Source organism: Helianthus annuus, chromosome 11 (genome assembly GCF_002127325.2).
Source record: "Helianthus annuus cultivar XRQ/B chromosome 11, HanXRQr2.0-SUNRISE, whole genome shotgun sequence".
In the NCBI taxonomy this organism is placed as follows: Eukaryota; Viridiplantae; Streptophyta; class Magnoliopsida; order Asterales; family Asteraceae; genus Helianthus; species Helianthus annuus.
In genome coordinates, this window is record NC_035443.2 from 38,393,274 (window position 1) to 38,465,362 (window position 72,089).

The 72,089-nt window shown below is 36.7% G+C and overlaps 2 protein-coding genes, 1 long non-coding RNA gene and 1 pseudogene across 26 annotated transcripts; all 4 read right to left on the minus strand.

Annotated features, from left to right (window-relative positions):
• Positions 1 to 17,046: 17,046 nt before the first annotated feature.
• LOC110888077 lies at positions 17,047 to 20,312 on the minus strand (annotated as a pseudogene).
• Positions 20,313 to 20,324: 12 nt separating this feature from the next.
• LOC118484004 (G-type lectin S-receptor-like serine/threonine-protein kinase At4g27290) lies at positions 20,325 to 21,122 on the minus strand. The gene has a single exon (XM_035979855.1). It carries the CDS (start codon positions 21,120 to 21,122, stop codon positions 20,325 to 20,327), a length of 798 nt encoding a protein of 265 aa, XP_035835748.1.
• Positions 21,123 to 24,245: 3,123 nt separating this feature from the next.
• On the minus strand, positions 24,246 to 30,960 carry LOC110888078 (G-type lectin S-receptor-like serine/threonine-protein kinase At4g27290). Of its 2 annotated transcripts, none has more exons than XM_022135619.2 (7): positions 29,642 to 30,960; positions 29,426 to 29,563; positions 29,065 to 29,222; positions 25,839 to 26,049; positions 25,528 to 25,765; positions 25,304 to 25,454; positions 24,246 to 24,671 (listed from the first exon to the last, which is right to left on the minus strand). In XM_022135619.2, the coding sequence occupies exons 1-7, from the start codon at positions 30,951 to 30,953 to the stop codon at positions 24,366 to 24,368; spliced, it is 2,514 nt and encodes an 837-aa protein (XP_021991311.1). In that variant the 5' UTR covers positions 30,954 to 30,960; the 3' UTR covers positions 24,246 to 24,365. The 2 variants fall into 2 exon arrangements, with proteins under 2 accessions (XP_021991311.1, XP_035835257.1); XM_035979364.1 differs by having other exon boundaries at positions 29,065 to 29,264.
• A 9,663-nt stretch (positions 30,961 to 40,623) lies between these two features.
• On the minus strand, positions 40,624 to 60,986 carry LOC110889894. Of its 23 annotated transcripts, none has more exons than XR_004871473.1 (10): positions 60,853 to 60,986; positions 59,448 to 59,532; positions 58,978 to 59,082; positions 57,629 to 57,790; positions 53,563 to 53,647; positions 51,743 to 53,197; positions 47,741 to 47,825; positions 45,922 to 47,375; positions 41,857 to 41,941; positions 40,663 to 41,491 (listed from the first exon to the last, which is right to left on the minus strand). It is a non-coding gene; the product is annotated as an uncharacterized LOC110889894 (long non-coding RNA). The 23 variants fall into 23 exon arrangements; XR_004871484.1 differs by having other exon boundaries at positions 51,743 to 52,501; positions 53,127 to 53,183; positions 57,629 to 59,082; XR_004871481.1 differs by having other exon boundaries at positions 51,743 to 52,501; positions 53,127 to 53,197; positions 57,629 to 59,082.
• Between the last annotated feature and the right edge of the window lie 11,103 nt (positions 60,987 to 72,089).

Below are 72,089 nucleotides of genomic sequence, written 5' to 3' on the forward strand. Positions count from 1 at the left end.
TTATTGATTAATTGTTACCTGTAAGTGATATAAATTTGTGAAATTTACTTTTAGGTAGAGTATGTGCAGGTTAGCCAGGTTTCGATCCTGAGCAGAGTGTGAACCAGGTCACGATCCAGACTGCGATCCCAACTTATCGAAAGGGGGAGTCTGCAGATGTTAAGAGCCAGGTTATGATTCTGGAAGCCTGATATTCACGCAAGCTGCTGATACTGATGAACTTAAGGAATCAAGAGATCTGATCAAGAGAATTGTAAGAGTCAGCTACAGATTTTGGGATGTTAGAGTGAAGTTTGAAGATTGGATCAACATCCGAGAGAAGATTATTTATTCGAGGGGAGTTTGTTGATGCTGATAGAGAAGAGAAGAGAGAGATTTGAGGATGTTTTACAATGTCAGATACTTCAAAGGAGTTCGAGAGGACTGATAAAGACTGAAGATTGAAGACTCTACACTGTAGACTCGTCAACATTCGAGGGGGAGTCAGTTAGTGCATGCGTCTGTCGACTTCGTCTTGTATCGAGTCTTGTATGTAAAATAGATAGATCAGGGCACATTGTACGAGAAAATGTCAATATATAGGTTTGGAGTTAATTCCGCACGAAATTACATTTATGTAATTTCGCACGAAATCACACTGTAATTCCGCACGGAATCTGATTTCGCTTGAGATCTGATTTCGCTTGGGAATTTCGTGCGGAATTAGAAACCTATAAATACCCGTGTCTTGATTTCATTTGTAACTTTCCGGTTTCAGTGCCGAACTGCTGCCAAAGTGTCTACTCGCTGTAATTCTTTGTCAACTCAATCAAGAGACAGTTTAAAGTGTATATCTTGCTGAATTGAACTCATTACGTCTGTTTTCGCCTTTCGTTTTGAGCATAAACTCTTCTGAATGACTCGTTCGGGTCTGAAATTGTCTCACCCCCAAAATCCACCTGCGTAGTATCACCGCTTGGGAGCGTGACTGACCAGGATCAAGCCACCAATCATATTGCACATGTAATTAATATATAAAAATAAATGCCATTCAACCACCAATATGAAAGGTGTTCAAACATAAGTGTGTTATCACTGTTTAGCGGAAGCATATAAATAAAATCCAACTTAAATAAGTATGTAATGTCATAAGTGTTTAATCAAGACAATCACGATCCATGCCCACAACGACCAGCTCCTCCCTATGCAAGCTCCATGTATCTAACGACCTGCAAGGCATTTAACAGAGGATCAACAACTAGTTGAGCGAGTTCACAGAAAGTAAATGCGTAACAGTAAGTTCATTTGTAACATGTGGCTCTACTGGGCCGATAGTACGTTCTATTGGTGGGGGCTTCCCATGCTGTATATCCACTAGACTATTCGTAACCATAAGTGTTCTTCACAACCGAGAACAGTAGCACGTACGAGTTTTACGTAGGTATTACGTAAGTATCCTTCACAACCGAGGATAGTAGTAAGTATAAGTATACGTATATTGTAAGTATGTGTCCTGCACAACCGAGGACAGTGAGTAGCATAAGTATGTGTCCTGCACAACCGAGGAAAGTGAGTAGCATAAGTATGTGTCCTGCACAACCGAGGATAGTGAGTAGCATAAGTATGTGTCCTGCACAACCGAGGACAGTGAGTAGCATAAGTATGTGTCCTGCACAACCGAGGACAGTGAGTAGCATAAGTATGTGTCCTGCACAACCGAGGACAGTGAGTAGCATAAGTATGTGTCCTGCACAACCGAGGACAGTGGTATGGTAGTCTAGTATTAGTGTCAGTACGAATCTATTCAACCTTATTCCTTCAATCCCATTCCTAAGCCCTGGGAATCCCATGCCTTAGTAAGAGTGTGAACTCACCTTGGTTTGCTCGGTATGCTATGCTCTAGGGTTTATCAAATGTCTAAGTCCGTTACACACGACCTAGGATATGTTGCACATGATACGATGTAAGTGTTTGCATCAAGTTAGGGTTTGCAAATCATTGACATTCAGGCAGCTGTGTCTTGTGTGTTTATTGTGTACATGATGATATCACATAGAATGTCCACGCATGCACAATCATACAGTTGCATTCAGTATCATACGATTATATACATACAGAATCATACATCATGTAATCAGTTCATCGTATTCACCTAATTCATGCGTCACGCCTTTGCTTTCACATTACAGTCTAACATGGATGATAATCTAACTGTCACCGTTAAGATACTCAGTACATTTAGCAGCGTTATTAAGCTTCACAGGTATAACGAAGTCAGGGATTTAACAAAGTGTCATACACAGCTTAACAGATTAATCATTATCTAATATGAAATTCATTGTTTCCAATTGAACATCACACAACATTGGACAGGGCCTTGCCCTTCTAAACTCAGACAAGTGTGGGGGGGGGGGCTTCCCCTGTTTAAAAGTCAGACCATGGGTTAGGGTTTGGGGTTTCAAAAACTCGGATCAAAGGGGTAGGGGGTTAAAAGTCGGACCCCTTGTTCCCACGCCACAAATTCGGACCACTTAACCAAGTAAAACTCGGACTAGAGTGGTGGGGGTCAAAAAGTCGGACCAAGTGAAGGGGAGGTTAAAGCTCGGACATCCATCCTCTTCATGCAAAACTCGGACCTCTCCAACACTTAAACAAAGTCGGACTAGATGAGGGGGATAAAACTCGGACCCCTTAGTCTTGTGCAAAGCTCGGATCCTTTAAATAACCATTCAAAACTCGGACTACATTACAATGTATGAAACTCGGATCAAATGAGCAAGCAAAACTCGGACCATTTAATCCAGTCCAAAGGTCGGGCCATATTCACATGTTAAAGTCGGACTCTCTAATGCAATTTTAAAAGTCGGACCCAAGCTTCACAATAACATTCTGATTTCATGCAATAGCAAAAGCTCGGACATGATATATTATCTCATAAAGGTCGGACATGTATGTTTAGTTAAAACTCAGACAACTCATCACATTGAAAGTCGGACTACCTCATTACGTTACAAAACTCAGATCAATAATCAGCATCATACGAATATTCAAGTTCGCAGTTACGTCCTTACGACAACAGTTACGTTTCAATGATCATTCCAAACCCTAGTTCATGATTTTCACAGTGCAAGATCAATTCAATCAACAGATACTTAACAATCAAAAATCATCACAAGAACAATGTATCAAGCATGCAATTAATCATCATCATCATCACATTATTTCATAATCAAATCAAAATCACAGAATATTATATGAAGAACTAGGGTTTCCAAGAACACATAATCAAGAATCAAGAACAACAACAAATCATTAATAATTACCTTGGATTGATTTAATCTAGATTGCAAGATTAAGATTGATGTAGGAGACTTGTGATTGTGATGGAAGTGATGATTGCCAGAGAAGATCAAAGGATTGCAAGTACATGTTTTTGTTTTGTGTAAATGATTAGTGAGAAGAGATTAGGGTTAAGTATCCTATAAGTTTCACTAATAACTCTTTATTATTATATCTTTCACAAGCACACCATCTTACAACAATTTCATAGTTTCACCACCAAGTTCACATATTTGACAAGTCTTTCACAATCAACACATAACCATGTATAATCACACAATACGATCCATTGTATCAAAACGTATACGATTCCATAGCAACTAATTGTGCAAATAAACAACTAAACAATAAATGAACGTGCAATAAATGCGAAATAGAAATCTTGGAAATTCGAGTTGTCACATTATCCCCATCTTGAAAGAAATTTTGTCCCGAAATTTAGCATGCGGTTACTGAGGAAGCTAGGTAAGTTGTATCGTTTACTGGTTTTTCCTGGGGTGTCACATCATCCCCCCGTTGATTTGGAATTTCGTCTCGAAATTCCGCAGTAGTAGCTTCAGTCTCAGCAGTAGTTGCATTGGTTTCGAATAACTGGAGGTACTTTTCTGTCATCTGGTCTTCGCGTTCCCAGGTGTACTCTGGGCCACGTTTGGAGTTCCAACGAACTCGAACAAGAGGGATTCTCTTGTGTTTGAGGACCTTAACATCCCGGTCCGTGATTTCAACTGGTTCCTCGACGAACTGCAACCGCTCGTCGATAGTGAGTTCCTTAAAAGGAACTATGAGGGTCTCATCTGATAGGCACTTCTTCAGATTCGACACGTGGAATACATTGTGAACTGCACCGAGTTCAGCTGGTAGGTTCAGTCTGTAGGCTACCTTGCCTATTCTTTCAGTGATTTCGAATGGTTCAACATACCGTGGATTGAGCTTGCCTCGTTTACCAAATCTAACTACACCCTTCCAGGGTGAGACTTTAAGTAGAACCCGGTCCCCGACCTGAAATTCCAATGGCTTCCTACGCTTATCTGCGTAGTCTTTCTGACGGTCGCGTGCTGCCGCCATGCGTTGTCGTATTTGTGCGATCTTTTCCGTGGTGTCCACTATAAGTTCTGGACCCGTGAGTTGACTATCCCCCACCTCTGCCCAACAGAGAGGTGACCGGCATTTACGCCCGTACAATGCCTCGAATGGAGCGGCTTGTATGCTGGTGTGATAACTGTTATTGTACGAGAACTCCACCAAAGGAAGATGCTTTTCCCAACGGTTGCCGAAATCGATAACACCTGCCCGAAGCATGTCTTCAAGAGTTTGGATCGTTCGCTCAGACTGCCCATCCGTCTGAGAGTGATACGCTGTGCTCATGTCTAACCGTGAGCCGAAAGATTTATGCATCGCTTGCCATAGCTCTGATGTGAATCGTGCATCCCGATCCGAAATGATAGAGGTGGGCACCCCGTGCCTCGAGACTACTTCTTTCAAGTATATCTCTGCTAGTGTGGAAAACCTGTCTGTTTCTTTGATTGCTAGGAAATGAGCAGATTTGGTGAGTCGGTCCACGATCACCCAAATAGTATCGTTCCCACGCTGGGATCTAGGTAGGCCTGTAACGAAATCCATGGAAATTTCTTCCCATTTCCATTGCGGTATCTTGGGTTGCTGAAGTAGGCCTGAAGGTTTCTGGTATTCAACTTTGACTCTCGCACAAGTCAAACACTTGCCGACGTAGGTTGCGATAAGAGCTCTCATGTTTGGCCACCAATACGTTGTTCTGATATCGTGGTACTTTTTATCCGACCCTGGATGTACTGAGTAGCGAGACTTGTGCGCTTCATCCATCACAAGTTCACGTAGACCGCCATAGAGTGGGATCCAAATACGCCCCGTTACATAGTAAGCACCGTCTTCCTTCTGTTCTAATCGTTGCCTTGAGCCGCGCAAGGCTTCAGCTTTGATGTTTTCTGGTTTTAATGCTTCCACCTGAGCATCACGTATCTGTGCAGGAAGACTGGGCTGGATAGTGAGCTGCAAAGCTCGTACACGCCTAGGTAGAGTGTCTTTCCGACTGAGAGCGTCAGCCACAACATTGGCTTTGCCTGGATGGTACTTGATAGCACATTCATAATCGTTAAGTAGCTCGACCTATCGTCGTTGACGCATGTTCAATTCCTTCTGCTTGAAGATATGCTCGAGACTCCTGTGATCGGTGTAAATAGTGCACCTGGTACCGTACAGGTAGTGTCGCCATATCTTGAGCGCGAAAACAACAGCTCCCAGCTCTAAATCGTGCATCGTGTAGTTCCGTTCATGAACTTTGAGTTGTCGCGAAGCGTAGGCAATAACTTTATCCCGCTGCATCAATACACAACCAAGCCCCTGTATCGATGCATCACAATATACTACGAAATCGTCTGTGCCCTCTGGCAATGAGAGGATAGATGCGCTGCATAGCCTATCCTTTAAGTGCTGAAAAGCGGTTTCCTGAGTGTTGCCCCCAAGGTAGGTGACACCCTTCTGTGTCAATAGTGTAAGCGGCTGTGCGATCTTCGAAAAGTCTTTAATGAATCGTCTGTAGTAACCTGCCAAACCCAAGAATTGGCGTATTTCCGTTGATGTACGCGGTGCAGGCCAATTCCTGGTCGATTCTACCTTGGATGGATCGACATGGATCCCATCCCTGTTCACTACATGGCCTAAGAAGTGGACTTCACGAAGCCAGAAGTCGCATTTTGGAAACTTGGGTACAATTGCTCCTTTCGAAGAAGTTCCAGGATAAGACGTAAGTGCTGCTCGTGTTCCTCCTGACTCTTGGAGTAGATCGGAATGTCGTCGATGAAAACAATGAAGAACTTGTCTAGGTAGGGTTTGCACCCCCTGTTCATAAGATCCATGAAAACTGCAGGCGCGTTCGTAAGCCCAAATGGCATGACTAGCAACTCGTAGTGACCGTAGCGAGTTCTGAATGCTGTCTTGGAGACGTCCTCATCCCGGACTCTCAGCTGATGATAACCAGACCTTAGATCAATCTTGGAGTAGTAACACGACCCTTGCAACTGGTCGAATAAGTCGTCTATACGCGGAAGAGGATAACGGTCCTTCACCGTCACCTTATTGAGTTCCCGGTAGTCTATGCACATCCTGAAGGTACCGTCCTTCTTTTTCACAAATAACACTGGAGCTCCCCAAGGCGAAGAGCTTGGACGAATAAAGCCCTTTTCCAAGAGCTCTTGTAGCAGCTTTGACAGTTCTTCCAGTTCGGTTGGAGCTAAACGATACGGTGCTCGAGCTATGGGTGCTGCTCCTGGAGCGAGCTCGATTTGAAATTCGACCTGACGATGAGGCGGTAGACCAGGTAAATCTTCAGGAAACACCTGAGGAAAGTCGCGTAAAACTGGATGGTCTTCCAACTTCTTTTCTTTCGTTGATGTGTCAGTAACGAGAGCCAAAATTGCGGCGTGACCCTTCCGCATACATTTCTGAGCCTTCAAGAAAGAGGTGATGCCAACCACAGCACCACTCTTGTCGCCTTGAACTTCGAGAGGTTCTTGGCCAGAATGAGGGAGGCGAACAATCTTTCCTTTGCATAGGATTTCTGCTTGATATTGTTGCTGGCGATTCTGATTTGCAGGCCGTGGGCTCCTGAATCCTTAGTTTCATGGCCCATCTTGAGACACCTCTGGCAACGTACCTCGTTGCACTAACCACCGTGGTGTCTGTCGCATTTGTTACACATTGGGTGAATTCCCCGATATCCACCCTGCCCCTGACCACTAGAAGTTGGCTGACTCGGGCTCTGGTGATCACTATTCTTGCGCTGCTGCTGTGCTTGAGACCGAACGGTAGCGGAACCCTTGCTGGAATACCCATCCCATTTCCGCTTGTTGTCACTAGGAGTAGCGGGAGTAGCAGAAGTGGTAGCGGTAGTAATAGCGCTGATACAACTAGGCAGCCTGTTCTGTTCCACTGCCTGATCCGTGAGGCGATGAGCAAGACGCTGAATGTATTAGATATTATCGAGGTTAGCCGATGTAGCAGGGCTCTGAATCTCTGAGGCTAGACCCTTGAGGTACAATTCGATACGCTTGCTTGGAGGGTCCACCATGGTTGGACACAAGATGGCCAGTTCGTTCGACCGCTTCGTATAAGCTTCAATTTCTGACCCCCTTCATTTTCAAATGGTAAAGCTCCACTTCCAACTTGTGGATGTCATCACGCGTGCAGTATTCCATTTTAATGCGTTCTTTGAATTCGTTCCAGGGGGTGGCGTTAGCAGCCGCCAACCCTAGTATCTGTACTTGCGCGTTCCACCTGGTTAGCGCGATTCCTTCCAAAGTACCAGTGGCGTACTTGACCCTGCGAGCCTCAGGGCATTCACACATCTCGAATACTGACTCGAGCTTCCCAAACCAATGGAATAGTCCCACTGCTCCTTCTGTGCCATTGAATGTGCTTGGACGAAAGTCCATGAAGTTCTTGAATGTGCAGACAGGTTGCTGTGCATTCTGACCCGTTGCGCGAGAAAGATAGGTCAAGGTTAAGCGCGAGAGTTGGGTCACGAGAGTAGGATCTAACATCCTAGGATAGGTTTGGAATTGCAGGTTATACCTCCTGCTTGTGCGGCTGCAAGCGCCGCAGCAACTTGTTCGTGATCGAAGCCGCCAACTGGGCTTGAGTTAGGTTAACGCGTCCACTCATGATCTTGATATCAAGGAGAACATGAGTGAGAGATGTTCGTGAATAGTGCGATGACAGAAGAGTGTAAGCACACAGGTGTTCTCAAGCAATAACAAATAGTGAGCAATGTAATCTAAGCATACTACGAGCAAAGTTCTATGCAATTCTAGCATGTAGGCAATAAACATAAACCTTATTACCTAGGATGTTGGGTCTTGCACGTGGAGCGAAGCGTCGTTGTGGATCGTTGAGAGCACTGTTCTGGTTATAGTCTGGTTTTAATAAAAACGTTTTCCCATATTAAGACCAAGTTCTCTATAACCAATGGCTCTGATACCAATCTGTCACACCCCCAAAATCCACCTGCGGAGTATCACCGCTTGGGAGCGTGACTGACTAGGATCAAGCCACCAATCATATTGAACATGTAATTAATATATAAAAATAAATGCCATTCAACCACCAATATGAAAGGTGTTCAAAAATAAGTGTGTTATCACTGTTTAGCGGAAGCGTATAAATAAAATCCAACTTAAATAAGTATGTAATGTCATAAGTGTTTAATCAAGACAATCACGATCCAAGCCCACAACGACCAGCTCCTCCCTGTGCAAGCTCCATGTATCTAACGACCTGCAAGGCATGTAACAGAGGATCAACAACTAGTTGAGCGAGTTCACAGAAAGTAAATGCGTAACAGTAAGTTCATTTGTAACATGTGGCTCTACTGGGCCGATAGTACGTTCTATTGGTGGGGGCTTCCCATGTTGTATATCCACTAGACTATTCGTAACCATAAGTGTTCTTCACAACCGAGAACAGTAGCACGTACGAGTTTTACGTAGATATTACGTAAGTATCCTTCACAACCGAGGATAATAGTAAGTATAAGTATACGTATATTGTAAGTATGTGTCCTGCACAACCGAGGACAGTGAGTAGCATAAGTATGTGTCCTGCACAACCGAGGACAGTGAGTAGCATAAGTATGTGTCCTGCACAACCGAGGACAGTGAGTAGCATAAGTATGTGTCCTGCACAACCGAGGACAGTGAGTAGCATAAGTATGTGTCCTGCACAACCGAGGACAGTGAGTAGCATAAGTATGTGTCCTGCACAACCGAGGACAGTGGTATGGTAGTCTAGTATTTGTGTCAGTACGAATCTATTCAACCTTATTCCTTCAATCCCATTCCCAAGCCCTGGGAATCCCATGCCTTAGTAAGAGTGTGAACTCACCTTGGTTTGCTCGGTATGCTATGCTCTAGGGTTTATCAAATGTCTAAGTCCGTTACACACGACCTAGGATATGTTGCACATGATACGATGTAAGTGTTTGCATCAAGTTAGGGTTTGCAAATCATTGACATTCAGGCAGCTGTGTGTGTTTATTGTGTACATGATGATATCACATAGAATGTCCACGCATGCACAATCATACAGTTGCATTCAGTATCATACGATTATATACATACAGAATCATACATCATGTAATCAGTTCATCGTATTCACCTAATTCATGCGTCACGCCTTTGCTTTCACATTACAGTCTAACATGGATGATAATCTAATTGTCACCGTTAAGATACTCAGTACATTTAGCAGCGTTATTAAGCTTCACAGGTATAACGAAGTCAGGGATTTAACAAAGTGTCATACACAGCTTAACAGATTAATCATTATCTAATATGAAATTCATTGTTTCCAATTGAGCATCACACAACATTGGACAGGGCCTTGCCCTTCTAAACTCAGACAAGTGTGGGGGGGGGGGGCTTCCCCTGTTTAAAAGTCAGACCATGGGTTAGGGTTTGGGGTTTCAAAAACTCGGATCAAAGGGGTAGGGGGTTAAAAGTCGGAGCCCTTGTTCCCACGCCACAAATTCGGACCACTTAAGCAAGTAAAACTCGGACTAGAGTGGTGGGGGTCAAAAAGTCGGACCAAGTGAAGGGGAGGTTAAAGCGCGGACATCCATCCTCTTCATGCAAAACTCGGACCTCTCCAACACTTAAACAAAGTCGGACTAGATGAGGGGGATAAAACTCGGACCCCTTAGTCTTGTGCAAAGCTCGGATCCTTTAAATAACCATTCAAAACTCGGACTACATTACAATGTATGAAACTCGGATCAAATGAGCAAGCAAAACTCGGACCATTTAATCCAGTCCAAAGGTCGGGCCATATTCACATGTTAAAGTCGGACTCTCTAATGCAATTTTAAAAGTCGGACCCAAGCTTCACAATAACATTCTGATTTCATGCAATAGCAAAAGCTCGGACATGATATATTATCTCATAAAAGTCGGACATGTATGTTTAGTTAAAACTCAGACAACTCATCACATTGAAAGTCGGACTACCTCATTACGTTACAAAACTCAGATCAACAATCAGCATCATACGAATATTCAAGTTCGCAGTTACGTCCTTACGACAACAGTTACGTTTCAATGATCATTCCAAACCCTAGTTCATGATTTTCACAGTGCAAGATCAATTCAATCAACAGATACTTAACAATCAAAAATCATCACAAGAACAATGTATCAAGCATGCAATTAATCATTATCATCATCACATTATTTCATAATCAGATCAAAATCACAGAATATTATATGAAGAACTAGGGTTTCCAAGAACACATAATCAAGAATCAAGAACAACAACAAATCATTAATAATTACCTTGGATTGATTTAATCTAGATTGCAAGATTAAGATTGATGTAGGAGACTTGTGATTGTGATGGAAGTGATGATTGCCAGAGAAGATCAGAGGATTGCAAGTACGTGTTTTTGTTTTGTGTAAATGATTAGTGAGAAGAGATTAGGGTTAAGTATCCTATAAGTTTCACTAATAACTCTTTATTATTATATCTTTCACAAGCACACCATCTTACAACAATTTCATAGTTTCACCACCATGTTCACATATTTGACAAGTCTTTCACAATCAACACATAACCATGTATAATCACACAATACGATCCATTGTATCAAAACGTATACGATTCCATAGCAACTAATTGTGCAAATAAACAACTAAACAATAAATGAACGTGCAATAAATGCGAAATAGAAATCTTGGAAATTCGAGTTGTCACAGAAATCGATCCTACAGGTGCTTTGGCAATTGGTGCTGTCCCTGGTAGTAGGTGGATTCTGAATTCAACTTCCCTGTCTGGCGGTAGTCCTGGTAATTCTTCTGGAAACACATCTGAAAACTGAGACACTACTGGAATGTCTTTTAGTTCTTTTCCTTTAGTGTTAGTGATTATAGAAATCAAATACACTAATGATCCTTTTCTTATATAGCTTGCAGTTTTCATCACAGAGATGAATTTTGTAGACTTAGATGGTTTATCTCCTTTAATTGTGATCTTTTCACCCCTTGGTGAATTTACTTGAATTGACTTTTGATCACATAAAATACTGGCTTTATTGGCTGTTAACCAATCCATTCCTAATACTATATCAAATCCTGCCAGATTCATTGGGTAAAGGTTTCCAGTAAACTTTTGATTTAAAAATTCTATTCTTGCTCCCTGCAAGATTTCAGAAATCCTAACGGTTTCCCCATTGGTTGTCTCTACTAGAAATTCTTGTGGGAGTTTAGTTAATTATTGATTAAGAAGTTTGCAAAATGAAGTATTAATAAAACTTTGGTTCGCACAAGAGTCAAATAATACTTTAGCAAAAACATCATTAACTAAAAACGTACCGGCTATTACGTCTGGAATCATCTTGGCTTCATCAGCCGTCAAAACAAATGCTCTAGCATTTTTAGCATTCTTGTTGTTCGTAGCTGGAGCCAATTTTGAACAGTTTGGCTTGATATGACCTTTTTCTCCACAGTTGAAGCACAGTCCATTACTAGATTTCCTCCTGTTATCTTCTTCCTTGTGTCCTGGTAACTTACAGAAATTGCAGTGAGTGGAGCATTTTCCCGAATGCTTCTTCTTGCAAGCCTTACAGTAGGGTGCAGAGGTAGAACCTATATTTCTACGGTTGGAATTTCCATAACGAAATTCTTGGGTAAGCCTCTAGGCTAGGTTCCTCCTCTGGTCTTCTTCTCTAGTACGGATTAATTCATCTGTCAAGGTATTGTCTAGTTGCACAGCTTCTTCTATAGTTTGGGGTCTAGCTGCCTTGACTACATGCCTAATCTCTCCAATTAATCCCCAGATGTAACGGAAGATCAATACCGGTTCAGGTGATGCAAGAGTTGGTACTATTCTAGCATATTCAAAGAATGTAGTAGTATAACCCTTACTATCTAATCCAGTCATCCTAAGGTTTAGGAATTTATTGGCTATCTGTTCCTTTTCATTGGGAGGACAGAATTTCATTCCTACCATATTTTTAAATTCCTCCCATTCCATATTATAAACCCCATCACTTCCCCTAGACTGGAGGATAGTGTTCTACCATTCTAAGGCTGAATTCTTAAACAGATTGGAAGCAAACATTATCTTGTCCTCTTCTGCACACTTGCTTATTTTTAAGACAGCCTCAGTCTTTTCTATCCAGCGTAGAGCTGCAATGGGTCCTTCATTGCCCGAGAATTCTATTGGTTTGCAAGACCAGAATTCTTTGTAAGAACAACCATAAGATATGGTTCTTCTTCTTTTGGGAATGGGCACTTGAAGTACAGGTCCATTGTTTACGCCGTGTTCAGGTTCAGTTGGTCGCTTACTGCTATGCTTACTTTTAGTACCAGCTTCCTTAACAGTTTGAATAATAAATGGCATTGCATCTATGATTCCTTGTGCCACTATGTGTTGGATGGTACTATTATCCACTTGGTTTCCATTGTTATTGTTGTTAGGATTCTCATTATTCGGATTATCGTTATTCGGGTTGTTGTCATTCAGGTTTTCATTGTTCAGGTTTTCCTGGTTTACTTCGTTGTCCATCTGAAATTTTAAACATTTACCACGCATTAATATCACAAAATAATATTTAATATAGCCAATCACATGACACGCACTTTGGTCAAAAGTGTCGATCATTGAGACTTTACTCTATTTTTATATAATATGCATCTACTACAAACCGATACTGGAAATTAAAATTACAATACTGACTGAAATTTAAAGTTACACTACTAGTAGTAGGCATCCGTAGTTTTTTTTTTTCATACACATACACGCATATTTTATTATTATTATATTATTATTATTATTATTACTACTATCTCCACCATCACATTCATGGATATGGATTCATCCAGAAATCCATATTGCGCTCGTCGTACTTCCAGACGAGTCGCTCTCCCACCTGTCTCATTCACTCACTATTTTCTAAGATTTCCTCACCAAATGTCCTGAGTTCTTGTACATTTTCTGCACTCATTGGGGGTGCAGGTTCTAGGACTGGGTTTGGAATCTGTGGTGCGGGTTCCTAGTATGGAGGTGCAGGTGCCTGAAATGGGTAAGGATTCTCTAAAATATCCCTAATATATATATCGTTATCGTAATAGGGATCTACAGGGTCCAAACCTTGGTAGGCTCCTAGGTTTGGCATGGGCATGTCTTCGTGTATCGGGTAACGTTGCACATAGTCCCTATTATCGTCCCACCATGGGTCATAATCTGGATCTAAGGGATTTGGTGCGGGTACCCTAGGTATCTCCTCCGGGTTGAAATCATGCATTTCTACTTGGTTTTCAGGGTTTTCTATTTCCATGGGCTGTAATGGTTGGGGTGCTAACAGTTGTTCTAGGTTAGGGTAGGCTGTTGTGGTTGCTAAAATATGGATCTTGGCTATACCCCTATTAAGCATGTCTTGGGTATGGGCATCCGTCTCTCTTTTGGCTGCTGCTAGTGCTCTCTGGTCTTGTAACTTTTTCATACGCTTTCTACGCTCATGTGCTCCCCTACTGAACCATCCTCTCTTTTTCTGAGGGAATGGCTCTTCAGACTGAGCCTTAAACACGAATATTCCTTCTTCATTATCAGCAGAGTACCCTGAGAGGGTAGGCTGAGAAGAGCAGACAATTGACGGTACGCGTCAGATGGTCCTTGGTCGCTCATACTGTAAACTAACAAATAGTCAAATAACACATAACAATAAAATACAATTATGCATGTATTTCCGTAATTTATTTCCTAACACTTTAGATAAATTTTGGGTGTTAGCAGAACACTTCTGTGGCTGAATTAGTGGCTTAGCTCTGATACCACCTTCTGTCGCAACCCCCGTCCCCTATCTGTCCCGGGAACAGGCGGCCGTGACCAGTTTGGTGGTATCTGGTGTTTGTCAATTTTGGCAGCGGAATTTACATCAGGACCGTAGTTAGGAAATATTTTATCAGAGTAAAATACCACGCTTTTAATATATTAGACACATGGGAAAATCCCAAGTTTCAAGTACACATATTTTAATAGGGATAAACCCTATTTTATTTAATAAAAACATCTATTTATTTTAGGTAACTTTATTGCCACTTTTCCAAGCCTTCAGTGCTGTCCAGCTGGCTTCTATTTGGCTTTCACATTTTGTTACCTGAAACGCGTTTAAAAACATTTTGTCAGTGGTAAATACTGGTGAGTGAATCCCAGTTTAATCAAGTTTTAATAAAAACCATTGTATAGTATTGAGGGCGGTCTCGCAATTACATTTATTTCCAAGTCATATCAATTACCACCCACGGTACTGTCAACCCGACTTGTGGAAATGTTACCCCTCGCAAGACAGTAACAAATTTTGTATACAAAACCCCAACATACCAACGATAATTGTATCCTTACAAACACCCAATAACTGTTTAATATATAATTAATCGTGTGAGGTTTTGTAAAAACAATTTACAAAAAGGAGATTACTCACATCTTTCCTGGTGACAATCTATAAATTACACAAATGCACACGTGTTAGTATGATAACCCATTTTAACATTAATAATACCCTCCCTGAGACGGCATTCCAACGACTACGTCGGGCAGAACCATGACAACCGTTACGGAACCCTAGATCAATCAGGCAGAGTATCTAATACGTATCCAGGGGTTATGATACTTACAACGGAGCATAACTTCGTTATTTAGGGGGATATTATACCCGAGTATAGTGCCTACTATAAGAAATTCGAGATTAAGAAAGAGTTTTGAACGAGTTTCGACTAAAGGCCCGATGCCCTCTTATATGGGGCCTGATTTCAGGTCTTACGCGGCCCGCGTAAGATATAGCAAGGGGCTACGCCGCCCGCGTAGTAGGGGGTCTAGGCCGTAGGTGATCCGGGTCACGGTATAGGTTCAACACGTTGATGACACGTGTCGGCTCAGGGTTTCGCCGCGTTGATGATCTGTCGTGCCCCGCGTAAAACGTAGCCATGAGCTACGCGGCCCGCGACAAACTCCATTTTCTTGTTTTTAATTATTTTTTAATGTTAGATCGTATTTTGGGCTCGGTTTTCATATACAGGATGTATTTTAAGACATATTGGGGTATTTTTAAAATATATTAGGGTGTCAGAAAAATTCAGAAGGATTGTTATAGCTGTAGAGTAGATGAGAAAACACAGACTTTTGGGCAATTTTCTACTCTAAATTCCAAAACGAAAGAGATGGGATCATGCATGTGGGACTAATCTCCCCACTAACAAAACTACTAAAATGACATGTGCTAAATATTAATTCATTTTGACTAATTTTTGAGTCCACTGACATACGGATCCAACATTTCTGTAGTAGCTTTTGGGCCAGCCATTGGCATCGAACTGGTCTTGGGCTTGTGGTTTTGGGCCTCCGAATCTAGGCACGTATTGGTTTAGGACTTTAGGAATTTGTGAACCTGCTTGTTATTTGTTTGGACTGTGTTTCATTTCCATTAGTCCATACGTAGTGGTCGGGTGAAGGTGGCGTGAATGTAGCCGCTGGCGCTCCATAGCGCCGCGGAACCACTACACCCTCATTTTATCAAAAGTTATGTCGTACACATGGCCTTAGAATGGTGAAAGCGTATCCCAAGTGACTAGCTAGATTCTTTTGTCCTTGTTAAATGTTTTTCAGATGTATTAAAATCATTGTTCTGTATTTTAAAAATGGTCTGTTTTGACCCGTATGCATTTTGGTCAAAACCCTATTTATGTGACCTGTAACCTAATGGTCTAGTGGTATGGTGTTTGCCTCTGACAAAAGTGGTTTGGGTGTTAAAAAAAACTAGGAATTGTTGTTTGAAGAAGCAAGATGGTTTTGTAATCCATGCCTTTTGGTTAGGAAATATGCTTGGGGTGTAGAGGCTGAAATGAACATTCTTACCAACCGATAATGCGATGAAATTGATGATTTTGTCCATGAGTTTAGATATTGAATCATCATACGACTCATAATATCACCCAGTTATATCATACACTCATGCCATTGAACGACATTTAGGGTGCGTTTGGTTTGTGAAATTCAATGTAATTCAAAGGAATTGGAATATGAATTTCATATATCTAGAGCATTTCTTCCAAATGAATTAAGGCTGATATTAGGGTAATAATTAAGATCTCTCAACTTATACAACTCAGGACCCATAGTATGTTAAAGTCATTGTCTTCCCTTCATATTGTAACCATACTCTGTATTTGGACTTGTAACATTATCCAAATCATTACTGAAAACCGAAATCCTAATGCCAAAATAATAAATGGACTTCAAACTAATAACATAAAGCGTAAAGTAATTTGGGATTTTCTATATATGAATTGGGAGCATGAAGATAAGAATGATTACCAAAAATTAAGTGAAATAAGTACCTGGTCAAACCCGGAATGAACTTGAGGACACGCCAATGGAGGACAAAAGCGATCACTAGTGAAATTTGGGATTGCCGAATTGATAGAATACAAACCTTCTGCTCGTCATATCTATGTTAGTTATATGAGTATCAACTAATGTTACTGAGACGAAGATATAACTATTAACATATTAGTGAGATGTTTCTAGTCAATGAAAATTAATATTTGTCCGCATCATTCTTTTCCTTTAGTAATATAACTTCATCATAATAAGTTTTTTTCCTTGATGTATAATATGTTGATGTTTCTTTTAATACATGCAAATTTCTTATCATCTACCATCCAACATTGAAATGCTTAGTTCATTGTTAGAACTTATTCCATAGGAGTGTGCACTATCTTGCGTACATTCTCCAACGTAAAACCCAGGTTCTTTGGGTGAAGGTAGTGACATGTCACTACCTAACATCAGGATCACGGTAGTCATAGTTGGCCTATCTTTTGGGTGACGTTGAACACACAATAAACCAACATGAATTGATCGTAGAACCTGAGACACATTGATTGATTCACCTAGAGACTTAGCAACCAACTCAAGTGATCTGCCTTCATTATAGAGCCCCCATGCCTGTTAAGATAATAGAACACAAGTTATGTTTTCGTATTTCACAAGGGCGAGCTACATTAAAAGAAATAAGCAACTTTGTTCTAGTTTCTATTTAGATAACCAACTTTATTTTGGCTAAAACTTTCATAAGGTTTTCATTTAGATAACTAGTTTCTATTCCACATATTACCATATTCTGCATATGTATTTTCTTAGTATAACTCGAGTATTTGTGGTTTTAATCTTTAGTTTTGAGTGGAATGTCTAACATAATTTTAGAAGTTTGAAAAATGCTTAAATTTCTAAGATACGAACATTTTTCGAAGGTTTAAAATAGAAAATGGCCGAAAAAGCAAAATAGATTAAAAAACATTTTGCGAGTGCAAAATGGTAGCAAGTTTGTTAAAGGCAAATGGTCAAAAAACCTGCCGCAATGGCACTATCATAAAATTTCCGCAATTGCACTATCATAAAACAATCACCGGTTTGTAAAAGGTAAGTTGTTACCAAAATGTCACAACTAGACAGTGGCAAACAAAACCGGTCGCAACATTTGTGACCGCTCTTATGGTTCAAATTTCGGTCGGAAAATATACCAGCAATCATGGAACCCAGTTTTCGAGTAGCGATGGAAAGGTGAATGTTGGAACTTACATGTCCTACAAGGTTGTTGTAGTGTTCTTTGTGGATGAATCCTCTATTTTTCTCCCCGGATACGATTTCCAGCACCACCACGCCAAAGCTATATCTGATTTGATTGAAAAGACACCGTTTCCTGCGTACTCTGGCGCCATGTAGCCACAGTGACGAATCAAAGTTATTGCAAATGATTCATTGATAAGCTAGAATGAGATGAGGGTACGTGAATCTCACTATTTTCCAACCACTCTTTTTGTGTTTGTGATGTAGTGCGTGGTACGATAAATGAAGATCAAACACGTTGATTCTACGAATACCCGTGTAGTTCTTCCCCAACCCCCAAATTGCAACCCAAAGGGCACAGAATTTGAAGTGAAAATTCAGTTTTCTCAAAATTCAAGTCTCATTGTTTCATTTACTAAAGGGACATATAAATAAGAACAGAAATTCGAAACGGGCCTAAAAAAGATAATGGGCCAAACACACGGCCTAAAACAAAATGTCCAAAATAGTCCAAAAAACATAAAAATGCAAATAACTAATAGAAATAAGTGTTTTTCGGCCCGGACGATGACCCAAACCGCCGTAGGCGTTTGCAGCAAGATGGAGCTCGTTCTCACGTTCGAATCGCCTGGTCGCACGTCCAAAACGGACCCCCGTAGCCCAAGTTAGAGCCATTTAGTGAAGCCCCTTTTGTTACGCGGTCTTGGGCCTCCAAATACAAAATAGCCCGTTCCTCCACACTTGGGCCCGCATCAGTTTGCCTCTATCTGATTACTGCCAAAACTTCTAGCCATGCCGAAATCTGATATCTTCGGGTTGATATCCATGTCGAGCAAAATATTGCTGACTTTTAAATCTCTGTGTATGATTCTAAGTCGAGAATCCTGGTGAATATAAAGAAGTCCGCGAGCAATTCCATGGATAATTTGGTAATGTGTAGGCCAATCAAGGAGTTCGCTTTGAGTTCTATCAAATATAAAGGAATCGAGACCTTTGTTTGGCATGTATTCATATATTAACATCTTTTCTTCTCTCTCTATGCAGTAGCCCAAGGGCTTGACAAGATTGCGATGTTGTAGTTTAGATATTGAGATGACTTCATTCTTGAACTCTTGAAGTCCTTGAGTGGATGTATTTGCTAGACGTTTCACTGCTATTTCTTTTCCGTCTTCAAGTACACCCTTAAACATAACAATATGTTTGTGTTTTGTTTAGACGTTGAATATGAAAATGAATTAGTAAGTAAACCTCTATATCAAAATGTTGTCATAAAGGACCATAATACAGTTATAGCAAATTAAATTGTTTTTCCACCTGCTCTCACAGTAGCACATGATCACATCATATGAACAACATCGAGTTACAGAAGTACCTTGTAAACGGGGCCAAAACCGCCCTCTCCAAGTTTGTTGTTCTTTGAAAAGTCGTCTGTAGCTTTAAGTAAAGCGGACAATCCAAACAATGGTAGCTCTACATCTTCGTCACCACTTCTATTTTCAAGATCATGTTCAAACTCATTTTTGGGTGTTCCTGTGAAGTAGGCCATTTATGTGACAAAATGATTCAGTACATTTTGGGGGATATGTAACGGTTTTCGTTATGATAATAAAACATAATGTGAGCCGACGGGTAGAGAGTATTCAAACTTCATACCTTGTTGATGTCGCTTCTTCCCATAGAAACGATAATATAAGCATATTGAAACTAGGATGACCAAAACAACAACTAGTATGGGTACCATAACTCGTACTTTGATCCCTTCACTAATTGAGCTTTTCCTGTTTTCTATAGAATTTGTGCCAAAACATAATGTTTATGTGAAGATGAATTCGATAAAAATCAAAATAAAATTATTCTTTTGGTTTACCTAACTCTGAAGGTGGCATTCGTATATAAAGACTGTCCCCATTTTCAGCAAATGTTCTGATATCAATCAGTTCACCGAACCAGAGCAAGCAACCACTCCCCGTCACTGAGATGTTCGAATTTGTGTAAGCAGTACAAGAACAATTGCTTTTACACATCTTCTCACAGTCCAAAAGGGTCATGTTCTGGTTATACCATGGCCCCTGAGTGTCGGGTAACTTCAAGTTAGAATATTTGTTGAACCCTTCTTCCAGTCCACAATCCAAAGGGATTGTACGTCGACACCCTTGTGACCAATTTCCACCCCTCCACTGGTCAGGAGATCTGGGTTCAAACCCCTTCAAACATTCACAAACCTGGGAGTTGTCAATGTTGCAGCTCCCAAATGGCCCGCACAGGGCATATCGATCACAGTTATCGCTAGATAGGGCTTGATAAAGGTTCCATTCTTGTTTGCTATCAGTCCATAAGAAGCGCTCCATACGACCATCTGGCTATAACACCAACCTCATTGAAACTGAAGTATTTATAAGTTCATTCCGGTAGTAAATCTCTCTTTGATTAAGAACAAAGGTGAAGTTGTAAACCGAGTTCGGTCTCAAATTAGGGAGTCCGGTATATCTAAGTCCATTCCATGGACCTGTCCGAAACATTATGCTCGTCCCGTCCATTAGGATCGGCTGAGGATAACCTCTCTTATCAATCCCATAAGAAAAATTACCGGAAGAAGGATCATTGACCGATTTCCATGACGTCAGGCGCCATTCAACCCCGGTAACCAAATTCCAGCTATACTTCATTTCGGGAAGAAAAGTGTCTGTCAAAAAGTCGAAACTTTGCCATATGGGATTTTCTTGATCACCTTCCTGATAAATTATAAAGTTGCCTGTATCTAGAAGCTGCCCAATCGGATTCATCACCGATGCTCTTGATGAGTTCGCTGATGACCATAGGATATTGCCCGTGGTGGCATCCTGGAGAACTAAAACTCCCTGAAGGGTGAGAGTTAGCTCTCTGGAGGTATCTGTGAGTGATGCGTCCCGGTTGGCTACCCATACAACGGTTGGTTTTGGTATTTTCTTGTACCAAATTCCGACATAATGGTTCGTGGAGTTGGCGGGGCTAAAGAAACCAAGTTCGAAGGTTTCTTGTGGTGAAACGATGGTTTTATTGTATCTAATGGTTTCTTTTACGAATAGGGTGTCTGCAGCATAGGTGCAAGCTATTGATACATAACCCACAAAAAGGAAGCCAAAGATCAACTTGGTCTTGGTTACTCTTCTATCCGCCATTAATGTAACAGGAACCATACTCTTGATATTCTAATTTAAGAAGGTATTGATTCAGATTTTAATATTTAAGCAGTTGTTTTAGTCTGGCTGCATTATCTTTTAGTCATTCATAGTCAGTAGTATTTTATAAGAAAAGAAAAAGACAATGTTTTGTTTTTGTTTTTCATAATCATCATCATCGAATCAACCATTTGAAAAACGCAATCTAGGAAAATAAGGATTTACAATTAATTTTGTAAAAAAATCATGTCCTTGAAAACACTGATACATATCAGGCTTGCACCATTATCTTACAGATTTTTTTTTAACTCAAAACTTTTTTATCTTTTGCCATTTAACTTCATAAAATTTGATTTTTTACTTTTAACCAAAAACTTATTATAAAATTCAACTTTGGTCCTCTAAACTTTTCATCTTTCACAAACTTTTTGATTTACGTTTGGTTCTAAATGCTACGAGTTAACAAGGTTCAACGTGCATGTGTGGTTCAGTGTTTTTACGTTTTGTTTTACCTTTTGTGAGTTAATAAGACGCAACGTGTCACACCCCAACTGACGTCATAACACGTTGGGGCGTGATTGTGGTTGTTAACACATGACACTATTAAAGTTAATGTATTTAATCATATACCAAATTAAATATCAAATACATGAATTGAATTGTCTCAAAGGCGACATTACAAAACATAATGTTTTATTTATTACATCTAAGTCCCATGCTTGAGATTACAAAACATAATGTTTTATTTATTACATCTAAGTCCCATGCTTCCTACGTGATTCATCAATCAAGCTTGTAAAGTCTCAAACTGCATATCTTATGTCATGTATAAAATAAAAGGGTAAACCAAAATGTTGGTAAGTAAACATAGGATTATAGTACTGATGTACGTGTGCAAACACGTTGTATTTTGTATAGTTTTGTGTCGGTTTTAAGTATTTAAACGTGTTTATTCATATTGGTATAGGTGCTTATCACGCGTTGGGTTTTTCAGGTTTAACGAGGTCTAAACGAGGAAAAAGGAGCATTCAAGCTGGAAAATGGGTTTGACGGGTCAACACGGAACCTACAGCACAAGTTCTGGAAACTTGACTCCCTCGCGCCACGCGAGGGAGCATATTTGGTCTGGCGCGTGGCATGACAGAGACGCAGTCAACAAAACTCAAACTTGACTCCCTCGCGCCACATGAGGGAGCAGAATGGTTCTGGCACGTGGCGCGACAGTGTATGCATGTAGGAAATTAATCTTGAAAAAGCAAAATGGTTTCCTTTTACAACCTACAATTTTTCGGTCAAGAATGAAAAACCGAAAAATGTGGGTTTCTGTCCAAATAAAACAAATCATCAATATGACATAATTTTTCAAGATTCCTTTATGCATGTAGGAAATTAATCTTGAAAAAGCAAAAGGATAACCATATATAAAATTTCGGCCATAGGGTTTAACCAAACCCGAAACCTGAAAATTTCATATCCTATGAAGCATGCACTCATATAAGCGGCTCTAGATACCATTGATGGATTTTTCACATGTCTATCAAAGTATTTTATCCTTATAAAATAAAAAACGCAGCGGAAAATATTATTTAAAACATGTTACTTACAAGATATAAAACCCATTTTATATGTAAAACCAAGTCCCCGGATCCATGTACGAATATGCATGCTACCAAAATTAAAACACAACCATAGGGTGTTTGGAATACTACCTTCCAAGGAGTAAAGGATATGAAGAAGATGATGCTTCTTGAACGGTTGCCTTCAAGTATAGAAGACCTCAAGCTTGTATACCCCAAGCCTTCCAACAAACACCTTAAGTTTAGCTAGGATTTCTACACTTATGAACTCACTAAAATTCCTCATGAACAACCATGCTTGGCCGAAAATATGAGAGGAGGTTGTGGAGTTCTTGCACTTGATTTATCAACTTGAAACCCTCATGATCAACCATCATATGGCCGATTTTTCTAGAGAGCAAAATCTAGTTTCTTTCAAGTTCATCTTATTCACCTTCTATAATTTTTGTCATACAAAAATAATTAAAAGAGTGAGAGAAGGTTGCCACCCACACCAACCAATTAAATGCCATCTAACTTGTAAGATATGCATGTAATCTGATTGGACCATACTTGGTATTGGGAAAAGAAGGGGGGCGGCCCACCTTTTAATTTTATAAAAAAAAATTCAAATTTCTTTTATAAAATAATTTAAGTCTTGATTAGTTTTATAACTTTTATAAAATTATAACATCATATGTTATAAGACTTATACAACTTTTATTATATTATTTAACCCATTAAATAACAAAATAAAATACTCTCTCAAAATAAATTATCCATATAATTTATTAGTTTGTCAAGTGCAATTATTTAGAAAACCAATTTCTAAATATTTTAAGTGTTAATATTTATTTGTTTGATCATATCATAAATAAATATTATAAGTGTTTGTCTAGCTTGTATTTGGGTACAACTCGACTTGGATCATAACGTACTAGCCACATCAATTTAATATGTGTCTTGGAATACAGAGTCCAACAAGATGATCATCTGTTGATGATCATCAAGACTCTTTGTATCTTCAGTATTGTTGGTTTGGGTTAATAAGAGTTTTGTCACTTTGTTTTGTCGTTATATTCGTGTTCATATTTTGTTGTTTGATATTGTTCATCATCATACCATTGTTTTTAACAGAAGGTAGAAAGATTTCACGATTAAAGATTTTTCTTAACTGGGATTATTGATTGTTTTTGATTTATTGTAATGTTTTACCATTAATGAAATCATAATGTATTGAATTTGGATTACTATTTGAGTAACACATCAACCCTTGCACGTGTTGGAGTATTACATATCAACCGAAGATATACAGTTGTTCTTCATTCTAATTCTTCAAATACTTTTTATACAATCTATGGCGATGAATTATGATCGTTTACTCTACTTTTACATTAATTTAATTGTTATTTTAAATTTCTCTGCAAGTTAGTTTTTTGATTAAATCAAATCAATTGATTGTGAGCAACTCGATCCCAACATTGTTATATTTAGCCTACCACAATATAGTTTATAGAGATAATCTAGCATTGGTATCCCTTTAGTTTGTTGATCTATCATTATCCCATAGTTTCATTATCATCTATTCTTTGTAATATCTATACTTATTAAAAGACTCGTATGATCATCTAACATATATGAAAAACAATATATAATAACATAATTTTGGTTCCATTTTTCATTTCTATCATCTACCAAACAGCATTGTAATGCTTAGTTCGTTGTTCGAACTTAGTCCATACGAGCTTGAAGATTGTGTAGGATCTTGAATAGATTCACCAACGTAAAAACCGGGTTCTTTGGGTGTAGGCAATGGACCTGCACTCCCCAACATCAAGATCACGGAAGTCATACTCGGTCTATCTTCTGGGTGACGTTGAACGCACAACAAACCAACATGGATTGATCGTAGAACCTGAGACACGTTGATTGATTCACGTAGGCACTTAGCAACTAATTCTAATGATCTACCTTCATTATGGAGTCCCCACGCCTATCAATATCAAAGAAGAAAAATATTATGTTTTGATGTCAGATGGGCAAATCGAATTAAAAGAAGTAAGAAACTTTGTTCTTGTTTCTATTTAGATAGCTAACTTTTTTATCTGCTTAAAATGTCATAAAGTTTTCATTTTTAAATAATCTTTGAAGCTATCCATATGTAAAGAAAAAGTGAACATGTTCAAAGTTGGGCTTTTCCTAAAAGTATGGTAAATTTGGAAAACAAAAAAATAATCTTTGGAAATTGTTTTATCAAGGGCTTCTTCCTCACCATATATATAATATTTTTTTGTGTACCATCTCGTATAGTTTCTTTTATTTTAAAGCTAATTTATATTAGAAGTAAAATATATTTTTTTTTTTGGAAATTATCAGACAAAAAAATCTTTGTTTCGGATATAGTTTGCTTTCAATAAAAAGCGTTTTTGAAATGTAAACAAAATTGTTTGTAAGATGCATTACATTTAAACGGTTTCTTCAAATTCATCATTATTTGACACCATAATCAGGTGAGATTCAGAGATTGTGTTTTCTTTTCTTTTCTTTTTTTAGTGTTTTGAATTCAAATCAGAATTTTGTAAAACAAAGGAAAAGATAATTATATAATAAACCGCCCAAACTTACATGTCCAATAAGATTGTTGCCGTGTTTTTCATGGACGAATCCTCTGTTTTTTTCCCCACACACAATTTCCAGCACTACTACGCCAAAGCTATACACGTCTGATTTTGTCGAAAAGGTACCATCTCCTGCATACTCTGGCGCCATGTAGCCACTGTGAGGAATCAAAAGTTAAGTAAGTGATTCATTGATTAAATTGTAGTAAAGTTAGGGTAGATGAATCTTACTATGTTCCAACCACTCTATTGGTGTTTGCTTCAAGCTGCTTTCCTCCAAAAGTTCTAGCCATGCCAAAATCTGATATCTTAGGGTTCATATCTGTGTCGAGCAAAATATTGCTCACCTTCAGATCTCTATGTATGATTGTAAGCCGAGAATCTTGGTGAATATAAAGAAGTCCACGGGCAACTCCATTGATAATGTGATAACGTGTAGGCCAATCAAGGAGCTCACTTTGAGATTTATCTGTGAACAATTCAAATTTTAGTTGTTGATGTGATACTTTTCTATGTTTTATTTTTCTAATTACTTTGTTTACCAAATATAAAGGAATCGAGGCCTCTGTTTGGCATGTATTCATAAATTAGCATCTTTTCAGCTTCCTCTATGCAACACCCCAAAAGCTTGACAAGATTGCGATGTTGTAATTTAGATATTGAAATGACCTCATTCTTAAATTCCTGAAGTCCTTGAGTGGATGTCTTAGCTAGCCGTTTCACTGCTATTTCTTTTCCGTCTTCAAGTACACCCTGAAACTTAAAATTTTATTAAATGGATGGAAGAAAAAAATTCCTTTTATACACCATCAAGTTACATATCTTTTGACTTGTTTCGTTTAACCATTTTCTATTATAATTCTACAGTAAATCACAATACCCACTTTTGATCACAAGAACACAAGAATACAAGTATGTGATTCATATCAAATGTGGTTTAGCTAATAAATATTATCGATCTAGTCCACAAACAATATGTAGTGTTTGATGATGCATTATATAGATTTTCCAATCATGGGTCATCATGCAAATTGTTTTCAATGTTTATTGTTTCTAAATAAATCATTATTTAAGAAAGAAAGACACACACTAATTGAAAGATTTGATATAGTGTTTGATGATGATGCATTATATAGATTTTCCAATATCCATTGATGTCCGACTTATTGTGTAGATATTAGGTATCTGGTGTTGTTCTTCTTTCTAATACTTTGGGGTCGTTTGATTTGCAGAATAATTTTTAAAAGAATAGTGGAAATGGAATTGGAATTTGAATGGAATCCATTAAAAATGATAAGATGTTTGCTTGGTAAATTGTTAACGGAATTGAAATGTAAAAAATCCAAAAGACAAAATTACCCCTTAAATTAAAACACCACCATAAAATTGTCTTCGTCCCTAAATATATCAACAATCTTCTGAAACAAGTTCAAATTCACTTGTTGGTTGGTTTTTGAATTCAAAAAAAAAAAAAAAAAAAAGGGTTTTCGATCTCATTTGATTAAATGGAAGATAAGAACTCATTTTGATAGAAGAATTCAACGGAACAAATTAGAAATAAAGAATTCATTAGATTCAAAAATATCTTTAATTTTGATAGGAAATGTGGAGAAAAAAATATGTATGTGATGGAAATCTAGTAAAGTTGGAGTATGAAAAACAAAAAAAAATAAAAAAAAAATATAGAAATATGAGCATGGATATAGGAACAGAACTTGGAATTGTAATCTGTGTGTACAAAAATTTGGGAAGGGAAGAGGAGATTTTGGTAACGTTACAATGGAATGCTGAGAATTCATTCTATTAGACCGTGGGGTATGGGTTGGAACGGTGGTTGTTAAGCAACGCTGGCTAGACCACACTAGGCTAGCGTTAGCTATGGCATTGCCCCGCTGGCATGGTGGGCAGTGTGACATGGCCGGCTTTGATTGACTGAGTCGATGTAGCCGTTTAGTGTAGCCGTTGGGTTATTTTACATGATTGTCAACTCTAAAGAAATAACCACATGGCAACCCACGCCAGCCTGACCACGCCGCTATCACACCCCACTTTTTGAGGTGTGGACTGGTAGAGCTCACATCTGTCACGGTCTTGCAATGCCCCCAACCCCATAGTCTTAGGTGTTGGATTGTTTAATTCCATTAAATGAGGGAATAATTCTAAATCCAATAAAATTAATGCCAACCAAACGGACCTTAGACTTAGGCAGTTCGCTATGGGGGACGTCCCCAGGCTGTCTTGGGGCGGCGCCGCCCCATCCTCCTATTTCCCTTGGAGCGTCGGCGTCCTCTTCGTCTTGCCGTTGCCGTTCAAGCCGGGACTCCCCTTCTCTCACACACATATACATACAACACATATATATACATATATCTTCCATTCCCTTGGTCCATCCTTAGAGGGGCATCCTCTTTAAATGTTGACGTGACGCTGACATAGAGGAGCATTCTCTAAGGACCTGTCTCCTCCACACCAAGTAGCCTTAGATTACATAACAATAAGTTTGTGGGTTGTTTAATTATGCAATAAAAACAATTAGCGACTAAGTCTCCATACTTTTATACTCACAAGGGACACTATTGTCCATCAAAATATAGTCTTGGAAGATGATAATACAATTATTAATTAGTTAGAAATTATATCGCTAGCAGATGCTATTGATGCCATTTTTACCATTAATGAACCAAATTGATGATGATCACAATTAGGGATAGGGGCGCTCCATTAGTGATGGAATTCCATCACACACAACATCCAATCAAGTTTCGTCACGTCATCGAGCTTTATTCCATCACTAGTGATGGATTTTAATGAAAATGCTCATCATTCACCACACAAACATCTACCATTGAAAAACAACCAAACCTGTGCAACACCACAAACATCTCCACGCGTGATCACGAGCACGTGTTGCCACATCCACACGTGAGCTTTGGGAGTGACGGTGGTGTATAACGGCATTCAACACATGAAGAAATCTTCACCACGGAGCGCCCCGGGTGAGCTTATTAATAACAACCATCGATAATGACCAGTTACTACTACCACTGATGATAAATATTGATACTACTTTCCATCAACGATAAAACTTCGAAGCAACTTCCAACAATTATTTAACCATGAAAATCCTACTAGGGGCGTTGCCCTTTAGACCTCAGCTGGGCACCTCAAATCCCATCAAGGGGGCAATGCCCCCTTGGAACTCCTGGACACAATGGAGTTTTGCGCCCTTGTACTACGAGGTTCGTTCATGCTATAAATCACAATAGTCTCAAATAAATTTGTACTACACGATCTATGTAACATCCGCCCTCTCATACCATCAATATTGTCTGTGTGTCCCCCGATGGGTTGCCCATCCAAGAGCTCATGGATTTGTTTTTTGTTGCTCCGGTGGAGACTTCTCTAGAGGTCATCCATCCTAGTACTAATCTCACCTGAGGATGTTTAACTGTGGAGTTTTCATGTGCTCCACAGCCAACTAAGTCTAAAACGCGTTGGTGATTTAAGATGCGAGACATGTCTTATGAACTAAGAATCACTCCTGGCCACGGCCGATGTGAGATTTGCCTACATTGTTAAAATGGTCCATGTTAATCTATTAGTGGTCGGCATAATCACAATCCACATCTCCTAACTTGTAACAATGTTTATTATGATTCAACTTTCAGATTATCTAAATTGATCTAAACTAAAATGACTTGATAACTCTAAAAGAACCAACATGAACACCATATGTGAAACATAAAAGGTCAAGTCGTCACAAAATACCTTGTAAACGGGGCCAAAACCACCCTCTCCAAGTTTGTTGTTGTACGAAAAGTGGTTTGTCGCTTTAAGTAATGTAGACAAGCCAAACAGTGGCAGATCTAGATCTTCATCAACACTTCTATTTTCAGCATTATGTTCAAGCTCGTTTTGGGCCATCCCTGTGAAGTAGATAAGTCTTTTAAATGAACTGATAATGCTCACTACACATATGTGACCGAATGATTCAGTAGGTTTTATTCAATTTAATATACATTCTGGGAGAAGTTTAACAATATCTGTTTAATTTTGATAGTAAAACATAACTCGGGCGGGCTCAAAGGACACATTCATAAGTTGAAAAATACTTGTTCAAACTTCATACCTTGTTGATATTGCTTCTTCCTTTTAGAACGATAAAATAAGCATATTGAAACTAAGATGACGGAAACCACAATCGCTATGATCACCATTACTCCTACTCTTATTCCTTTACTTGAGTTGTTCCTGTTTTCTATCGAGTCTGTGCTAAGACATATATAATGTTTATGTGAAGATCTTTTCTATGAAGATAAAAAATGAAAATATTGTTTTGATTTACCTAACTCTGAAGCTGGCATTCGTATATAAAGAGTGTCCCCATTTTCAGAAAACGTTCGGACATCAATCAGGCCACCGAACCATAGCAAGCAACCACTCCCAGTCCCTGAGATATTCGAATTTGTGTAAGCGGTACACGAACAATTGCTTTTACACATCTTCTCACAGTCCACAAGGGTCAAGGTCTGGTTATACCATGACGCCTTAGTGTCGGGTAACTTCAAGTTAGAATATTTATTGAACCCTTCCCCTGGTCCACAATCCAAAGGGATAGTACGTCGACACCCTTGTGACCAATCTGCATTCCTCCACTGATCAGGAACTGTGGGTTCAAACCCCTTCAAGCATTCACAAACCGGGGCACCGTTAATGTTGCACCTTCCAAATGGCCCGCATAAAGCGTATTGATCACACTGATCAATTTCTACGGCCTGATAAAGGTTCCATTCTTGTTTGCTATCAGTCCATAAAAGGCGCTTTACACGACCATCTGGCTGTACAACCAGACGTGACAAAACCGAAGTATCTATAAGATGATACTGGTAGTAAATTTCTTTTTGATTAATAACAAAGATGAAGTTGTAAACCGGGTTCGCTCCAAAATTCGGGTATCCCGAATACCTGAGTCCATTCCAGGGACCTCCCCGGAACGTTATGTTCGGGCCATCAGTTATGATCACCTGAGGATAACCTCTTGTATCAATCCTATAAGAGAACTCACCGGATTCAGGATCTTCTTCGGATTTCCATGACGTGAGACGCCTTTCAAACCCGGTAACCAAATTTCGGCCAAACTTCATTCCGGAAAGTAAAGTATCCGTGGGAAAGTCGAAACTTTGCCATATGGGATTTTCTTGATCACCTTCCTCGTAAATTATAAAGTTGCCTGTTTCTAGAAGCTGACTAATCGGATTCCTCACCGATGTTCTTGATGAGTTTACGGACGACCATAGGACATTGCCTGTGGTGGCATCCCGAATATTTAATATTCCCTGAAGGGTTAGAGTTAACTCAACGGAGGTATGTGTAAGTGGTGCGTTTCGATTGGCCACCCATACAACGGTTCGGTAGGATCTTTTCTTGTACCAAATTCCGACATAATGGTTCGTGGAGTTGTCGGGGCTAAAGAAACCAAGTTCGAAGGTTTCTTGTGGCGAAACGATGGTTTCATTGTATCTAATGGTTTGGTTTGCAGATAGCGTACTATTTACAGCATGGATACAAGTTATTGATGTATAAAGTACAACAATGAAGCCCAAGATCAACTTGATCTTGGTCACTCCTCTTTCCGCCATTAACGAATCAATAACCATGCTTTTACAATTTTATTATAAGAAGTACTAAGAACATTCTGTATCAGTTTTGAAAAGTAAAAGTAAAAAATAAAAGTCCATTTTAGATGGCCCCGTGTAGAATCAATTACGCATATATTTCTTTCTGTGAAAGGGAATATAGCATTTTGTTTTCAGCCTTTCGGTCATTATCACTAGAAATTTCTAAGATAAAATAAATATGTTTTATGAAATCACTGATATGAACAATTTGACCAATTAAACCACGACCAACTAGACTTTGATCTTTTTGAAAATAAGGACCAAGACTCGATGCGTCACAAAATGTAGGCCCCACAGCCACTACTTTAATGAAAATGTATAATGTGTAACGTATAAGGTGTAAGGGTAGGCGGGGTGGTCACTAATTACCATTTTTCCATCACTCACAATATCCAATCATGTTTCGTCCTGTCAGCAACCATTTTTTTATCACTCAAAACCTTTTTTAGAGGGGTGGTCATCACTCACCACCACACCCAACAACTTCCCCCCAACCAACAATTACACTCAAAAAAAAAAAAACATTAACGCGTTGAAAAAATCACGAAAATGTGATTTCCTTAAACTATCACGCGTTATATATGGAGGTCGGGGTGGGAATTCGTTATTTCCACGCGTTATTTTTGATCTATCACTCATTATATATGACCACCCCGTGTCCTCTAAGTTTGATAATAGACACAAAACACCATCCAATTTTTGACAAACTAAACAAACTGAACACTAAAGAAAAGGAACTAAACTACCTATTGCAAAGTGAACAGTGAACGTAAATGTGCCCAAAAAAAACAGGAAAACAAGCCCATGACTTTTGAGCCACTAACAAAGACTCAATCAAACCCAAGATAACATGTGATTAAATATGTTTTCCAGCTGATCCGGGTCCAGCTCCTAACTGACTACCCGTGACCTGTCTGACCCGTTTACCCATAAACAACTCAATTAACCCAACATCTCATAATCCTCCCATATCTCTAAATTGAATGGTAGAAATTCTCAAAATGTTCATATTCGAGTTTTGCAGATCCAAATAGCATCAAAGAGCACTGTTCAAACGAAAAAAAAGTTTGTTACATCAATTGATTCACTTTTTGGATCATGAATACAAAAAAAAAGGTTTTAAAAATATTGGTATTACACTTAGTTTTAGTTTTAGTTTTAGTAGAAAGTTTTGTTGGGAAAAGAAAGCAGTTGAATTAACATCATCATATATCGAACCCCTTTAAAGAAAGTTTTAGTAGATTTTAATCATGAGTCTAATCATCATCGATTGATCGTCAGAGTCTTACTGTCAACATTTGTTCTTCCAACGTTAATGATCAAAGAGTTAGCTAAATTGTAAATTCTACACAGACTATTGTAAAAGTTATCTTAGTAAAAGTGCACTACCGCCTAAGCTAGTCATATAGAAGCTTTCGCCGTTCAAAAAAAAATATGGTTAACTTTCGCTCATACTATACAAAGGGTTTAGGGTGACTTAATAAAATATCTCAAGGATCTATAAGTTCAGTTTTTATCGTAAGTTTTTACAAAAATCAAAGTTTTCACTTCAGTTAAAACTCATCTTTAACTGGAGGTGGCTAACTGAGACTAAATCATGATTTCATTATCTTCCTTCGTAATTGCTACAAAATTAATATATAAAAGCAGATTAGATTTCCATGCAACATATACAAGGAATAATGCATTTTAAGTTGTAGATTTATTTCTTTTTATTGAAATTTGAAAAGATAGTTGAAATTTTAGTTACTATTATCATTACAAAAAAAATTAATATAACATACATCATTCCTTTAGCTTATCATTTATTAAAGGTAGGTGAATAATCAAACAATTAGTTTTCTGTCACTTATTTTGAAATTAAGCATTATACAAGAGAAAAAATTGACTAAACCAATCTTATACGTCCCACAACGGAAAATATCAATTAGGACCGGCAAGTCTTGACACGACACAAAAAAAAAACAAGTTTTTGGTTGACTAACATAATCCGTTTAAAAACTGGCCGTATTCGGGTTAACCCATTAACCAGTCCAAGTATTTGGAAAAAAAAAAAACTTTTATAATATTTTTTTTCCGTTTTCCATTTTAAATGTATGTTTTTACCATTAAACACGTTAGTGATAGCCCATTTATCAACTTAACAACTTGCATATAACTCGTCAACATGTATGATTCATAAAAAAATGTTAAACAGGTCATGTTTAGGTTGACCCGAATTTTTGTGTGCGTGAGTAGGGTTGAAGCCTGACACAAATAATATATGGGCCAGATCCGGATTACATATACAACCTGTTAACCCGAAATGATTGACACGATAGCAAACTGCTTATCTATTGAGTATTTTTATTTTTTATTTTCTTTTCTGGCTCATAAGGTTCTGGAATACAAATTTGGGATAGTGCCGGTTGTTAAGTCAAAATATATGAGTTATACTTTAAACTGGTCAAAGATTACTTTGCCTTAGGGTTACTAGAATCCTTGAATATGTATAGTAAATAACTCGAATAAAACCAAAGATTACTTACTACCTTAGTCTTACTTGAATCGTTGAATATGTATAGTAAATTACTTGAATAAAACAAATGTTCGTATAAGTTGATAGTCATAACCAAATAGTCAAGAAATATATTGTTTGCTTCTCATTTTTAATTTATACTTTCGCAAATGAATAGATAAGTGGTATTTAGTTGTAAATATGACATGCCATTAGTAAAAAAAATCTAACTTATATATTTAATTTTTTGGTGAGCATCCCAATATAAACATTAATGAAAATGGAATTATATTCAAAATAAAGTATTGTTTGCCGAATCAAACCGAATCAATACCAGACGATAGTGGTGAGCAATAATCAAAGCGTGAAATTGAACCGATGAAACCGCGTGAATCGAAATTAACCAAAACCAAATTAACAAAAATTGGTTATCCTTTTTTTGTTGTACCTCCGGTTAATTAAAATTAATAGAACCCAACAGAATCAATTCTTCTCAAAGTGAAGTGACATGTACTATTGGTATTATCTTTTTTTAAGAAGTAGAAGAAAATTTCAACAAAAAGATATCAAGTGTTCTCAAAACAAAAATCATTTTTAAGAAAATAACTCATGTCGTCGTACAATTTATCAAACTTTTGTTTGATTTATTAATTTATTTTTGTTTTATTTTTTATTTTTTATTAAAATGGACACAAAATACGATGTGCATTGGTCTAAGACCATGCGTAGTGGTAATGCTCCTACCTTTGGCGTTTTGCGCCATGTGGCAGCCCAGTCAGCAAGGGGCATTATGCGACACATGTCGTGTCGTGCATGGGCGGACCTAGGTGAAGCCCAGGGTGGGCGGACGCACCCCTTGAAAAAAAAAATTTAGTGTATTTTTTAGGCAAAAAAACCCGATCGCACCCCGGGAAAATATGCTTGAACCACTCATCTGCACCCCCAGCAAATAATTTCTGGGTCCGCCACTAGTGTCGTGCCACGTCACACAGGGGCTTTATGGGGCGTTATATCATTAGAGTCCGTAGTCATAAAGCCTCTACTCATCAATACCTAATTATTAATTTTCAATTTTATTAATTAATTATAAAAAACCTTGCTTAAATTTGATTGGTTAAAGTTTGAAAACCTCCACCCATAGTAGCGCTATATATATCACGCCCCACTAATTTTTTTGTCTCATAAAGCCCTTCGTAATGGTGTATGGGGCTTTATAGGGGCAGGGTGCATAACGCCCCACTACACATTGTCTTATTGGGCGTTTTTACAAAATGGGTGTAGTGGGGATGTGGGGCATTATGTTAAATGAGATGTAAAATAATTAAATAAAAAAAAAACCCTCAAAAAAATCTTATTGGATAACAAAAAGGGAGATAGAAGATGATTGGAGAAGGAGATTGGGGCAAGGCGTTTTTAAAAAAACGTTGAATCAATTTTTTTCAAAAAAAAACGCTAAAAAACGCCCCATGTAATGGGTTCGGGGCGTTTTTGAGCGTTATTTTTGAATTTTTTTTTAAAAAAACACCCCACTACACATGGTCTAAGAACAGTTAAAGAAGTTGAAAAAAGGACAACTATAGTAATAGTGACATTGAAAAGTCAAGAAGAGGATACAAAGGTGTCTAAAGGAAGTGAAAAAGAGAAACCGTGAATTGGAAAAAAAAAATCTGAAGAGACGATGCACATAAAGTTTCAGTATGTGTTATGATGAGGTTGCATGAAACGATCAAGGAGCTTTAAGATAAATCAAAATTGTATCGTCAGTAAACTTTGAAGAATTGTTCCTGTTTAGCAAGTGTCATGAGAGGAGAAGTTAAGAAAGAAAACAACAAATCACTGTGAAATGTGGGCTCATCTAGAGAAGGTGGTGATAAAAGTTTTGAAGAGTGTGTAGTGAAGACGAGATGGTAACTAGTTCATTGAACTAGGTTTCGAGGAAGATACGTATATGGAACTTTAGATGGAAAGAGAACAGAAGCTAAAAGGGTAAGTTGTTTCAAGAATAGAAGAGAGAAAATACACAACTTCCAAAAAACAATCAAAAACCAAAATGTCTTGAAAAGATCATAGCTCAGATGTATAATGTTGAAAGGATTGTTTGTAGTCAAAAGAAAAGAGGAAGGTATTCTATGTTTCAAAGCCGAGCAAGATTTGCAATCACTACAGCAATGGGATACTCGAGCTTCCGGAAAATCAAACCTAGTTAATTACCCCACTGACTGCATGTTTGGGTCAAATTTGGAAAATCTGTCTAAGAAAGAATGTGTCTGAAGATTTCAGGAATTCATGCTTCAAACGCTAAGAAAAAGGCTCTCCAAGGCAACCATATATCTAGTTATCGGACATGGATGGGATACTTTAACTGTCAACCTTGTCAAAGCTATTACCAAAGTCATGATTCCACCTGAACAAAGAGCCATGCAAAATGATTTCAAGAAATGGTTATATGACTGCCCAACCATTCTAAATATTCCCCACGGGCAAAAGAAGATCAATGTTAGGTCCGAGTTTACAAGATTTGTGATTTGAAATCAGTTAATATCAAAAACAATATTGAATTGTATTAGTAAAAGATAAATAATCACAAAAAAAGAAGTCATCATCAACAATTTTTTTCACTAATCATAATGATTTGAATGTTTTACAATAGATTGACTCTACAGAATCCCTCAGCCGATCACTTAACAATTTTGTTCGTACAAGAGAAAAGGTGATGTGTGTGATAGATCACTAACAGGTGTGATCTACTTATACTAAGTATGAAAGCCTTGTTCGGTGATTGGTTGACATCACCCTGATAGTGACATCTAGCATTCCTAACAGAAAAAATTTCATAGATGTTGCAAACATCTGTGCAAATCTAACATTTGTTCTTACTAGTCTAGAAACTGATACAAGATAAATACTGTTACATTGGGAAACCACTGTCTAGGTGTTTTGTGAACCAAACATCTGTTTGATCAAAAAGATGTTTAGTGTTCTTCATCAGATCTTTGGCTTCAACAGACTTCGACCTTCAACATATGTTGTTTCTTCTTGAACAGTAGTTCCAAGGGCTTGATCAGATGTTTCCTTTGTCTTCAATAGATGTTTTGATTAGGTGTTCAAGATTCACTATCTTTGGGGAGAATCTGGTTCAAACTCTTGTTTATTTCATGAGTAGATGATCATGTTTTGACTTTTGGATATCAACTATTCTGTTGTAGGTCTAATAATCTCCCCGTAGAACAGATGTTTATTGGATCAATCTTTTTTCCTCTTCAATTACTTCTGATTTGTGCTTTAAATTGCTTTTCAAATCTTTTTGAGAGTAAATCATCAGCATCCCTTTCGAGTGGAAGACCTAGTAGATCTTCAATTTTCAGGCTCATCACACTATTCATTGAAGTCTTTTTCACTTCTCCATTTGCCCTAAATATTGTCAATTCATGGCTGGCTTTGTCTGAGGACCATTTTTGAATTTTAGAAACATATGAAGTTATTGGGAGCAATTTTATTGGAAGAGGTGAGGGAATATTCATTCCCAAGACTTCCCCTAACAGCTCTGTAGGATTGGCATCAGGATGCCCATACATAATCACATTTCTGATCCCTTCCTTTCTAAAATCAACTTCATATATTTTTATATCTTTTGCTGTCATATCCTTTTGTCTTTTGAGATGGCTTCTAACGATTGAAGAGACATGTTTTGCAGATGGAAGTTCAGATGTGGTAGCCTGAGAACTGATAGGTAAGTCTTAATAGTTAGGGGTTTTAGGGACTGAGAGATCTTTAGCTCTTAATTCTTCTAATTTCTTGTAGCTCTCCCTTATTGTTGGCTCATCCCACCTAGCCATCTCCTCCTTCATTCTTCTAAGTTCAGCTGCTTTTTGACCAACATGTTTTCTACCTGCAGTCCAGTTAGGAGGAATAGGCTTAGTATCTAGATTGAGTTTTAACATCTCAATCCTTGTTATTTCTTCAAGAAGGGCTTCTGTAGTCTAACCAGAGAATTGAGCTCTTGAGGCTCTATATGGCTTATTTCGCATGATAAACTCCAAATAATCTTCCCTTGGTTCCTTTTTGAGGCAAGGGTTTCTTACTGGTCCTTGAGAAGCCTTTTGATTGACATCTTTTGCAAAATCTTCAAGTCTATTCACTTTTGTGAATTATGCAGACATGATTTTTTGAGCCTCCTTATCAATTTTCCCTTTGCTTTTGTAGGCAGCTATCTTTTTAGCCTGTATAAGCTTTAGTTCTAGGTACTCTTGTACATTTTTAGGCTTTTGATATCTTTTGAGGGATGCAAAGGTAAGTTGGCTGATGTCAGTTATGGAATAGAAAGATCGTACCTCGTTTGATTCCTTATCTAATTCCAATGGGTCAAGTATGGTGGAAGTTTGTTTTGTCGGTGGACTTGTGATGGTGAGAGTTGTGGTTGTGGTAGTGGATGGTTGAGATGAGATGGATGAGGTTGTGGTTTTGATAGGAGATGCATCAGGAGTTTCTTCTTCATCATCTTGGACAATGAATTTAGTTCTCCTGGTTCTGGTTTGTGGTGTTTATGTTTTCGATGGTGGTTGTGGATGTAGTGTTGTTGATTTTCTTTTATGGATAAGAAGTCTTTTAGGGGACTTGTGTGGGTGGTGGTGGGAGTGTAATTGTAACCTCTGTTGTCACTTTTGTAGTGGTAACAAATGTTTGGACAATGGGAGCAGTGGTTTGATAGGCAGTGGAAAAAACATAACGGAAAGCATACAACATGATTACAAAAAAAAAAAAAACATAAAATTGCAAAATCACAATAAGTTATGGCGTTTTTAAACATGCATCACATTTAAAATAACCACCATTCTTAAATATGTACCAGAAATCATATAATAAGCAAAACATGCAACACAAATAAATCACATATAATAAGTAAACATGCAACATAAATAAATAATTGCAATGTTGTTTATAAAACTAGTCTACTTCATCCTTCAGTCTTGCCTCAATCCCCTTCAAACCAGTTTGATACATTTCTGTTATTTTATACATACCAAATCCAAGAAATTGTTTATAGATTTTATTAACGGTTTTCTTCATTCATTCAAATTATGGATGAGGAGTTTTGTTGTGTACTTTAGTCTATGGTCATTAAGATGTCATGTCTGGAAGTGATTTTATTCATTTTCTTTTGTTGAGCCACATTCCCAACCTGACAAGCGAGTCCCTTTCTATGTTACCACGATCTTCATTGTAAAGACTCCACAATCAATACCGTTTTCTTGTGTTCTTCGTTCCATCTTTAGCCTAATGATATTAGCCTTCTTTATTTTCTCAGCACTTGAGGGTTTTTTTTTTTTTTTTTTTTTTGCATCAGTTATTCTTACTGCAAAAGCATCTCTCAACCATTTTACAATTAGTTTTGGCATTTTTTTTATTTGTAATACAATAAGAAGTTTCAAGGGAGTTAAACATTTTCTGCTGCCATCCATCATACTTCTTCTCTAGAACCACATTTGGCTTATAAGCATTGTTGTCTAAGACTTCTACTTTAAATAATGTCAAATTATAGGTAGGAATACCAAGTCATAATCATGTATTGTTTTTTTCTTTAAGATCCTCCTTGAAAAGAGCCTCCTTTAAAACAATTTCCATGTTTCAATTTAATTGAGTGTTTTGAGCATTTTCCTTTTTTCCATAAGTTGTTTTATTATGTAATTTTGGTGAACTTATATATATATATATATATATATATATATATGTATATATTACAGGCTTTGTTTAATGAAATAAATCATACAAGGATGATTTGAGTGTAGAATAATCTCGATGGTTATTCTAGTGCCTTAAATATTTCTTCATAGTTAAGGATGTGTCCACATGCTTGAATAATGTTGTTGTGTAGGTATAATCTTGGGCGCATACTTTCGAATATCACTCTTGGCAATTCTTGCACCCCTACAATCATGAATACAACATCCCTAAAAATAGCAAATTATGTTTTTCATTCACTTCATGAAGCAACTTACACATGCAACAAGCATGCCTTTGATGGTTTAGAAACTCTTTTATCAGCTTGTCCCTTATCCCATTCACATTCTTCTGTATTTTGTTACTGACTCATAATTGCGTCCTCCTTCAACATTTTGCCTATGTCTAGAGTCATGCCATCCACTTCTTCTTCCCTTATGTTTTTCATTTTCTGCTCACTCTGGTGTTTTATAAAACATGATTCTTGAGTTCGTGACAGCAATTCAAACGAAAGCATATCTGACTTTTTTCATGTTGTGTCTTCTTTACCTTGTTTTTTTCTTCCCAAACACGGTGTCAACTTCGTCCGGTCTACGCATGAATACTGACTCAATAACAAAATGTGGTTTTTGGTCGTACATTGGTACAGATTATTCACACTCCTTTGTTTCACATTCTTTTTATGTTTTTTTTCCAAATCAGCTATGAAAGCATAACTATATTAAGTTTCAATCACAAGCACTTGGAGGTTTTGTGGCATTTTACCAAATACAGTTTGCTCAGGTACCCTTGTTCCAGATTCTTTTTCCTCGTTACCCAATTTTGACATGAAAGCATCACTCTATTGTGTTTCTATTGGTTCGGTCACAGGTTTTCGAATCTTATTTTGGATGTTCAATGGTATATGTTCAATTTGTGGTCCTGACAAGTTGGTCTAGTGGTTTGTCACTTGGTTTCTGTGAGTGCAGTATGTCTATCGCTTCCGTCAATCACGGATCGTAGCTTAATCAGATGAGACAAGACTGGTGCTGAACTGAGCAAATCATAAAGTTGATAGAAGATAAAGTCCAATTGTATGAATGGACATAGAGTCCATTCGGACGAATCAGCTAGTGCATTCGTATCAATCAAAGTCCATTCATACGTGTGTGTGGGTTCGTGTGAATGGAGGCTCATTCGTAGATGCAGGTTCGTACGAACCTGGTCCATTCGTAGGTAGTTTGGTACGAATCTAGTGTTGTCTATAAATAGGTGTAGGGTCCTGTTCATTTGGTATCTTTGTGACTTGAGAGGGGGAACTCTTGCCAATTGTTTTCGTAGTTCTCTATTGTTACAACATGTAACACCCATGTTATAATTTTTAAGGTTTTCGTATAAATATCGAAAATAAACATGAAATTTCGATTAAGTATTCTTAGAAAATACAAGTAATCTAAAAAAACACTTTTACAACTTAAAAGTTTTTTTTTTAACGTAATATAAATAAGTTCGTCGTTTAAAAGATATGGCGTAACGCCGTGCGGAAGCTTTAATCCCGAGTGTTAGATTTTATTGTGTTCGGTTCCTCATCGAGCTTGATCTTCATCCGGGCACTCTTGGCATTCACCTATGATCAAAACCGTTAAAATCATTAGTTTTGACGTTGTTATATAATAACATAATCCCAAGGCTTAATGCCACATTAGAAATAACAAAAATATAAAAAGTGATTCTGAATCCACCGTAAATTACGGTATCACCGTGATTTACGGTGAGACCTGGAAATGTCTGGTCACCGTAAACCAGGAGATCTGCTCCGTAAACCATATCACAACCACCGTAAATTACGGTTCTACCGTAATTTACGGTAGTACCTGGAATGTCAGGTTTTGTTTTGTTTGATCATTACTCCAAGACCCGACTCTCGGTTTTCAGTTTTCTATGATACTAATTCATTAAAACCTCATATTTCTAATATGTTATAAAATATTCAAAATCAACCATCAAACCATCATAATCCGAAACAATAACCATGCCTTACTTGATTATTCGACCCGTTTGGCTCGTCTACGGAATTCCTTCCTTTTTGACGACTACCAACGAGTTCTAACCATCTTTTGACCAAATATTCAATGTGGCGATATCATCGCTATATTTCATAGTAACTTATATTCTAAAATACAACTACGCATATCGCCATGATCTAATTAATGCGTACCTGGCTCGAGTCAACATATAGACCCGTTTTGTACCTTTCTTTTATTAGCCGCTATTTTATAGCAACGCAATAATCCACTTCCCGTTCACTCCTGTGAACATTTAACTTAACAACCAAGCATTAGTCGATATTGTCAAATGGTGTCATCACCACCATTTGACCCATTTGGTATTTATGACCAAACATTTATACTTATGTCAAAACATGACTTTTAATATCCCCTTCACACATCCGACCCGTTTCAAGTTTCGCTATAAGGTAACCTTAAAGAAATCTTATAAATTCTTAGTCGATTCACGACTAAATTACCCTTTTGTCCATTTTACCATTAACCATGGTTTTGATCATTTTTATTCGTTCCGACTCACATCGCTTAGTGTCGGAACTTCAATTTCGAATGTAATCGATTGTCACATTTATCATCTATAAAATACATACGTTTACTACAATTGGGCGTAAGCTTTACTTACCTCGCGTTCGCGCAAACATTCTTCGCATCCATGATCCGTTTGACCCGTTCCTTTCCAAGCTCCCACCTAGCTTGTTTAGAGTCAACTATATCATGACATCCATAAGATGGTTAGATTGGTCATTCTATATAATGGCCAACACCCTATGGACCCCCCCCCTTTTTACACACTTATCAATCAAAACATGCCATATATTCAACAATTAGTTTCATACCATAATTCTTTTCATTCACTAACCGTTTGACCCGTTAGTGAAGTTACTTATACAACTAGTTAGTAAGTGATTTTAAACACTTTAAGCATGTCACATAAAGTGCCATTTGTTCCCAACAATCAATACTTCATGCCTAAAGCAAGTATATACAATCCTATGTCTTTTTCTTGGTTAATAAAAACATTATTTATGTGCAGCGATTTTCTATTTAGCTGCTGTAATTGACCATTTTGACCCGTTTAAAATCTGAATTAGATCAACATGTTCAAAGATGGATGGTAGAACACTCCAATACCTTCGCAAACATATAAGGTACACCTTCTAACGAATTTTCTATGATTTTATATGATTTTTATAAAATCAGTTCAGCAACTATATTTTCATTTTTTTGACAGCTTTCAAGTTCTGAACAACAGTTTTAATTCGCCTTTTTGACCTATTTAACAACCACATTTGTTTCTTATGATTGAAAACAGTAAAAATTTACTTCATAAGCTTTCTGAAAAGGTATGGAACACCCGAAACGGATAAACGGTTGATTTTATATGATTTTTTTAAGATTAGTAAAAACCCATATAAAAAGCTACGGAAATCATGTTTAGGGTTCTTTCGAATTCGACCCAAATCATCAAACGCAACACTTTTCCATGGCTAAAACCCTTATTAAACTATTTGTTAATGGTTAGAAACCTATAACACAATGATTGTAGGCTAAGAGATGTCATAAACCCACTACTTAATCATCAAATCAAACTCTACATACAAACTAGTAGACGACACGATTTCACTTAGGAATTTTAACGAGCACCTTGTAGGCGAGATTCATACGCATCTATTATCCAATTCATGGTTAACCATTAACCAAGTTTTAACATCAAAATCAAACCTCTATGTCTTGTGTGCATTAAGCACATCTAGAACTTATATCTCATCATCAATTTTTTTTTTCTCAGATTTACCATCACTTTTCAAGTGTTCATCATAATATCATAAAAATCCACTTAACACATATATGGGTAATCATTCAATCTCTAATTTATGACACTAATTCATCAAGTTCTCATCTAGGGTTTGTTCCTAGACTCATACTCATATCAATTCAACTATAATATTCATCATGCACACAAGAATTTCGTTCATGAATGTTTATCCAAATTTCAAGATATCACCAAATGATAAAATTCGACATACCTTGTGATCTCCTAGCATGGTTGATCATGAATTTAGTTAAAGCCCTAATTTCCAACTCGATTTCCCTTAGATTTTGATGGATTTTAGTGAGTTTAGGGTTTTGAAAAGAACCCTTCTCCTGGCTCTGTGTAAACGTCGACCAAACACACACATGTGTGTGTGTTTTGGTGTTTATTTGTTTTAATTAAAAACATTTTTCCCTTTTGCCTCTTTTAGTCCCTATAGTTCCATATTTTGTAAAATGGTTATCTATTTCATGTTTTTCCTTATTGTTTTTTTTTTCCAATTCAATTTACTAACTAGGTTAATTATTCCTAGTTATGTTACATTTGGTTATGACCAATTTATAATTTACATATGTATATGTAAATTTTATATTTTGGGGTGTTACAAGTCTACCCCCCTTAAAGAGGTTTCGTCCTCGAAACCTTTTCTTACATAATTCTTCGAGTTTAAACTCAATGTATTCGATCCTAGAATTCTTTTAAACATTACTTATATTTTTAACCAATCGTTATTAGTACCAGAAAAGTATGGTAACATCTTTTTGGTTACTAATTGTCTACACATCTCATACGACATAATGCAACTTGAAATAACGTAATTTTGTTATTTCCACTAACTTAGTTAACTTAGCGATATCCATCGCTTTCATATACTATGGAATTCTTTATGAATCCATTACTTTGACCCGTTTAAAGGTCTTTAGTGAGAATTTTCGCTTTTAGCAACAATTTCTTTTGTTTTCAAATTTATTCATTCGATTTAGTTATACCGAATCCACCGCTTACAAGCAAACCAAATTTCTTGATTTTAATTGCTGACCTTAACCGGTCTCGCTAACTAGACTTATTAGTCCAGTTACTTTTTACAGCTTGCTTGGTTATAATGTGATTCTACTTCACATTGCAGTTCTTGACCGTGATCGCGTCATATCATATTTAATTTATATCAAAATTTCATTTTCGAAAATATCACTTTTCAAACATAACGTCTTGCGCCTATCAGTGTCAAAACTTGAACCTTTCATGCTTAATATTCAATTTCCTATCAGCATACATATTTGTAAAAACGTTATTTCTTACTAAAACCAAAGTTTTAGTTTAGGATCTTTTCTTTATCTTTTGTCAATTATCCATACCAGGACATTGACAATCTGTAATTTATTCTTTTACAGTCTAGTTTTATGTGGGAATTCTCTACTGGTTCCCCCGCTCGTCTACGTAACCCGTAGATTCTTTTACTTGGCCTCGTAGGCTATTTATTTAGGCTTTCACCTCTTTAGGGCGTTGCCTTTATGATTCCTTCCCTTTCTATTCGTGACCCATGGGCCATTTTAGTCCCGTAGACCATTACATTGTTTCTAACCCGAAGGTTATAATGATCCCGTAGATTCTCCTTTTTATATTTGAAAATTATTTGTTTGTTTTTTTTTTTTTTGCATCAAAATTTCGCTCATGCCGACTGTGATTCGTGTCCACAATCATCTCATATTTAATTCCGACCCATTACATGGGTTCATTAATGTCTCGCGCTTTCCTTTCTTCGGTTTGCGCTCATATTTGCATTCAATCTCGTCCCATTACCGGGTTCTTTATCTTTTCCAATGTTTCGTTTTATCTAACCCGTTTAACTTGTTCGTGTGAAAATTCGTCACTTATGAATGTCAAACTTCAATATTTGTTCGACCCGTTCAACTTTAAAATAGTTGAACATGATTTATCAAAACTTCTATTTACTTTATCTTGTCATCTTTTAGTAATGACTCAAAATCCAAGTCTTTTAACTTTCCATCCGAGTTCCCGTTTCTCGGTCTACGCATGTGTTTAAATCCTTACCCACCAACCGGGTGTTTTACCGAAGTCGTTATTATTGCAACCCTTACGGTACGCATTATGACTTCGTTTCGCTTTTATATTCCTACTTTGTTCTCAAGTTTGGCGTTTTAAAAAAACGACTCGTTTAGAGACATCCGCATTTTCCGGGTTCGAGTGTAAGTACACTCCCTCCCAAACACTTGTCTAAATCATTTTACATGCTTGCGTTCTCCGGGTTCGAGTGTAAGTACACTCCCTCCCAATTCATGTCTAAATCATTTTACATGCTTTCATTTTCCGGGTTCGAGTGTAAGTACACTCCCTCCCAATTCATGTCTAAATCATTTTACATGCTTTCATTTTCCGGGTTCGAGTGTAAGTACACCCCCTCCCAATTCATGTCTAAATCATTTTACATGTTTCTTTGTCCCTTCACTTGGGCTCGTTTTCCTAATGTAGTACGCTTCCGTCTCTCGGCTGTGCGTTTACATTATTATCAAATATTTTGCTCATTTGATTCTTTTGGGTACCTTTTTAATTTGTCCCATTTATCCCGTCCTTACTACATCAGATGTAAATGTGTCTGCTATAAGAAACTCATGGTATCATATGCCACTGCTTACTTGGCCAGAGTAAGCGATTAACACATGACATACACGACCTTATTATAGTTTTCACATCACACCCCATGTAAGTAACACCTATATTTAGTTTTCTTGGAAATAATATCCTGGATATGTATTCTATTCAGGTTTCCCAAGTTTGTAATTTACATATGCGACAATCATTCTTTACATGTTTTTGCATATTGCTAATTGCGCGATTATATTTAAAAGCACACACCTGATAATGCTTGCCCCGACGGGCGTCTCTTGCCATTAACCTTGTTCGCGGTCTTTATGCGATTTAGTCCTTAGTGAGCATGTTCCTCTTGTCATGCCTCGGACTATTCCTCTATCACATCCTTAATTTGTTTGTCCTTTGTCATCTTTAAATGCAAGTGTCCTTAAATCAAGACATTCACAAAAGTTAGTAATGTCAACTTCAATAATCCCCTGTATTATAATACAAGGCTTTTTCTACTATAAGCGTCAACGCGCGTATTTTTGTCAACTATATCAATCATTTAGTTGGGGTAATGTGTATTACACGGTAACCCTATGTGTTATTTACAATACTTTAATACACTAGACCATCAGCATACATGCACTTACCGGATTTGCGATCAAGCCTCGAACCGAACACTATTCTTTATCAAGAGCGTAAGGTTTAAGTCCAAGCATGGTTTTCCCCACCATACTTGAATCTCTTAAACCAAGGCTCTGATACCAACTTGTAACACCCATGTTATAATTTTTAAGGTTTTCGTATAAATATCGAAAATAAACATGAAATTTCGATTAAGTATTCTTAGAAAATACAAGTAATCTAAAAAAAAACTTTTACAACTTAAAAGTTTTTTTTTAACGTAATATAAATAAGTTCGTCGTTTAAAAGATATGGCGTAACGCCGTGCGGAAGCTTTAATCCCGAGTGTTAGATTTTATTGTGTTCGGTTCCTCATCGAGCTTGATCTTCATCCGGGCACTCTTGGCATTCACCTATGATCAAAACCGTTAAAATCATTAGTTTTGACGTTGTTATATAATAACATAATCCCAAGGCTTAATGCCACATTAGAAATAACAAAAATATAAAAAGTGATTCTGAATCCACCGTAAATTACGGTATCACCGTAATTTACGGTGAGACCTGGAAATGTCTGGTCACCGTAAACCAGGAGATCTGCTCCGTAAACCATATCACAACCACCGTAAATTACGGTTCTACCGTAATTTACGGTAGTACCTGGAATGTCAGGTTTTGTTTTGTTTGATCATTACTCCAAGACCCGACTCTCGGTTTTCAGTTTTCTATGATACTAATTCATTAAAACCTCATATTTCTAATATGTTATAAAATATTCAAAATCAACCATCAAACCATCATAATCCGAAACAATAACCATGCCTTACTTGATTATTCGACCCGTTTGGCTCGTCTACGGAATTCCTTCCTTTCTGACGACTACCAACGAGTTCTAACCATCTTTTGACCAAATATTCAATGTGGCGATATCATCGCTATATTTCATAGTAACTTATATTCTAAAATACAACTACGCATATCGCCATGATCTAATTAATGCGTACCTGGCTCGAGTCAACATATAGACCCGTTTTGTACCTTTCTTTTATTAGCCGCTATTTTATAGCAACGCAATAATCCACTTCCCGTTCACTCCTGTGAACATTTAACTTAACAACCAAGCATTAGTCGATATTGTCAAATGGTTTCATCACCACCATTTGACCCATTTGGTATTTATGACCAAACATTTATACTTATGTCAAAACATGACTTTTAATATCCCCTTCACACATCCGACCCGTTTCAAGTTTCGCTATAAGGTAACCTTAAAGAAATCTTATAAATTCTTAGTCGATTCACGACTAAATTACCCTTTTGTCCATTTTACCATTAACCATGGTTTTGATCATTTTTATTCGTTCCGACTCACATCGCTTAGTGTCGGAACTTCAATTTCGAATGTAATCGATTGTCACATTTATCATCTATAAAATACATACGTTTACTACAATTGGGCGTAAGCTTTACTTACCTCGCGTTCGCGCAAACATTCTTCGCATCCATGATCCGTTTGACCCGTTCCTTTCCAAGCTCCCACCTAGCTTGTTTAGAGTCAACTATATCATGACATCCATAAGATGGTTAGATTGGTCATTCTATATAATGGCCAACACCCTATGGACCCCCCCCCCCCTTTTTACACACTTATCAATCAAAACATGCCATATATTCAACAATTAGTTTCATACCATAATTCTTTTCATTCACTAACCGTTTGACCCGTTAGTGAAGTTACTTATACAACTAGTTAGTAAGTGATTTTAAACACTTTAAGCATGTCACATAAAGTGCCATTTGTTCCCAACAATCAATACTTCATGCCTAAAGCAAGTATATACAATCCTATGTCTTTTTCTTGGTTAATAAAAACATTATTTATGTGCAGCGATTTTCTATTTAGCTGCTGTAATTGACCATTTTAACCCGTTTAAAATCTGAATTAGATCAACATGTTCAAAGATGGATCGTAGAACACTCCAATACCTTCGCAAACATATAAGGTACACCTTCTAACAAATTTTCAATGATTTTATATGATTTTTATAAAATCAGTTCAGCAACTATATTTTCATTTTTTTGACAGCTTTCAAGTTCTGAACAGCAGTTTTAATTCGCCTTTTTGACCTATTTAACAACCGCATTTGTTTCTTATGATTGAAAACAGTAAAAATTTACTTCATAAGCTTTCCGAAAAGGTATGGAACACCCGAAACGGATAAACGGTTGATTTTATATGATTTTTTTAAGATTAGTAAAAACCCATATAAAAAGCTACGGAAATCATGTTTAGGGTTCTTTCGAATTCGACCCAAATCATCAAACGCAACACTTTTCCATGGCTAAAACCCTTATTAAACTATTTGTTAATGGTTAGAAACCTATAACAAAATGATTGTAGGCTAAGAGATGTCATAAACCCACTACTTAATCATCAAATCAAACTCTACATACAAACTAGTAGACGACACGATTTCACTTAGGAATTTTAACGAGCACCTTGTAGGCGAGATTCATACGCATCTATTATCCAATTCATGGTTAACCATTAACCAAGTTTTAACATCAAAATCAAACCTCTATGTCTTGTGTGCATTAAGCACATCTAGAACTTATATCTCATCATCAATTTTTTTTTCTCAGATTTACCATCACTTTTCAAGTGTTCATCATAATATCATAAAAATCCACTTAACACATATATGGGTAATCATTCAATCTCTAATTTATGACACTAATTCATCAAGTTCTCATCTAGGGTTTGTTCCTAGACTCATACTCATATCAATTCAACTATAATATTCATCATGCACACAAGAATTTCGTTCATGAATGTTTATCCAAATTTCAAGATATCACCAAATGATAAAATTCGACATACCTTGTGATCTCCTAGCATGGTTGATCATGAATTTAGTTAAAGCCCTAATTTCCAACTCGATTTCCCTTAGATTTTGATGGATTTTAGTGAGTTTAGGGTTTTGAAAAGAACCCTTCTCCTGGCTCTGTGTAAACGTCGACCAAACACACACATGTGTGTGTGTTTTGGTGTTTATTTGTTTTAATTAAAAACATTTTTCCCCTTTGCCTCTTTTAGTCCCTATAGTTCCATATTTTGTAAAATGGTTATCTATTTCATGTTTTTCCTTATTGTTTTTTTTTTCCAATTCAATTTACTAACTAGGTTAATTATTCCTAGTTATGTTACATTTGGTTATGACCAATTTATAATTTACATATGTATATGTAAATTTTATATTTTGGGGTGTTACAAGTCTACCCCCCTTAAAGAGGTTTCGTCCTCGAAACCTTTTCTTACATAATTCATCGAGTTTAAACTCAATGTATTCGATCTTAGAATTCTTTTAAACATTACTTATATTTTTAACCAATCGTTATTAGTACCAGAAAAGTATGGTAACATCTTTTTGGTTACTAATTGTCTACACATCTCATACGACATAATGCAACTTGAAATAACGTAATTTTGTTATTTCCACTAACTTAGTTAACTTAGCGATATCCATCGCTTTCATATACTATGGAATTCTTTATGAATCCATTACTTTGACCCGTTTAAAGGTCTTTAGTGAGAATTTTCGCTTTTAGCAACAATTTCTTTTGTTTTCAAATTTATTCATTCGATTTAGTTATACCGAATCCACCGCTTACAAGCAAACCAAATTTCTTGATTTTAATTGCTGATCTTAACCGGTCTCGCTAACTAGACTTATTAGTCCAGTTACTTTTTACAGCTTGCTTGGTTATAATGTGATTCTACTTCACATTGCAGTTCTTGACCGTGATCGCGTCATATCATATTTAATTTATATCAAAATTTCATTTTCGAAAATATCACTTTTCAAACATAACGTCTTGCGCCTATCAGTGTCAAAACTTGAACCTTTCATGCTTAATATTCAATTTCCTATCAGCATACATATTTGTAAAAACGTTATTTCTTACTAAAACCAAAGTTTTAGTTTAGGATCTTTTCTTTATCTTTTGTCAATTATCCATACCAGGACATTGACAATCTGTAATTTATTCTTTTACAGTCTAGTTTTATGTGGGAATTCTCTACTGGTTCCCCCGCTCGTCTACGTAACCCGTAGATTCTTTTACTTGGCCTCGTAGGCTATTTATTTAGGCTTTCACCTCTTTAGGGCGTTGCCTTTATGATTCCTTCCCTTTCTATTCGTGACCCATGGGCCAGTTTAGTCCCGTAGACCATTACATTGTTTCTAACCCGAAGGTTATAATGATCCCGTAGATTCTCCTTTTTATATTTGAAAATTATTTGTTTGTTTTTTTTTTTTTTTGCATCAAAATTTCGCTCATGCCGACTGTGATTCGTGTCCACAATCATCTCATATTTAATTCTGACCCATTACATGGGTTCATTAATGTCTCGCGCTTTCCTTTCTTCGGTTTGCGCTCAGATTTGCATTCAATCTCGTCCCATTACCGGGTTCTTTATCTTTTCCAATGTTTCGTTTTATCTAACCCGTTTAACTTGTTCGTGTGAAAATTCGTCACTTATGAATGTCAAACTTCAATATTTGTTCGACCCGTTCAACTTTAAAATAGTTGAACATGATTTATCAAAACTTCTATTTACTTTATCTTGTCATCTTTTAGTAATGACTCAAAATCCAAGTCTTTTAACTTTCCATCCGAGTTCCCGTTTCTCGGTCTACGCATGTGTTTAAATCCTTACCCACCAACCGGGTGTTTTATCGAAGTCGTTATTATTGCAACCCTTACGGTACGCATTATGACTTCGTTTCGCTTTTATATTCCTACTTTGTTCTCAAGTTTGGCGTTTTACAAAAACGACTCGTTTAGAGACATCCGCATTTTCCGGGTTCGAGTGTAAGTACACTCCCTCCCAATTCATGTCTAAATCATTTTACATGCTTTCATTTTCCGGGTTCGAGTGTAAGTACACTCCCTCCCAATTCATGTCTAAATCATTTTACATGCTTTCATTTTCCGGGTTTGAGTGTAAGTACACCCCCTCCCAATTCATGTCTAAATCATTTTACATGTTTCTTTGTCCCTTCACTTGGGCTCGTTTTCCTAATGTAGTACGCTTCCGTCTCTCGGCTGTGCGTTTACATTATTATCAAATATTTTGCTCATTTGATTCTTTTGGGTACCTTTTTAATTTGTCCCATTTATCCCGTCCTTACTACATCAGATGTAAATGTGTCTGCTATAAGAAACTCATGGTATCATATGCCACTGCTTACTTGGCCAGAGTAAGCGATTAACACATGACATACACGACCTTATTATAGTTTTCACATCACACCCCATGTAAGTAACACCTATATTTAGTTTTCTTGGAAATAATATCCTGGATATGTATTCTATTCAGGTTTCCCAAGTTTGTAATTTACATATGCGACAATCATTCTTTACATGTTTGTTGCATATTGCTAATTGCGCGATTATATTTAAAAGCACGCACCTGATAATGCTTGCCCCGACGGGCGTCTCTTGCCATTAACCTTGTTCGCGGTCTTTATGCGATTTAGTCCTTAGTGAGCATGTTCCTCTTGTCATGCCTCGGACTATTCCTCTATCACATCCTTAATTTGTTTGTCCTTTGTCATCTTTAAATGCAAGTGTCCTTAAATCAAGACATTCACAAAAGTTAGTAATGTCAACTTCAATAATCCCCTGTATTATAATACAAGGCTTTTTCTACTATAAGCGTCAACGCGCGTATTTTTGTCAACTATATCAATCATTTAGTTGGGGCAATGTGTATTACACGGTAACCCTATGTGTTATTTACAATACTTTAATACACTAGACCATCAGCATACATGCACTTACCGGATTTGCGATCAAGTCTCGAACCGAACACTATTCTTTATCAAGAGCGTAAGGTTTAAGTCCAAGCATGGTTTTCCCCACCATACTTGAATCTCTTAAACCAAGGCTCTGATACCAACTTGTAACACCCATGTTATAATTTTTAAGGTTTTCGTATAAATATCGAAAATAAACATGAAATTTCGATTAAGTATTCTTAGAAAATACAAGTAATCTAAAAAAAAAACTTTTACAACTTAAAAGTTTTTTTTTAACGTAATATAAATAAGTTCGTCGTTTAAAAGATATGGCGTAACGCCGTGCGGAAGCTTTAATCCCGAGTGTTAGATTTTATTGTGTTCGGTTCCTCATCGAGCTTGATCTTCATCCGGGCACTCTTGGCATTCACCTATGATCAAAACCGTTAAAATCATTAGTTTTGACGTTGTTATATAATAACATAATCCCAAGGCTTAATGCCACATTAGAAATAACAAAAATATAAAAAGTGATTCTGAATCCACCGTAAATTACGGTATCACCGTAATTTACGGTGAGACCTGGAAATGTCTGGTCACCGTAAACCAGGAGATCTGCTCCGTAAACCATATCACAACCACCGTAAATTACGGTTCTACCGTAATTTACGGTAGTACCTGGAATGTCAGGTTTTGTTTTGTTTGATCATTACTCCAAGACCCGACTCTCGGTTTTCAGTTTTCTATGATACTAATTCATTAAAACCTCATATTTCTAATATGTTATAAAATATTCAAAATCAACCATCAAACCATCATAATCCGAAACAATAACCATGCCTTACTTGATTATTCGACCCGTTTGGCTCGTCTACGGAATTCCTTCCTTTCTGACGACTACCAACGAGTTCTAACCATCTTTTGACCAAATATTCAATGTGGCGATATCATCGCTATATTTCATAGTAACTTATATTCTAAAATACAACTACGCATATCGCCATGATCTAATTAATGCGTACCTGGCTCGAGTCAACATATAGACCCGTTTTGTACCTTTCTTTTATTAGCCGCTATTTTATAGCAACGCAATAATCCACTTCCCGTTCACTCCTGTGAACATTTAACTTAACAACCAAGCATTAGTCGATATTGTCAAATGGTTTCATCACCACCATTTGACCCATTTGGTATTTATGACCAAACATTTATACTTATGTCAAAACATGACTTTTAATATCCCCTTCACACATCCGACCCGTTTCAAGTTTCGCTATAAGGTAACCTTAAAGAAATCTTATAAATTCTTAGTCGATTCACGACTAAATTACCCTTTTGTCCATTTTACCATTAACCATGGTTTTGATCATTTTTATTCGTTCCGACTCACATCGCTTAGTGTCGGAACTTCAATTTCGAATGTAATCGATTGTCACATTTATCATCTATAAAATACATACGTTTACTACAATTGGGCGTAAGCTTTACTTACCTCGCGTTCGCGCAAACATTCTTCGCATCCATGATCCGTTTGACCCGTTCCTTTCCAAGCTCCCACCTAGCTTGTTTAGAGTCAACTATATCATGACATCCATAAGATGGTTAGATTGGTCATTCTATATAATGGCCAACACCCTATGGACCCCCCCCCCCTTTTTACACACTTATCAATCAAAACATGCCATATATTCAACAATTAGTTTCATACCATAATTCTTTTCATTCACTAACCGTTTGACCCGTTAGTGAAGTTACTTATACAACTAGTTAGTAAGTGATTTTAAACACTTTAAGCATGTCACATAAAGTGCCATTTGTTCCCAACAATCAATACTTCATGCCTAAAGCAAGTATATACAATCCTATGTCTTTTTCTTGGTTAATAAAAATATTATTTATGTGCAGCGATTTTCTATTTAGCTGCTGTAATTGACCATTTTGACCCGTTTAAAATCTGAATTAGATCAACATGTTCAAAGATGGATCGTAGAACACTTCAATACCTTCGCAAACATATAAGGTACACCTTCTAACAAATTTTCAATGATTTTATATGATTTTTATAAAATCAGTTCAGCAACTATATTTTCATTTTTTTGACAGCTTTCAAGTTCTGAACAGCAGTTTTAATTCGCCTTTTTGACCTATTTAACAACCACATTTGTTTCTTATGATTGAAAACAGTAAAAATTTACTTCATAAGCTTTCCGAAAAGGTATGGAACACCCGAAACGGATAAACGGTTGATTTTATATGATTTTTTTAAGATTAGTAAAAACCCATATAAAAAGCTACGGAAATCATGTTTAGGGTTCTTTCGAATTCGACCCAAATCATCAAACGCAACACTTTTCCATGGCTAAAACCCTTATTAAACTATTTGTTAATGGTTAGAAACCTATAACACAATGATTGTAGGCTAAGAGATGTCATAAACCCACTACTTAATCATCAAATCAAACTCTACATACAAACTAGTAGACGACACGATTTCACTTAGGAATTTTAACGAGCACCTTGTAGGCGAGATTCATACGCATCTATTATCCAATTCATGGTTAACCATTAACCAAGTTTTAACATCAAAATCAAACCTCTATGTCTTGTGTGCATTAAGCACATCTAGAACTTATATCTCATCATCAATTTTTTTTTTCTCAGATTTACCATCACTTTTCAAGTGTTCATCATAATATCATAAAAATCCACTTAACACATATATGGGTAATCATTCAATCTCTAATTTATGACACTAATTCATCAAGTTCTCATCTAGGGTTTGTTCCTAGATTCATACTCATATCAATTCAACTATAATATTCATCATGCACACAAGAATTTCGTTCATGAATGTTTATCCAAATTTCAAGATATCACCAAATGATAAAATTCGACATACCTTGTGATCTCCTAGCATGGTTGATCATGAATTTAGTTAAAGCCCTAATTTCCAACTCGATTTCCCTTAGATTTTGATGGATTTTAGTGAGTTTAGGGTTTTGAAAAGAACCCTTCTCCTGGCTCTGTGTAAACGTCGACCAAACACACACATGTGTGTGTGTTTTGGTGTTTATTTGTTTTAATTAAAAACATTTTTCCCTTTTGCCTCTTTTAGTCCCTATAGTTCCATATTTTGTAAAATGGTTATCTATTTCATGTTTTTCCTTATTGTTTTTTTTTTCCAATTCAATTTACTAACTAGGTTAATTATTCCTAGTTATGTTACATTTGGTTATGACCAATTTATAATTTACATATGTATATGTAAATTTTATATTTTGGGGTGTTACAAGTCTACCCCCCTTAAAGAGGTTTCGTCCTCGAAACCTTTTCTTACATAATTCATCGAGTTTAAACTCAATGTATTCGATCCTAGAATTCTTTTAAACATTACTTATATTTTTAACCAATCGTTATTAGTACCAGAAAAGTATGGTAACATCTTTTTGGTTACTAATTGTCTACACATCTCATACGACATAATGCAACTTGAAATAACGTAATTTTGTTATTTCCACTAACTTAGTTAACTTAGCGATATCCATCGCTTTCATATACAATGGAATTCTTTATGAATCCATTACTTTGACCCGTTTAAAGGTCTTTAGTGAGAATTTTCGCTTTTAGCAACAATTTCTTTTGTTTTCAAATTTATTCATTCGATTTAGTTATACCGAATCCACCGCTTACAAGCAAACCAAATTTCTTGATTTTAATTGCTGACCTTTACCGGTCTCGCTAACTAGACTTATTAGTCCAGTTACTTTTTACAGCTTGCTTGGTTATAATGTGATTCTACTTCACATTGCAGTTCTTGACCGTGATCGCGTCATATCATATTTAATTTATATCAAAATTTCATTTTCGAAAATATCACTTTTCAAACATAACGTCTTGCGCCTATCAGTGTCAAAACTTGAACCTTTCATGCTTAATATTCAATTTCCTATCAGCATACATATTTGTAAAAACGTTATTTCTTACTAAAACCAAAGTTTTAGTTTAGGATCTTTTCTTTATCTTTTGTCAATTATCCATACCAGGACATTGACAATCTGTAATTTATTCTTTTACAGTCTAGTTTTATGTGGGAATTCTCTACTGGTTCCCCCGCTCGTCTACGTAACCCGTAGATTCTTTTACTTGGCCTCGTAGGCTATTTATTTAGGCTTTCACCTCTTTAGGGCGTTGCCTTTATGATTCCTTCCCTTTCTATTCGTGACCCATGGGCCAGTTTAGTCCCGTAGACCATTACATTGTTTCTAACCCGAAGGTTATAATGATCCCGTAGATTCTCCTTTTTATATTTGAAAATTATTTGTTTGTTTTTTTTTTTTGCATCAAAATTTCGCTCATGCCGACTGTGATTCGTGTCCACAATCATCTCATATTTAATTCCGACCCATTACATGGGTTCATTAATGTCTCGCGCTTTCCTTTCTTCGGTTTGCGCTCATATTTGCATTCAATCTCGTCCCATTACCGGGTTCTTTATCTTTTCCAATGTTTCGTTTTATCTAACCAGTTTAACTTGTTCGTGTGAAAATTCGTCACTTATGAATGTCAAACTTCAATATTTGTTCGACCCGTTCAACTTTAAAATAGTTGAACATGATTTATCAAAACTTCTATTTACTTTATCTTGTCATCTTTTAGTAATGACTCAAAATCCAAGTCTTTTAACTTTCCATCCGAGTTCCCGTTTCTCGGTCTACGCATGTGTTTAAATCCTTACCCACCAACCGGGTGTTTTACCGAAGTCGTTATTATTGCAACCCTTACGGTACGCATTATGACTTCGTTTCGCTTTTATATTCCTACTTTGTTCTCAAGTTTGGCGTTTTACAAAAACGACTCGTTTAGAGACATCCGCATTTTCCGGGTTCGAGTGTAAGTACACTCCCTCCCAAACACTTGTCTAAATCATTTTACATGCTTGCGTTCTCCGGGTTCGAGTGTAAGTACACTCCCTCCCAATTCATGTCTAAATCATTTTACATGCTTTCATTTTCCGGGTTCGAGTGTAAGTACACTCCCTCCCAATTCATGTCTAAATCATTTTACATGCTTTCATTTTCCGGGTTCGAGTGTAAGTACACCCCCTCCCAATTCATGTCTAAATCATTTTACATGTTTCTTTGTCCCTTCACTTGGGCTCGTTTTCCTAATGTAGTACGCTTCCGTCTCTCGGCTGTGCATTTACATTATTATCAAATATTTTGCTCATTTGATTCTTTTGGGTACCTTTTTAATTTGTCCCATTTATCCCGTCCTTACTACATCAGATGTAAATGTGTCTGCTATAAGAAACTCATGGTATCATATGCCACTGCTTACTTGGCCAGAGTAAGCGATCAACACATGACATACACGACCTTATTATAGTTTTCACATCACACCCCATGTAAGTAACACCTATATTTAGTTTTCTTGGAAATAATATCCTGGATATGTATTCTATTCAGGTTTCCCAAGTTTGTAATTTACATATGCGACAATCATTCTTTACATGTTTGTTGCATATTGCTAATTGCGCGATTATATTTAAAAGCACGCACCTGATAATTCTTGCCCCGACGGGCGTCTCTTGCCATTAACCTTGTTCGCGGTCTTTATGCGATTTAGTCCTTAGTGAGCATGTTCCTCTTGTCATGCCTCGGACTATTCCTCTATCACATCCTTAATTTGTTTGTCCTTTGTCATCTTTAAATGCAAGTGTCCTTAAATCAAGACATTCACAAAAGTTAGTAATGTCAACTTCAATAATCCCCTGTATTATAATACAAGGCTTTTTCTACTATAAGCGTCAACGCGCGTATTTTTGTCAACTATATCAATCATTTAGTTGGGGCAATGTGTATTACACGGTAACCCTATGTGTTATTTACAATACTTTAATACACTAGACCATCAGCATACATGCACTTACCGGATTTGCGATCAAGCCTCGAACCGAACACTATTCTTTATCAAGAGCGTAAGGTTTAAGTCCAAGCATGGTTTTCCCCACCATACTTGAATCTCTTAAACCAAGGCTCTGATACCAACTTGTAACACCCATGTTATAATTTTTAAGGTTTTCGTATAAATATCGAAAATAAACATGAAATTTCGATTAAGTATTCTTAGAAAATACAAGTAATCTAAAAAAAAACTTTTACAACTTAAAAGTTTTTTTTTAACGTAATATAAATAAGTTCGTCGTTTAAAAGATATGGCGTAACGCCGTGCGGAAGCTTTAATCCCGAGTGTTAGATTTTATTGTGTTCGGTTCTTCATCGAGCTTGATCTTCATCCGGGCACTCTTGGCATTCACCTATGATCAAAACCGTTAAAATCATTAGTTTTGACGTTGTTATATAATAACATAATCCCAAGGCTTAATGCCACATTAGAAATAACAAAAATATAAAAAGTGATTCTGAATCCACCGTAAATTACGGTATCACCGTAATTTACGGTGAGACCTGGAAATGTCTGGTCACCGTAAACCAGGAGATCTGCTCCGTAAACCATACCACAACCACCGTAAATTACGGTTCTACCGTAATTTACGGTAGTACCTGGAATGTCAGGTTTTGTTTTGTTTGATCATTACTCCAAGACCCGACTCTCGGTTTTCAGTTTTCTATGATACTAATTCATTAAAACCTCATATTTCTAATATGTTATAAAATATTCAAAATCAACCATCAAACCATCATAATCCGAAACAATAACCCTGCCTTACTTGATTATTCGACCCGTTTGGCTCGTCTACGGAATTCCTTCCTTTCTGACGACTACCAACGAGTTCTAACCATCTTTTGACCAAATATTCAATGTGGCGATATCATCGCTATATTTCATAGTAACTTATATTCTAAAATACAACTACGCATATCGCCATGATCTAATTAATGCGTACCTGGCTCGAGTCAACATATAGACCCGTTTTGTACCTTTCTTTTATTAGCCGCTATTTTATAGCAACGCAATAATCCACTTCCCGTTCACTCCTGTGAACATTTAACTTAACAACCAAGCATTAGTCGATATTGTCAAATGGTTTCATCACCACCATTTGACCCATTTGGTATTTATGACCAAACATTTATACTTATGTCAAAACATGACTTTTAATATCCCCTTCACACATCCGACCCGTTTCAAGTTTCGCTATAAGGTAACCTTAAAGAAATCTTATAAATTCTTAGTCGATTCACGACTAAATTACCCTTTTGTCCATTTTACCATTAACCATGGTTTTGATCATTTTTATTCGTTCCGACTCACATCGCTTAGTGTCGGAACTTCAATTTCGAATGTAATCGATTGTCACATTTATCATCTATAAAATACATACGTTTACTACAATTGGGCGTAAGCTTTACTTACCTCGCGTTCGCGCAAACATTCTTCGCATCCATGATCCGTTTGACCCGTTCCTTTCCAAGCTCCCACCTAGCTTGTTTAGAGTCAACTATATCATGACATCCATAAGATGGTTAGATTGGTCATTCTATATAATGGCCAACACCCTATGGACCCCCCCCCTTTTTACACACTTATCAATCAAAACATGCCATATATTCAACAATTAGTTTCATACCATAATTCTTTTCATTCACTAACCGTTTGACCCATTAGTGAAGTTACTTATACAACTAGTTAGTAAGTGATTTTAAACACTTTAAGCATGTCACATAAAGTGCCATTTGTTCCCAACAATCAATACTTCATGCCTAAAGCAAGTATATACAATCCTATGTCTTTTTCTTGGTTAATAAAAACATTATTTATGTGCAGCGATTTTCTATTTAGCTGCTGTAATTGACCATTTTGACCCGTTTAAAATCTGAATTAGATCAACATGTTCAAAGATGGATCGTAGAACACTCCAATACCTTCGCAAACATATAAGGTACACCTTCTAACAAATTTTCTATGATTTTATATGATTTTTATAAAATCAGTTCAGCAACTATATTTTCATTTTTTTGACAGCTTTCAAGTTCTGAACAGCAGTTTTAATTCGCCTTTTTGACCTATTTAACAACCACATTTGTTTCTTATGATTGAAAACAGTAAAAATTTACTTCATAAGCTTTCCGAAAAGGTATGGAACACCTGAAACGGATAAACGGTTGATTTTATATGATTTTTTTAAGATTAGTAAAAACCCATATAAAAAGCTACGGAAATCATGTTTAGGGTTCTTTCGAATTCGACCCAAATCATCAAACGCAACACTTTTCCATGGCTAAAACCCTTATTAAACTATTTGTTAATGGTTAGAAACCTATAACACAATGATTGTAGGCTAAGAGATGTCATAAACCCACTACTTAATCATCAAATCAAACTCTACATACAAACTAGTAGACGACACGATTTCACTTAGGAATTTTAACGAGCACCTTGTAGGCGAGATTCATACGCATCTATTATCCAATTCATGGTTAACCATTAACCAAGTTTTAACATCAAAATCAAACCTCTATGTCTTGTGTGCATTAAGCACATCTAGAACTTATATCTCATCATCAATTTTTTTTTTCTCAGATTTACCATCACTTTTCAAGTGTTCATCATAATATCATAAAAATCCACTTAACACATATATGGGTAATCATTCAATCTCTAATTTATGACACTAATTCATCAAGTTCTCATCTAGGGTTTGTTCCTAGACTCATACTCATATCAATTCAACTATAATATTCATCATGCACACAAGAATTTCGTTCATGAATGTTTATCCAAATTTCAAGATATCACCAAATGATAAAATTCGACATACCTTGTGATCTCCTAGCATGGTTGATCATGAATTTAGTTAAAGCCCTAATTTCCAACTCGATTTCCCTTAGATTTTGATGGATTTTAGTGAGTTTAGGGTTTTGAAAAGAACCCTTCTCTTGGCTCTGTGTAAACGTCGACCAAACACACACATGTGTGTGTGTTTTGGTGTTTATTTGTTTTAATTAAAAACATTTTTCCCTTTTGCCTCTTTTAGTCCCTATAGTTCCATATTTTGTAAAATGGTTATCTATTTCATGTTTTTCCTTATTGTTTTTTTTTCCAATTCAATTTACTAACTAGGTTAATTATTCCTAGTTATGTTACATTTGGTTATGACCAATTTATAATTTACATATGTATATGTAAATTTTATATTTTGGGGTGTTACACAACATCAATAGAAAACAACATTTAATTACTTCTTGGTGTTCAATCTACACACGTACTTGGATTCCGCACAAGATACGTGTTCTTCGCATTCAACGGTTAAGAAATTCGATCCTAGAGCGAATCCACAAGTGGTATCAGAGTGGGTGATTATTTGCACGGATTGAAGACACAACGATTTAAGCTAATTCATCAGATTCAGAGACAAATTTCATCATCTTCTTCATATCTTGTTCTACTCATCTTATACTTATTTTTTTGAACTATAATCTCAGATTCAAGGATTTTAAACGGTTAAAAACGCTTAATTTCGAACATATTGTGCGAAAATCAGTTTTAATCAATCCTACAAAGTTTCAGGACAAAATACGAACAAAATTATAACCAAATCATTGTAAAACTATAAAACATGGCTGCGTGGTACAAAATTGAGTTTGTACGAATCTAGATTAGACCATTCGTACGAATCTAGGTTGAGATTGTTCATTCGCACGAACCCAGAAAGTAGATTCGTACGAACTGGGGTGTATAATCAACTTGTTTTCAGTGTTCATTCATACGAACCGAGAATTCTACATTCGTACCAATCGAGAGTTTGAGCTGTTTATTTTTCAAATTTGATCAAGTGTTTTGTGTATTTGCAGGTTTTTTTTTTCAAGGATTTCAATCATGGAAGAAGAATTTTATAACGAGTTTTATAATGCCTTCACTACTGAAACAACATCCGAAACAACACTTACACCAAAGAGTGTTTCGAAGGCTCTTTTAGAAAGTATGAAACATGATAACATGTACGGAACTAATACTAGACCACCGAAACTTGCAAATATAGAAGATTATAATTGGTGGAAGGACAGATTTATTAACCGGGTGAAAGCATATGCTCATGAGTATTGGTTTTTCTTGGAATTTGGATATAAACGACCATTAAATGATAAAAATGAAGAAATTCACTTGCAAATTTAGGAAAAGATGATAAGCAAACATTTTCGGATGAACAAAGAATGATTGCTTTAATACAACAGTCGATTAGAGATGATATTTTTTCATTGCTTCAACATGATGGATCATCAAAATCGTTGTGGGAGGCACTAAGATTGAAAGCTGAAGGTGGAAAGCAAATCAAGAAAAACAAATTTCATTGTTGAAAAAAGAATTCGATTTATTCGACTATATGAAGGGTGAGAACGTGAGACAAATGATCGAAAGATTTTGTCATTTGAAAGTTGAACTTGAAAGATTTGGCATTACAAAAACCAAAGAAGAAATCATCGATAAACTGGTCGAAGCATTACCTCGTGTAGATGATTGGCAAACATTTGTAATGATACTGAAAAATGATGCAATGTTTGATGAAATCACCCTGGATACATTGATAGAGAAGCTTGAAGGACATGAGCTGGAGCTTCAAAAGAAAAATAAAATGAGTGGCTCAATTTATCAGCAAAATGTTGATCTCTACTATCGAGCACCAAAGATTGGCACCGCCTTTAGCACAAGAAAACTGATGAAGCATCAAAAAGTAGTTCTTCAAGTTATAATAATGGTTATTATACTTCCTCATCATCAAGCAAAGAAAGTCCTGATGAGATTGAATGCAACATTGCCCTGAAGCTAAAAAAATCTTCAAGTATGAATGCTGATACAGCCAAGCAACAGATGGTGCTCTTAGCATCAATATTGGAGTCGTATGAGAGTCTAGTGGCGGGAAGAATAGGAAACCCGGAAATGACAAAGGAAGATTACGACCAGATTGATCCAGAAGAGATGGAACTGATAAATATCAGATGGTGTCTAGCGAGCGTTATCAGGAGGGCTCAAAGATTTGTGGAGATTATTGGGAGATCTTGTTTGGGAAGTGCTGATACAAAGCTGGGTTTTGATAAGTCGAAGGTCACTTGTTTCAAATGCAAACAGAAGGGGAACTTCAAAAGAGATTGCTCAAACCGTCAAGCAGATGAAAAAGTGAATCCATTCCATGAAGACTACTACCGAAAAGCAATCTACCATCAAACCAATGAGCAGCCGCCAAAGTTAAATCAGAAACAAATTGGTGAAGGCTCGTCAAAAGAGTGAAAACAAGCTTTGTTGGTCAATCAAGAAGATGAAGGATTCAATTGGAATAAATATTTCCAAATGAAAAACATGCATTGGTTGCTGAGGTGAAACTCGTTCAGGAGTAAACTATGAGAGAAAAAACCATAGCATGTAACAGATTGACTGAAATGCAAGTAGCTTATGATGAAGCTAGAAGGATGAATAGATAGGATAAGAAGAAGGAGTGTTACACTGATCTTCAAGGAAATCCAGTAGTGGATTCAAGTAGTGTGGATTTTAACGGCTTGTTGAAGTCATTCCTACTTCTGGAGAATATTATTCGAAATTGGTTGATAATAACTATATCCCAAACATGGAAAAGAAAATCAGAGATGTGATGTTGGAAAGTTTAAGAAAGAGAGAAGAAGAAAAGATTGAGAAGAATATTGAAAAGATGGTTGAAGAGTTGAAAAAGATGATCATTGATGAGAAACAGAAGTAGAGTGATGAGAAGTTAAAGATGATGGTAAATGAAGCTCGTGGTGAAAATCAAGAGAAGATTGATGAGAAGCTGAAAAGTTCAGTAGGGGAAGCTGTTGCTGAGAAACAGCAGGTGATTGATGAAGTTCAGAAACAGACGGCAAAAGAAGCCGAGGTGCCAAAAACAGAGGTAATAATTCAAACTAAATCTTCTGACTCATTAAATAAAGTTGATAGTAAAACTGATGATCAGTGCTAGAAATGTGTGGAAACATGCAGTGCTTGTACTGAAAAGGATGAAAATTTTAAAACCAGAGATATGGAATTTTCTAAAATTGAAAGAGATTTTTAAGATAAATGTAAAGAAATGTTTGAAAGTGAAAAGGTTTTGAAAGACAATGATGAAAAGCTGACACAAAATGTAAGGTTCTTGAAAAAGAAAATGAGATTTTGAAACAATAGTGTTCAACAATGACATAAGAATGTTTACAAAAAGAAAATGTGGTTCAAGAAATAAAAAAAGGAATATGATTCAATAAAAATTGCATATCAAGTTACAAAGGAATCATATGAAGCTGTGAAAAGCCAAATGAAACTTGTTCAATCTAGACTTTCACAATGTTCTGAAATGTCAAAAATGCTTAAAAACCAGTATGAAATAAAACTACAAGTTTTAAATTCGTATATTGAAGAGGTTTCTAAGCTTAAACGTAAAATGGCTGAATTAGAACAAGATAATAACAAGTTACATAGTTATCATGCTTCATCATATGTTCTTAAACGTATTTTCAACATAAAACCAGATGATAAAGATTCTGAGAAAAACAAGAAAGGAATTGGTTCAGAATATCATCAGGTTCCACCACCGTTTGAGAAAAAGTTTACATTCTATGATGACGAGAAGGTGGAAAAAGCTTTCAACATGGTTGATCAATTGCCAGAAAATATTGACGTAACCTATTCCAAATCTGATGATACTGGTGATTCGGAGGTGTTAGGTAAGGTTGTTGAAAGCGTTCTGAAAGATGAGTCTACAAAAATAGATAAGTTCGAGTCACATGATGAAGATGAGGAAAGTTTTCCCAAAAACTATTTGAAAAATTCAAAACCTGAAAAAAGTGCGAACGATAATCCAATAGGATTGGCATATACCATGATTGGATTTGACAAATTATTCATAGATATTGAATTTACGATTCAAAATGTGATTACAGACAAGATCGACAAAGTCTTCAAATTGGTAGAAATCGAGATAACTGAAATTGCAAAATATGTCTGTAAAGCGAGCAAGAAAACTTTTTATAACAAACCTGGTTACAAAAAGAAAAACATGAAGGTTGGGTTGGGTTATAAAAAGAAACAAAATCAAAAGAACCGATTTGAAAAGACAAACTTTCAGAAAAAGACGAACTTTATTCATGGAAGAAGTTCAGAAGAAGAGAAATAACTCCAATTCAGACGATAGTCTAATGAAGAGTTCTATGCTCAAAAGAAACAACAACAACAGGCCAAAGATGTTTCAAAGAAAACATGTTTTAAATGTGATCAAATTGGACATGTTGGTCGCAAATGTCCAAATCTGAAGCTTGTTGATGTTGAAAAAGAGAAAAGGAAAGTTGAAGTTGTGAAACAAATGTCAACTAAGTTTGAGTTAAAACAAACTTGGCAGCCAAAGACACCTAGATTTGAGACAAAACGAAGTTGGAAATCAACGACTAATTTGACAAAGCCAAACCAATTTTGGAAACCTAAAGCTGATTTGTCAAAACAAAACATTCAAAATGTATCAAGGTTTTATCAAAGGAATGTTTTAAAAGGAAAATTTTGGGTGGTCAAGAAACAGACATGTGTGAGCGACAAAAGGAAAATCGATTCAACCAACAAGGTTGAAAATAAGAACGAAAAAGTTTTTGTTAAAAATGACAAAGATTTTCCGAAGTTGAACAATTCGTATTGTGTTACAATACCCAAGGTCAAACAGGCCTGGGTTGCATTATTCAAGAGATTGAGTTAGTTGAATGTGCAGGTGCTCTGGAAGATGGATGAATGTCAACTTAAAGAGTGGGGCAGCCTGGCACGGGAGGCGGCAAATCCCTGAGGATGAAAAACAAGGTGTGTTGGTGTTTTTGTATATAAATAAACCATAAATCAAAAACCCTAAAAATAGAAAAATTTAAAAACTAAAAAGTATGTTTTTATTTTGTCAAAAATTGAAAAATGAAAAAAATTATGTTTGTTAAATTGTTAAAAAATCAAAAATTTGAAAAAATATGTTGATTGAATATACCGAAACCCTCACGGCTGAACAAACATGATTAATTTCGCAAGTGGTTGATAATGGTTTTAACTTGTCAAAAATTAATGTGTTGTAAATCATGGGGGTGCTTTATTCAAAAAACAGAGCATGTGATGCAGAAAACGGATGGCGAGACAAAGCTATCATATCAGGTTGTAAAATATTCCTTAAATGTTTTGGATTTTAAGGGGAGTAAGAATATTGGAAATAAAAAAAATATTTGAAAATTCAAAAAATATAAAAAACATGTGAAAATTCAAAAATGAGTTTTTGTGTAAAAAGAGGAAATGATAGTACATCAGTAGACAGAACATGCTAAAGAAATGGAAAATCAAAATGTGATAAACGGTCTCATTGATGATATGCCAGTAGGTTTTTACACATTCAGTAAATTAATTTCGAGATATAAACCTAAATATCAATAGCTTACTTATCTCGGGGGGGGGGGGGGGGGAACATCTCTCGGATACATGGACTTAGTACTCTGATATTTCGTTTGAGAGGTTGCCTAATTCTGAGATATTAGGTCTTTATACTTTTTGATATCCGGGGTATTATACTTGGTCTCCTGATATTGCATCAACAATGGCCTAGACCTCGTATAATTGAAAAATATCGAAAGATATAAATCAAGTGCGGTTGTAAAGAAGATTTCTAAGTGGAACACACCTTAACTCGAGCCTTCACCTCTTTAATTGAACGGTAGTTGTTTCAACCCTCGTCCCCTATCTGTCCCGGGAACGGGCGACCGTGAGATCAGTTTCGGTGGTATCGGTGTTTATAAATTTGGCAACAGAAATTACATCAGGACCGTAAATAGGAAATATTTTATCAGAGTAAAATACCACACTTTTATAATATTAAACATATGGGAAAATCCCAAGTTTCTAGTACACACATTTTCATAGAGAGAAACCCCATTTTATTTAATAAAAAAACATCTCTTTATTTAAGTAACTTTTATAGCCACTTTTCCAAGCCTTCAGTGCTCTCCAGCTGGCTTCTATTTGGCTTTCACATTTTGTTACCTGAAACGCGTTTAAAAACATTTTGTCAGTGGGAAATACTGGTGAGTGAATCCCAGTTCAATCAAGAAGAGTTTTATTCTTTAATAGTATTGAGAGCGATTACAATGTTTATATCTACACAATTACTCATTCAGTACTGTCAATCCTGACTGGTGGGTCATATTACCCATTGGCTAACTCTTTGTCCAATGGTAATGTGTTCCACATTTTGTATACAAAACCCCAACATACCAGCAGTAATTGAAAACTATAAAGACTCAATCACTGCTAATTATAATTTAAATAAATAAAGGTTTTGTAAAACAGTTTACAAAAAAGGAGATTACTCTCATTGCTGTCTTAGGATTTCTCTTAAGGATTTCCTGGTGATTATCTACAAATTACACAAATGCACACGCGTTAGTATAATAACCCAATATTTACATTAGTAATACCCTCCCCGAGACGACATTCCAACGACTACGTCGGGCAGGACCTCGTCAGCCGTTACGGAACCCTAGATCAATCGGGCAGCGTATCTAATACGTAACCAGGGGTTATGATACAACGAGGTTGAACTTTGTTAATTAGGGGGGTATTATGCCCGAGAATAGCTTATACTATATAGAAATTCGAGAGAGAAAGAGATTGTGAGCGGTTTGGGACTGAAGCCGATCCCACCTATTTATAGTTGTGATCTGACATCGGGTCGCGGCCCGCCTAAGAGAAAGAGAGGGCCGTCGCGGCCCGCGAGCTAGGTGTGTAGGGCCGTAGGGTTGATTGGTCACGAGTGTAGACTCGACACGTACGGGACACGTGGCATCACCGGGCTCCGCCACTTTGCCCGTCGCTCGCGCCCCGCGACAGATCCTAAGGGGTCTGTCGCACCCCGCCAGAGACCATTTAATTTTGTTTCTAACTAATTTTAATAAAAATAAAGGTATTCGGGACCGGTTTTCGTATACGGGGTGTATTTTAAGACATATAGGGGCACTTTAAATATTTTAAGGGTGTCGGAAAAAATTTTGGAGGGTTGTTATATCCTTCCCACCTTGTTTTAGAACTCGTCCTCGAGGTCTACTGGAACAGGTATGGATATTTCCGTTGCATCTCTGATTCAAGTTCCCATGTATATTATGGTCCTCTCTTGGAGTCCCATTTCACTTTGACTAGAACCAATCTTTTGTGTTTGAGGTTCTTGACTTTCCTGTCTTCAATTTGTAGAGGTCTTTCTACAAATTTTAACTGTTCATTTACCTCTATATCCTTAAGAGGTACTATCAGTGATTCATCAGCTAAGCACTTTTTGAGATTGCATATGTGAAATACATCATGTATTTATGCCATTTCCTCTGGCAGTTTTAGCCGATAGGCTACAGGTCCTATTATTTTAATAATCTCAAAAGGTCCAACATACCTGGGGCTTAGCTTTCCCCTTTTTATGAATCGTACCACTCCTTTCCAAGGAGAAACTTTCAATAACACTTTGTCTCCTACTTGAAATTCCAACGGCTTTCGTCTGTGATCAGCATAACTCTTCTGTCGGTCACGTGCTGCTTTCAGCCGCTCCTTGACTTGAATGATCTTGTCAGCTGTTTCTTGTACTATTTCTGGTCCAGATAATTGCTTTTCTCCAATTTCAGCCCAACAAACTGGAGTTCAGCATTTTCGTCCATAAAGTGCATTGAATGGTGCAGCATTGATACTTGTGTGATAGATGTTATTGTAAGAAAATTCTATTAATGGTAAGTGATCGTCCCAATTACCTCCGAAATCAATTACACAAGCTCTAAGCATGTCCTCCATTGTCTGAATTGTCCTTCCGCTTTGTCCGTCCGTTTGAGGATGGTAAGCGGTGCTTAGATTCAACTTGGTTCCCATTGCTTTTTTGAAACTTGTCCAAAAATGAGAGGTAAAACGGTTATCCCTATTAGAAACAATTGATAAAGGAATTCCATGTAATGAAACTATTTCATTTACATATAACTTAGCTAATTGTTCCATACTGAAAGTTTCCTTCATTGGTAGGAAATGAGCTGACTTAGTTAGCCTGTCTACAATTACCCAGATTGTATCATTACCTTTTCTTGTTTTGGGTAATTTGGTAACAAAATCCTTTGTTATCAATTCATATTTCCACACTGCATTTCTAACTGCTGCAATAAACCTGAGGGTTTCTAATGTTCAGCTTTAATTTGTGAACAAGTTAAACACTTAGAAACATAAGTTGCTATATCTTTCTTCATTTCTATCCACCAAAAATTCTTCCTTAAATCCTGATACATCTTATCACTTCCAGGATGCATCGTATACTTAGACTTATGGGCTTCTTCTAATATACGGTGGCGTAGGTTTCCTAATTTGGGTATCCACATTCTTTTCTTATGGAATCTCCAAATTCCATCTGTCCCTTGTTCTAGTTCCTTAATCATTCCTTTCAACTTTTCAATATCATCCTTAAATATTGATTCTTGTGCTTTTCTAATCTGTTCATTTAAATCTACCTGTAGATTTAATCTGTTCATTTAAATCTACCTGTAGATTTAATTTAAGAGAACACACTCTTTTTGGCTTTTCATGATACTTTTGACTTAAAGCATCATCTACTACATTTGTCTTTCCTTCATGATACTGGATATTACAATCGTAATCACTAAGTATTTCCATCCAGCGTCTCTTTCTCATATTCAATTCCTTTTGCCCGAAGACATACCTTAAACTCTTATGATCAGTGAAAATGGTAAACTTACTACCGTAAAGGTAATGTCTCCAAATCTTAAGGGCAAAAATTATGGCTCCTAACTCTAGATCATGGGTTGAATAATTCTCTTCATGATTCTTAAGTTGTCTAGATGCATAGGCTATAACCTTTTGACGTTGCATCAACACACATCCATAACCAAACTTAGAAGCGTCACAATAGACTACAAAGTCTTCAGTTCCTTCCGGTAACGCTAGTATGGGTGCATTGGTTAATCTTTGCTTAAAAATTCTAAAGGCTTCTTCTTGTTTTGGTCCCCATTCAAACTTAACAGAATTACAGGTTAGCTTAATTAAGGGAATGGCTATTCTAGAAAAATCTCGAATAAATCTCCTATAATAACTGGCCAGTCCTAAGAAACTTCTAACCTCGGTTGGTGATTCAGGGGTTTTCCATTTGGTAATCGCCTCAATCTTGGTGGGATCCACATGAATTCCTTCAGGGTTAACTAAATGTCCAACAAACTGTACCTGTTCTAACAAAAACTCGCACTTTGAAAACTTAGCATAAAGCTTTTCTTTTCTCAATAAACTTAGAAGTGCGTGCAAATGCTTTTCATGTTCCTCTTTACTCTTAGAGTAAATGAGAATATCATCTATAAAGACAATTATGAATTTATCCAAATATGGCTTACATACTCGGTTCATCATGTCCATAAATGCGGCTGGGGCATTGGTTAAACCAAATGGCATGATACTAAATTCATAATGGCCATACCTTGTTCTAAAAGCGGTCTTAGGAATGTCCTCTTCCTGTACCTTTAATTGATGATATCCTGACCGTAAATCGATCCTTGAGAAAAATCGAGCTCCTTGCAATTGATCGAACAGATCATCGATTCTCGGTAACGGGTACTGACTTTTAATCGTGATCTTGTTTAATTCACGGTAATCAATGCACATACGCATTGACCCGTCTTTCTTTTTGACAAATAAGGTCGGTGCTCCCCACGGTGATGAACTTGGCTGTATGAATCCTTTCTCCAACAGTTCGTCTAACTGTTTCTTTAACTCTTGCATTTCTGCTGGTGCTAAGCGGTAGGGTGCTTTAGCGATTGGTGATGTTCCTGGTAGCAGGTGGATTCTGAATTCAACTTCTCTGTCTGTCGGTAATCATGGTAATTCTTCTAGAAATACATCAGGAAACTGAGATACTACTGGAATATCTTTTAGTTCTTTTCCTTTAGTGTTAATGATTGTAGAAATCATATACACTAATGATCTTTTTCTTACATAACTTGTTGTTTTCATCACAGAGATGAGTTTTGTGAATCTAGATGGTTTATCTCCTTTAATTGTGATCTTTTCACCCCTTGGTGAATTTACTTGGATTGACTTTTGATCACATAAAATACTGGCTTTATTGGCTATTAACCAATCCATTCCTAATACAATATCAAATCCTACCAGGTTCATTGGATAAGGTTTGCAATAAACTTTTCATTTAAAAAATTCTATTCTTGCTCCCTGCAAGATTTCAGAAATCTTAATGGTTTCCCCATTTGTTGTCTCTACTAAACATTCTTGTGGGAGTTTAGTTAATGGTCGATTGAGAAGTTTGCAAAATGAAGTATTAATAAAACTTTGGTTTGCACCAGAGTCAAATAATACTTTAGCAAAAATATCATTAACTAAAAACGTACCGGCTATCACGTCCGGAATCATCTTTGCTTCTTCTGCAGTTAGAACAAAAGCTCTAACATTTTTAGTATTCTTGGTGTTCGTAGCTGGAGCTAGTTTCGGACAGTTTGGCTTGATATGGCCTTGTTCTCCACAGTTGTAACATATCCTGTTGTTAGGTTTCTTCCTGCAATCTTCTTCTTTGTGTCCAGATATTTTGCAGAAATTTCCATATATAGAGCATCTTCCAGAATGCTTCCTTTTGCAATACTTGCAGTAGGGTGCAGAAGTAGAACCTACATTTTTCCCACGGTTGGAATTTCCGTAACGAAATTCTTGGGTAGGCCTTTAAGCTAGGTTTCTCCTCTAGTCCTCTTCTCGTGTACGCACTAACTCATCCGTCAAGGTGTTTGCTAGTTCTACAGCTTCTTCTATAGTTTGTGGTCTAGCCGCCTTGACTACATGCCTAATCTCAATGATTAATCCCCAGATGTAACAGGAGATTAATACTGGTTCTGGTGAAGCAAGGGTTGGCACTATTCTAGCATATTCGAAGAATGTAGTAGTGTACCCCTTACTATCTACTCCAATCATCCTAAGGTTTAAGAACTTATTTGCTATCAGTTCTTTTTCATTGGGAGGGCAGAA

What these genes read in the sequence shown, in the direction of transcription:
- LOC118484004 (XM_035979855.1), bottom strand. Translation starts at nt 21,122, where the DNA reads ATGGCGGATAGAAGAGTAACCAAGACCAAGTTGATCTTTGGCTTCCTT.
- LOC110888078 (XM_035979364.1), bottom strand. Translation starts at nt 30,953, where the DNA reads ATGGTTATTGATTCGTTAATGGCGGAAAGAGGAGTGACCAAGATCAAG. An exon ending in AATGCCAGCTTCAGAGTTAG is followed by an intron (nt 29,564 to 29,641) that starts GTAAATCAAAAC and finishes GTCTTAGCACAG; the next exon opens with ACTCGATAGAAAACAGGAAC. An exon ending in GTTTTGGCCCCGTTTACAAG is followed by an intron (nt 26,050 to 29,064) that starts GTATTTTGTGAC and finishes TTTAAGTTTCAG; the next exon opens with GGTGTACTTGAAGACGGAAA.